General features: G+C 38.6%; 3 protein-coding genes across 3 annotated transcripts in view; all 3 read left to right on the plus strand.

Moving 5' to 3' along the window:
- Positions 1-3,491: 3,491 nt before the first annotated feature.
- Positions 3,492-25,430, plus strand: NAE1 (NEDD8 activating enzyme E1 subunit 1). The gene is made up of 20 exons (XM_040253431.1): positions 3,492-3,615; positions 7,195-7,298; positions 7,386-7,446; positions 8,585-8,615; positions 9,410-9,481; positions 9,709-9,788; positions 10,357-10,466; positions 12,075-12,184; positions 13,366-13,428; positions 14,076-14,139; positions 14,451-14,542; positions 16,386-16,445; positions 16,537-16,670; positions 18,203-18,278; positions 18,524-18,563; positions 19,808-19,894; positions 20,604-20,696; positions 23,020-23,134; positions 23,222-23,271; positions 25,194-25,430. Exons 1-20 carry the CDS (start codon positions 3,563-3,565, stop codon positions 25,301-25,303), a joined length of 1,605 nt encoding a protein of 534 aa, XP_040109365.1. The 5' UTR covers positions 3,492-3,562; the 3' UTR covers positions 25,304-25,430.
- A 4,857-nt stretch (positions 25,431-30,287) lies between these two features.
- TERB1 (telomere repeat binding bouquet formation protein 1) lies at positions 30,288-59,750 on the plus strand. Its single transcript, XM_040254119.1, has 17 exons — positions 30,288-30,318; positions 34,909-35,019; positions 35,195-35,323; positions 37,007-37,138; positions 38,277-38,337; positions 38,432-38,547; positions 38,649-38,771; positions 43,157-43,309; positions 44,692-44,823; positions 45,915-46,040; positions 47,658-47,815; positions 48,895-49,244; positions 50,500-50,564; positions 50,866-50,961; positions 55,098-55,247; positions 55,553-55,618; positions 59,275-59,750. The coding sequence occupies exons 1-17, from the start codon at positions 30,288-30,290 to the stop codon at positions 59,460-59,462; spliced, it is 2,187 nt and encodes a 728-aa protein (XP_040110053.1). The 3' UTR covers positions 59,463-59,750.
- A 4,410-nt stretch (positions 59,751-64,160) lies between these two features.
- Positions 64,161-71,668, plus strand: part of DYNC1LI2 (dynein cytoplasmic 1 light intermediate chain 2) — a 23,551-nt gene continuing 16,043 nt past the window's right edge. Inside the window, exons 1-4 of the mRNA XM_040253432.1 lie at positions 64,161-64,294; positions 64,443-64,516; positions 66,481-66,597; positions 70,305-70,535. Coding sequence (XP_040109366.1) covers positions 64,188-64,294; positions 64,443-64,516; positions 66,481-66,597; positions 70,305-70,535 — 529 coding nt within the window. The 5' untranslated portion in view covers positions 64,161-64,187. The remainder of the gene's footprint in view (positions 64,295-64,442; positions 64,517-66,480; positions 66,598-70,304; positions 70,536-71,668) is intronic.

Raw genomic sequence — 71,668 nt, forward strand, 5'->3', positions numbered from 1 at the left:
TGTGATTCATTCTTCCTGGCTGGTTTCCCGCAGATTATAAGCTCTTCTAGGGCAGACCCTGATGCTGGAAAACACTGAGGGCAAGAGGAGAAGGGGGCAGCAGAGGATGAGATGGTTGGATAGCATCACTGACTCAACAGACATGAGTTTGAGCAAACTCAGGGAGATGGTGAAGGACAGGGAAGCCTGGTGTGCTGCAGTCCATAGGGTCGCAAAGAATTGGACTGAGCGACTGAACAACAAGGGCAGCTCAAGGATCCGGCCTCCTCCAGCTGAGACCAACCAGGATGGGTAACACAATAGACCTGAACTGGGGTCTGGCCAGATCTGTACTGTGTGTGTTTCTAATCCCTGTGCCACCTTTAAATAGCTGTGAGAATTTGGAATTTTACTCACCTCTCCAAGCCTCTACTCTCTTGGGTATAAAATGGGGTGAATAGTAGTATCTATTGCATTGGGTGAATATAGTGAGCACAAAATGGTGATGTGTGTCAAGGGTCCACCTGGCTCATAAGTCACAGTAAATGGGGGTGGTGTGTGGGTTTTAGGGCTGTTCTCCCACCTGTTCAGTGGGAGATTGGCCTAGGTCGGTGGTTTTCAAACTTGCGCATGAATCAGAGTCACCAGGAGTCTTATTGAAAGTTTCCTAGGCCTCACCCCAGAGTTTCTGTTTTAGCAGGTCTGGAATGGGACCTGAGAATTTGCCTTCCTAACAAATTCCCAGATGATGTTGATACTGCTGGTCCAGGATCACCCTTAAAAAACCAATGGTCTAAATCAATAAAGCCATGCTTTCCTGATCTGATACCTTTGATTGCCTGTCTTCTACAAAAGGAAAAACTTGTGAGGAGCCCTGAGTTCCCAGGTGGTAGGGCTTGTATTGGGTCAACCTCCATGGCGCCAGCATAGCACATTTACACGCTGTTATGGCTTGAACTAGATCCCCCGCCGTAAGTTGTTAAAGTCCTAATGTCTAGGGCCTTTGAGTGTAATCTTATTTGGAAACATGGTTTCTGAAGACTTAATCAAGTTAAGATGAGGTCATGGGTTTCCCTGATGGCTCAGTGGTGAAGAATTTGTCTGCCAATGCAGGGGACATGGGTTCAATCACTGGTCCAGGAAAATGCCACATTCCAAGGGAAAACTAAGCCCGTGCACCTAGAGCCTGTTCTCCACAACAAGAGAAACCACTGCAATGAGAAGCTCGTGCATCTTATCTAGAGAGTAGATGCAACTAGAGAAAGCTTGCAAGCAGCAACAAAGACCCAGTGCAGCCATAAATAAATAAATCTTTCAAAAAAAGATGCAGTCTTTAGGGTGGGCCCTAATCCAATGTGACTTAGAAGAAATACAGAGACATGAGGAGAGAATACTATATGATGCTACAGGTGGAGACTGAAGTGCTATATACGGCTGTGAGCCAAGGATTTCTAGCCAACCACCAGAAGCTAGGAAGGCCAGGCCAGGTTCTTCCCTTTAAGTTCAGAGGGAACACACTGCACACACTTTAATTTTGAACTTCCAGCTTTCACAACTGTTAGGCAATTCTGTAGTTTATACCAGTTTGTGGAACTTTGTTATAGCAACTCCAGGAAATCAATACACTGAAGTATCTTCTTTTACAGGTCGCCACCAACACAAACCTTTTTCAAAATCATGTGTATCTTCATAGGCAGTATGGCTCCCCTCCACCAAACTTGGGGATGTTTCTATTCATGCAGTCCATGATTGCACTGAACTCTCACCTGTCATCTTTTGACCTTCCCACATTCCCTGGGTGTATTTTATTATCTGTTATATTTCACCTGTCCAATTGGAGGACATGTGACAGAAAAAGCATATGACAAGCTGGGAGAGTCTCCTGCCTCTGTTTCCCATCGGTTGTGTTCCATGGTGCTATGCAGGGGCCAGGGAAGTCACAAGAGGGCGTGCCCCAACCTGATTCTGGTGACAGCACCCAGGGGGAATTTTATCCATCATTGCTGCATCGTTACTGTCAAACCATGCCCCTTACTCAGTTCCCATCCCAGGGTGGTTTGGGGTGGAGATCTGTGCTCACTTTCACCTTATTTGAGGTAATCATTAACCTGAAGATGCCTGTAGTGTCTGTGAAATAGGAAGGAATCCTCATGTCCCCCTAGTCCCCTCTCTCCCCACCTTCCTCATGGAGTAGCCCCATTCCTTGGCAGCCATCCCCACAGGGATGGTTCTTTTTAGGAAATGCAGAGCTTTAAATTCCTCCTTGATTTTATGTTCTCAGTCTTCACAACCTGGCTCCTACCACCTCTGAAACTTCCTCTGACCACTCCTTGTTGTTGCTCAGTTGCTAAGTCATGTCCAACTCTTTTGCAACTCCGTGGTCTGCAGCCCCGCCAAGCTCCTCTGTCCATGAGGTTTCCCAGGCAAGGATACTGGAATGGGTTGCCATTTCCTTCTCCAGGGGATCTTCTTGACCCAAGGGTCGAACCCAGACCTCCTGCATTGGCTGATGGATTCTTCACCACTGAACCACCTGGGTGACCACTCCCTACCCTTCACCTAACCCTTTTAAGTAGCTTCAGTTGTGTCTGACGCTGTGCAACCCCAGAGACGGCAGCCTACCAGGCTCCCCCTGTCCCAAGGATCCTCCAGGCAAGAACACTGGAGTGGGTTGCCATTTCCTTCTCCATTTCCTTCACCTAACTCTACATCACACCAAACTTCCTTTAGTGCTTCAGCCTGTCATACCTTATCTGCCTCCTGGGGATGACATCTGCTGTTCTTTCTGCTTAAAACATTCTAGCTTGCCCACATCGTGTGAAACGTTCCTGGAAGAGGGGAAGTAAGTAGAGTTCCTCTGCTCACCTCTCAGGTCCTCAACTTCCTTCTACCTACAGGAGGGTCATATTGTCTAAGGAGTACTCGTTTACTGTCTCTCTCTTCTTGGGACAGTGAACTCCCCAAGAACCGAGTCCCGGACTTATTCCTCTTTGCATCTGCAGCCAGGAGCAGCTAGCTTTGTGGTTGGAAACAGGCGCTCACTGTGGGCTTCTTGCCTGAGAGGATGGAAGAAATGGGTGAATAATAATGAACATAATAATGAAAGTTCTTCTTCCGACAGGATTTTTTTGTGAGTCCTGTGTGTTCAAAATCTCACTTAAGGTTAAGAGAACTCTGTGACGGAGGCTCATTTATCCCCATGACACAGAGGGAAAAAACAGGATTTGAGAGGTAAAGAGCGTATTTCTAAACCAGTGAGCGGTGAAAATCTAAATCTGCCTGATTCCAAAGCCCAAGTTCCCCACAACTACCGAGCGTACAAAGTCACGGATTGGTCGACCAGAAAGACTGCTGCACGGGTAAGGCGCGACTACCTTACCCGTGGTCACCAGACCCGTTTCTGAGCTTTGGCCGCAGACTCCCAGGTGTACAGGCGACGCGTGCGCAGTGCAGTGGAGGCGCCTCCTGCCGGCCGAGCGCGGGAGACGGCGCGGCAAAGGGCCCTCAGTGCGCCTGCGCGCTCGAGGAGGCGGTGGCAGTTTTCGGTAGTGGCCAGGCGGTTCTCCGTGGGGCGGGCGCGGCCATGGCGCAGCCGGGGAAGCTGCTAAAGGAGCAGAAGTACGACCGGCAGCTGAGGTGAGCCAGGGCTCACCGGTTCGGGCGGGCCAGCGGGTTCCTCTGCGTCCGGGCCGGGCCTAAGCGAGCGGGCGGCGCGGTTGGGCCTCTCTCGGGCCTCCCGCTGGGCTGGGCCGGGCCGTGCGTCCGGTGCTCAGGGTTCCGGCCTGGGGCCCCGGTGCTTCTCGAGGGCCGGCACTCGCCTTCCCCGAGGGGCGCGCCCGCCCGCTCGCCACGCGGTGTGCAGGTCGAGGTGCACCGCCCGCAGCGTCCGCCCGGTCACCGCGGCGGCTGCCGGTTCCGCTTCGCTGTGCTCCTGGTTTTGCAGAATGAGGGGCTCGGGTTTTGCAGAATCTCGGCCGCCGAGGGCAGCACCGAATGTTAGGTATTGTTCTAAACCGGCGCTGTCCAGTAGAAATATAATGCCAGTCTCATGTGAACCACATACGTAGTTATATATATGTGTATATATAACACATGTATGTATGTGTATATGTAACATAATATTTATATTTGTAGTCACATTAAAAAGGACAAAGAAACAGGTGAAAATAATTTTAATAATTCAGTTTATTTTGTTTAACCCAGTATGTGCAAAATATTACTATTTCAACGCAGAATCAGTATAAAAAGTTATTAGAGGTATTTTACAATGTTTTCATTCTGTCCTCAGAATCCAACATTTTACACTTTTGGCGCGTCTCAAATTGGACTAGCCTTATTTCTAGTGCCCAGTAACCACATGTGGCTAATGGACTGATGGGTATCTACTTAATGGACTGCAGGTCTACGCCATCGGGCCAGTCCTTGACTCCTTCTTTTCCCATGCCTTGTCTCCTACCACTCCCCATTCCTTATTTATTGAGCATTTTCTATGTGGTTAAAGGGCTTCCATGGTGTCTCAGCCGTCAAACATTCACCTGCAATGCAGGAGACCATCTACAAGGCAGGAGACATGGGTTTCATCCCTGCATTGGGAAGATCCCCTGGAGAAGGAAATGACAACCCATTCCAGTATTCTTGCCTGGGAAATCCCATGGACAGAGGATCCTGGCGGGCAGTCATCTCTGGGGTCACAAAAGAGTCGGACATGACTTAGAGACTAAACCACCACCAAAGGCAGCAGAAATAGCACAGCTATATGGCCTCCCTCCTTTCTGAAGACCCACAAGCCAGAAGTTACAGTATGTCCCTAAGGACTGGAACTCGTTTGCACCTCTGGCTTAGTGCTGTTGTTAGGGGCTTTATGCACTCAATTGTGAGAGCAGTCTTGAAGGCAGATATTCTGTCTCCTTTATAGATGGAAAAACTGACTCTTAGAAGTTTGATAACCTGCCCTGAGTATCCCATGTGTTTGAACCAGGATGTAAACTCAAGCCTTCTGGCTTTTCCAGAGCTGATAAGGTCTGCTCCCTGGGGAAAGGGAAAGGAAAGTTTCTGGGGAAAGAAGCAAGATGGTAGAGACTTTGTAACCAACTTGTGTTCTCTTGTAAATTCTTGGAGATTCTTGTGTTTTGAAGCAGAGGTAACCATACATGACAGAGCTGAAAAAATATTTTAGATTACTAAGTGTGACAAAAGAGTTTTTGCTGAATCCAGTCCATTTAAGGAACAAACAGTGAGAACTGTTTATTGGTTTTGAAGTGTCAGAGGGAAGTAGTTACAAGCAAGATTGTGCCACCAGCTAGCAGTCAGCAGGCCCTGCCTTCCTTAGCCAGCAAAAGAATGGAGAGGATTGATTTTTGTTTGGGCCATTTCTTGAAACATATTACCTAGAGATGCACCAATATTCTCTTAGGCTGTTTCTACAACTACCCAAGTATCCATCAACCAAATATGCCAAGTGTCTTCTGTGTGCCCTACTTTCATAGGAAAAAAACCAGGTTTCCAGTCTGTCTGGTTCTTCTAGACTCATCCTCCATGCATTTGACAACTATTCAATGATTATTTATCCTGGACAAGGCACTGTATCAAGCACTGGGGCTTCGGTGGTGAATGTAGGGAGTGGTCTGTGCCCTTATGGAACTTAGGGTGGAATGGAGAGATGGATGTTCAGCAAATAAAACACCAGATGAGGCAGTTACAGTTGTGATTTACTCTGGAGGACGTACAAGCTACATCATAGGAGAGGATATGCTTTAGACAATGGACAGGAAGCAGCTTAGTCTCTGTCCTCCAGGTTATGACATTTTTCTAATGATTTGGGCTTCCCCTGTGTTTCCTATACTGACAAGAAAAGACACATTAGGCTTTCTGGGCAAAGGTAGCCATGTTAGCCCAGCTGTCATGATGCTTGTTTGATCACATATCTTGCCCTGTTAATGATATGCTGGTGTGACAAGATGTAACATATATTTCAGGTTATAACACATTTCTAATCCTTATTACATCTTTCTGTTTGTTAATGTATGCATTTATGAGTCATGCTGTTAGAATTGGGAATAACATTTTAAAGCACTCCTGTAGAAGTCAGTGTGAAGGCTTTTCAGATGGTTCTTCAGTTTTCTTGGTAAAGCCTTTCTCACTCTTGAACGTGTCATGGTGGATCAGTATTATGTCAAGATCTTAAATTACACTGGATCCCTGTAGTTTAAGGAGAAATAAAATAGAGGATGCATGTGTGCTCAGTTGCTTCAGTTGTGTCCAACTCTTTGCAACCCTGTGGACTGTAATCCTCCAGGCTCCTCTGTCCATGGCATTCTCCAGGCAAGAATGCTGGAGTGGGTTGCCATGTACTCTTCCAGGGAATCTTTGCAACCCAGGGATCGAACCCGTGTCTCCTGAGTCTCCTGCCCTGCAGGTATATTCTTTACCCGTTGAGCCACCTGGGAAGCCCAAAATAGAGAATGTTGTTGTTGTTCAATCACTGAGTTGTGTTTGACTCTCTGCGACCCCATGGACTGCAGCACACTAGGCTTCTCTGCCCTTCACCATCTCCTGGAGCTTGCTCAAACTTATGTCCATTGAGTTGGTGATGCCATTCGACCATTTCATTCTCTGTCGTCCCCTTCTCCTCCTGCCTTCAATTTTTCCCAGCATCAGGGTCTTTTCTAATGAGTTGGGTCTTTACAGGTGGGCAAAGTATTGGAGCTTCAGCTTTAGCATCAGCCCTTCCAATGAATGTTCAGGATTGATTTTCTTTAGGTTGGACTGGGTGGATCTCCTTGCAGTCCAAGGGACACTCAAGAGTCTTCTCCAACACCACAGTTCAAAAGCATCAATTCTTTGGCACTCAGCCTTCTGAGAATAATAGGTTTTAATAATAATAGAGAATAATAGGTTTTAAATCTAAGGTACTTCTCTAATGTTAATGAATATAAAGACTTTCTGACTTGAAAAGAGTAATGGACTAAGAGCTGAAAGACCAAGTGTCTAGTTCTAATTTGACCCCCTCCTTTAACCACAACAGGCTCAAGCTGTCTGTCTCAGGTTACTCAGCTGTGTGATTCCCATAACACCTCCTGCTGTTCCTGTCTCACATGTGTGCCATACGGGTCACATCAGTTATTCGATGCAAGAACACTTTAGCGATCACCATTGAAATAAAGTTGTATTTTCATGGAAGTCTTTAAAACGTTAAATTTGTGTCTTCTTTTGTAGGTTGTGGGGTGATCATGGCCAGGAGGCTCTAGAATCTGCTCATGTTTGCCTAATAAATGCAACAGCCACAGGAACTGAAATCCTTAAAAATTTGGTGCTACCAGGTATGATAGTTTTGTGGTTGTAATTTACTTCTTTAGAGTTTTAAATTAGAAACATATGTTCTTGACGGACTCTGTTTTGTTTCCCAGGTATTGGTTCATTTACAATTATTGATGGAAATCAGGTCAGCGGAGAAGATGCTGGAAATAAGTATGTTCTATTCTTTTCAAATACATTCATTAGGGAAGGCAGTGCATTGTCATGCGAGAGCAAGGCCTAAGTCCCAGCTTCACCTCCTCAGACAGGGTGACTTGACTTTCAGGTGGAAAGTTAAGTCAACTCTGTGTTTAGGATTATGGCAAGGATGGCTGTTAGTAAAAGATAGCCATCATTACTGTCTTTATTGTTGTTGTTAATGCAAAGAGTAGTCATTATTCCTTAATTTGTGAAATCTGTATCCTTCCTAAGTCCTTGAATTGATTCCTAAGTATTAGTATGTAATTAACAATAATTATATTTTGGGATTATAAGAATAATAAAAACTGCGTTTCATTTGTGGTGTCTTGTAAGCTTGGTCCAGGTATATCTCTTCCTACACTACATTGTCTTTATAAAAATGCCATTTTAAAGTTGGCTTGTATATCATTCTTTAAAGATGATCATATATAGACTGTCAGGGCATTCCTGAATTTGGATTTCAAGCTTCCCTTTTCAGGAGCTTGGAGTCTGGGTTCTCTCATATTTGTCAAAAATCAACAACAATGCGTAAATGCAAGAAATATCAGATTTTGGTTCATATTGAGCTTGATTATCCTTTCTTTGGGTAGAGTACCCTGACTCTGAGAAGCAGACTCAGATCTGGGCCTTGGGACATGATAAGGGTATGTGTGGGAGAAAGCCTGAGTAAATCTGTTATAGTTATCTGCAAGAGCAGTCTAGCATTTCCCAAGGGTGAGCCTGTGGAGCTTTGGTTCTAGGGAACATTCATAGCTGTTAAATGGGCATATGGATTCCATGGTCAAATTATAAAGTATTTTCTTAGTATAAGATTTTAATATTGTATATTATGTATGTTATTAATTTCCAAGTAAGGATATAATGCATGGTGTTTCCCAAACTTTTGAAAGCCAGGGAACCCTTTTCTCTATGGCACACACTTTGGGAAACATTGATTTATTAGCCTGGTTATAAGTTTTCACTCAGCTTTCTTCCTCTAGGAAGTCTATTACAGTCTAAAATTAAAATATACTTTGTTTTAAACTATGAATGAAGTGCACCAGGTATTACACATAACCTTCCCTTTATAGTCAAAGAAACCATTAAAAATTTTTTTTTTATTCTATTTTAGTTTTTTCCTTCAGAGAAGCAGTATTGGCAAGGTAAAAAATCAGTTTGTAATAGAATATAGTTGTATTTGAACACCTAGTGATGTCACTATGTCTTGATTGCTTGAAAAGCTTTGCTTTGAAAGAGGTTAACTATTAAATTGTATTAAAATCATTATAACCTGTTTTTAAAAAAGATCTTATTTCTCTGAGAAAATAATTGTCTCATTTCTTTCCAATCTTATAAAGATTTATGTGCTTGGTAGTTTAAGAACTTAGAAGTTTTATATTGTATCCTGTATTAAAGCTAAATACTAAGTAATGTTAATGGTCAGAAGTTGGGGTATTTGGGTTAAGATTTTTTACCAAGAGTTAGTCAGAATGTGTCTTATTTTTGTATTTCATATTAAAAATCTTACAGAACCGTATTGGTCAACTTAGTGTAGTATTGTGTACCACATAATGTATTATATAGTATCATGTATATAGTTTCCTTAAAGACTGACCTCTCTTACACAGGATTGTAAATGTGGAAGGTTAGCATAAGTCTAAACATGACTTGAAATATCCCTGCCTGCTACCCAGAGTTTTCTGGTCATTCGCCTAATCAGAAAAGTAGAGTGCAAATCATGTAGTCATGTAAGAATTCTGAATAATGATGGTTTAGCTCTGTTTTAAATAATATTATGGTTTAGTCTCAGTTTTTAAACACTATGAAAAGCAGACTTTTCATATCTATGCATGGAATTTGGGTTGTTTTACAGTCTGTTTGCCTGATCTGTAAATTAAGGGGTTACATTTTAACCACATTTTTTTCTAATTGAAGTCAAATGCTTTGTTTTTTAAAGAACCGAGCTCAAGCTGCCATGGAATTCTTACAAGAATTAAATAACGATGTCTCTGGGAGTTTTGTGGAAGAGGTATATATGTATATATGTTATTATTTCTGTACAGAAATATAATTTTTTAGTAATTCAGAGCCCTAGGAATTTAGAATTTTAATCATTGTATTTTTATGTTGAAAGTTGAATTATTTTAACATTGGAGTCTAGCATTTGCCTCACTTGTTCTAAAAAAGCTTAACCATTTCTGTCATGTTTGATATGATTGTGAAATTGTTGGATTTTCTTTCCCCTGTCCTATTTAGAGTCCAGAAAACCTTCTAGACAATGATCCTTCATTTTTCTGTAGGTTTACCATTGTGGTTGCAACTCAGCTTTCTGAAAGGTAAAATTTTAAGTTAATTTGTTTTTATTTTAACCTCTTATTAGATTTGCATAGTTTTGTTTTCTCTGCAGAGTCTATGGTTTTTAAATTCTTCAATTCCATAGAAACTGTTAATTAAAAGTAGTCTAATTAAAATCTCCAGCATTAAAAAGATAGGGAAGAGAAAAACAGTGAGATGTGAAACTTAGAACAGTTAAATTGAACATTGGTTATTTTTTTAGTGGGAAAAAAAAAAACAATTATAGGGAGTGCTTGGGGGTAGATACATAGGTTTTATATATTTTTTCTTCTCTATTATAGAAATGTTTTTCAGTAACATTCTCCCTAATACGAAAGACAAGGCTTTCATATCTCTCTAGTCCAAAAGATATACTTACTTTGAAACTGCTGCCTTGTGGAATTGCTTGCTTTTCAGCCTATCTTTATGTAAATATGCTGTTTATATGAATGCAAAAGATATATCTTTGCATTTATTATTTAGTAAGGAAGTTGCTTCATTTTAAGGTATTTTCATGTTGGGCATCTATCCATTTGTTTATGTTCTTGTCTATTATGCCTTCTTTTACAGTACATTACTACGTTTAGCAGATGTCCTCTGGAATTCCCAAATCCCTCTTTTGATCTGTAGGACATATGGACTAGTTGGTTATATGAGGATCATTATAAAAGAACATCCAGGTAAAATTGTTGCACATATGGGGCTTCCTGTTGGTTGTTTTAGCTGTAATTTTAGGAACCTGATAATAAAGAAAGTCAGTTTGAAATCACAAAGTTAATTTATAGCAGCAAAACTCTGGTTACAGGTTCAAAGTGCTAATCAGAATCAGTAGGCTTTAATCTTCCTATTTCCTTTACTAAGCATTATAGAAGGATACAAAGCAGGAGATAAAATAGGTATAGCTTCTTCGTGTTACTAGGAGGCCTGGCAGCTATGCAAGTACCTAGCTTTTTTTGCCTCTTAACCTACACAGGGCATATATGGCGGGCACAGGCAAGAGCCAAGGTATGTGGGTCACATTGATACAGAGAGGTTATACTACCTTTTCCCCACCGGTTTTCTATTCTGTTCTTATATAGGCCTCAGGCTCCCCCAGTTCAGGTGTAATTCCACACAATCAAGGCATTTGACTACTTTTCCAAGGAAACTGTGTTAATAGGAGACTAAAGTCATTCAAAGGCAGGCTTGCATCAACTCAGGTCCCTTACTTACATGATTTTGATCTTAAATCATCATAAGATTTTCACTCGGGACTCATACATTGCTGTGGGCCAGGTCATCTGTTAGCGCAGTGATAGTATCACTGAAGAGTGATGTCTGCTTGGGAAGCTAGTGAGTGGCTTTTGGGGATAAGCTTTTGGCAGTAGGGCTGGGTCATTTAAGAGTTGTGAGAAGAGTGATAAGGTAAACATTTTGTTTTAAATGGGTCACTCTGAAGCCCAGTGAGAATGAATGAATTTAGAGGGACAAAGGCTGGAGGCAAGGATTGCTTTTAGATTTTCAGTGGTCTAGGTCTGAGAAAGAGGGAGAGACAAAGACAGAGAGAGCATCCTTGACTGGGGGCAGATGTTATGAGGATAGGGAAGAGGGGAGAGATGATAATGAAGGTTAAGCTTGATAGCTGTATGCGGGCCTTTATGTAGGTTATTTCATTTACTCTTTTCTAAATCCTTATAAAGTCGATACTGTTGTATCTGCTTTTTACAGATAAGGATGCTGAGGCATAGAGAGATTAAGTTATTTGCGTAAGGTCACACAGCTAGCAAGTGACAGAACTGAACCTCTCTCTAAACACTCACTGAAATTGCACACTTCCCCGTACTCTCCTGTACGGAGGGCTGTGTATGAAGTGACATCGGGATGTGGGGAATGGCTGGTAACTGGGCCATGGAAGCTTGAGGTCCAGGAAGACCATCACATCCCTAAGGAAGAGGCATAGGTAGAGGGTGATGTTGTCTGTTGAAAACCACGAGAGGAGGAAGGGTAGGTGTTTGGGTGCTATCTGAACACATTTTCATCTTTTCCGATTATAATAACAAAATTCTGCACTAAAGGAATCTTCGTTTTATTTTTATTAATACTGTAGTCCACTTGTGATTTGTGCATTTAGTAAAATATGTTTATATGTATATGTAAATTTAACTCAGTAATGAACAAAACAATGAGAAAAACCTGTAGGCCCTATGTCCATTTAAAAATTACAGATTTCCTAAGTTCCTGTAATATATATGTTGGCAGCAATATTGCTAAGGAAATAAGTTTATCTTTCGGGATTATTTGGTTCACAGTAATAGAATCTCATCCAGATAATGCGTTAGAGGATCTACGACTGGATAAGCCATTTCCTGAACTGAGAGAACATTTTCAGTCTTATGATTTGGATCATATGGAAAAAAAGGTTGGTGGTGTGTGTCTTTTCATTTATAAGTATACTGAAAACTTGTTTTTAACCTAAGGTTTTTGAATTAGAAAGTGAGAAAATATAAAACTCATCCAGTTCACACAAGTCACACAGTAACAACATTGTACCTAATTTATTTTAACTAAATCTATCTTTCCCCCAAATTTAAAAACTTTTTTATTGAAGAAAAGTACATTAACTGAACATATCTCTGTAATCAACACTTAGATCGAGAAATTGGACTTTGTGTGTGTGTGTATGTGTGTTTGACTGCCATGCAGCACGTAGGATCTTAGTTCTCCGGCCAAGGATTGAACCTTTGCCCCTGCAGTGGAAGCAGGGAGTCCTAACCACGGGATTGGACACTGACATGTACCAGAAGCCCTCTTCATGGTTCTTTTCTCCTAAACAAAGAGATGTATTTTTTAAAATAGTTTGAATGTGGGGTGGGTGTTTGTTGAAATTGACTCCTGTTGAAACTTATTTTTAGAGTTTGAGAATTACCAAGGCAACTGCATATTTCATTATAGAAATAATGATATTTATAACAGGCCATGTAATTTAAGGCATATATGTGTATTTTCCTACCTACACATTAATTAAAGGGCAGGTGTTTGGTTCATCAGCAAACACAGAAAAGATCCCTTGTCCTTAGTCTAGGCTTGGAGTCTGAAATCAAGATGTGAAAGTGAAAGTCACTCAGTCGTGTCCGACTCTTTGTGACTCCATGGACTATACAGTCCGTGGAATTCTCCAGGCCAAAATACTGGAGTGGGTAGCCTACCCCTTCTCCAGGGGATCTTCCCAACCCAGGAATCGAACCAGGGTCTCCTGCTTTGCAGGTGAATTCTTTACCAACTGAGCTATCAGAGAAGCTTACTTGAGCTTTATTTCTGAGTGGCAGTCTCTGAGACTGTTTTCTGAATGGTAAAAGGGACAGTTGTAGTATATACCTGCCTTACTAGGATTAAATTGGTCACTGCCTCAAAAAGTTTTGTTAAGCAAATTTTATTAACTCAGCTCATTTTTCCTCCATTCATTTTTCCACATATACTGAGAGATGCAAACATGGTGGAATAATTGAGTAAAATATTGTTGAATTTGTTGAAAATGATATGGTGTAGTGAAAAATAAATGTTAACTAATACTGATATTTTCTTTGATTGTTTTATTTTTAGGACCATAGCCACACTCCATGGATTGTGATTGTAGCTAAATACTTAGCACAGTGGTATAGTGAAGTATGTCCTTTCTTTCTTTTTTTCCCCTAAGATTTATTTACTTATTTGACCGTGTTGGGTCATAGTTGTGGCCTGTGGGATCTTTGTTGGCACATGGGACTTCTCGTTGCTTGCGCACAGGCTTCTCTAGTTGTGGCACAGGCTTAGTTGTCCACGGCATGTGAAATCTTAGTTCCCTGACCAGGGATCGAACCCACATCCCCTGCATTGGAAGGCAGATTCTTAACCACTGGACCAGCAGGGAAGTCCCAGTATTTCCTTTCTTGAGAAAGGACATTCCCATATGTGACTATATTTTTTCAGTTTATTATAAAGAATTTCATTGGAGGGGATGGGAGACTGATATTTCTTCCTTGTGCGGTTATAGGAAAGGTGAGTGTTTTTCAGTTTGAATCTAGCATTTTCTCTTTTGATACTGACATTTTTATTAACAAAATGAAATTTGAACAAATGTCATTCTGAAACTGGCAGTGAGGAATGAATATAGAGAAATGGCCCACACTTTTTATTTTCTATCAAGTCAGCTGGTTTCACTGAGGTATTGATTACCTGATGCAATCTCATGGGAAAATGGGGGGACACTGGACTTTTAATTTCCATATCTTGAGTTTTTACAACTATATTTAAATTTATTTAACCCAATTTAGACCAATGGACGGATACCTAAAACATATAAAGAAAAAGAAGACTTCAGAGATTTGATTAGACAAGGTAATTTGGGATTTGATTAAACCTCGTATAAAGTTTAAAAAGATTGCTTGAAGCTAATTTTATTGGATTTCTGTCAGCACTTTTGTTGGATGATGCCATCATGAGCTTTTATTTTATTTTCCTCAGGGGAGGTTAAGGAACCACTCCTTGTGTAATTTTAAGAATGAATAATGATAAGCTGTATTTCTTCTTAAGGTTCAATATCCAATCCTCCCTTCTGAATCTGACAAGGTTATTTCCTTAATGTTGGGGAAAGAGAAGGAATGAAAAGAAAAGGGCTGTTCTTTGCTAATCAGTTTTCTTTTTAATAGGAATTTTAAAGAATGAAAATGGGGCTCCAGAAGATGAAGAGAATTTTGAAGAAGCTATTAAAAATGTGAATACAGCACTAAACACAACTCAGGTATTAAGAGCTACTGAGGTATTCACCAGTAAAAGGTGTTTTCTGAAGTCCTCATAGGTGAAATAGTTGATTTTAGGTTTAATATTTCTTAAATTGAAAAAAAAAAATCAAAAAAAAATTTCTTAAATTGTATAGTTGGTTAGAAATTAATATTATAATACAGCTTTAATCTTCTTTTATTAGATTCTGTATTGTCCTTGTTAAAATGGATGTCAGTGCTTCAGCATATAATATTTATACAGTGATTTACATAAATTAATTGTTTGAAGTACATGATTTGTGAGTAGTAAGGGTTTAGGGGTAGGAATTCTATAATGAAGGTATTATTTTGCTGGTCCAGATAGTGTTGCCTGAAAAGTTAAATCTTACTCTGCATTTGCTTTTATTTTATTTTTTTGTACTTGCTTTTAACAGTAATTATTTGAATACATTGGAAGATGTTCTTAATGACATTATATACCTTAAAAATTACTTGGAGGACTTTATTGTTGAAGTCTGACCAGTGAAGTTTTGGGGGAACTTTGGAATAACACAATTGGTAGTTTAAGTTAGAATTTTCTTATAGTTTAAAACAGTAAAAAACGCTACCTTTCAAGTTAGGAAAGCACTTAAGGTGTCATTACAAACTTTGTAGAGACCGTGAGGTAGTGTTGCTGAGTGATTAAAAGTATGTGCTGTGTGAATCACACAGTTTTTTGGGGTGATAGAAATTTTCTAATGTCTCAGTTGGAGTGATGGTTAAAAGTATATGTATAGTTACAAGAAAGCATCATATTGTCATTTAAGATTTGTGCATTTCACTGAATGTATAATTTATCCCAATTGGAAAAAAAAAAAAAGTTCTGTGGTTGGGACAGTGAGCTAAGCAAACAGACGAATGTACTAGGTGCTATTAACAAAATTAGAGCAGAACAAAGGGGTAGAGCAGGTGGGGAAGGAGGAGATCTGGGATCGGGAGGGACCGGGGAGACTTTGAAGGAGATGTGTTTAAGCGGAAGCCTAAGTGAAGTGTGACATGCAGAGGTCTGGAAGAAGAGCTTTTCAGGCTGAGGAAGTACAAGTACAAAGGCCCAGAAGGGGGATGATGCCTGGCATTTGTTCAAGGATAGGTATGAAAGCCACTGTGATTGGAATGAAGTGAACAAGGGGGAAAGTGGTGGGAGGAGTTTAGGTTTGGAGAGGCAGAAAGGGCCCCATCATAAAGGCAATGCAGGCCACTGAAGTGTTTTGAGCAGAGGAATGAAGTGACCTGATTTATAGTTCTAAAAAAGTTATATTCTGGCTCTTTTGAGGACAAAAGACTCTAGAGGGGAGTGGAAGCAGAGAGTTACCAGTAAGAAATTTCTTTTTTCCACTTAACAGTAGAACCAAAGCCTACAATTTCTGTAGTTTTTATAACATATGATGTTCTTGCTTGCATTAAAAGTTCTTAATTTAACTATTTTGCTTTTTTCAGAGTGCTTGTCTTCTTCCACCATCACTAGTTAGGGTATATGGGTTTCAGATTTTTTACAAGCTGAAAAAACATGAAGGATTACAAATCTAGCTTGGGATTAATGTCTGTTTTCTTCGTTCTGTCTTCAAATATAACTATAAAAAGATTTACTTATGCTTCTTCTTTACTCCATATATGATGTAAGAAAATAGGTCAGTCTTTAAATGCTAACAGGAGTGGGCAGGAGGGGATTTTCTTCTGTTCTCTCTTTCCCCAACAAATCTCCATCTGGTGATAATTCTGAATAAAAGTCCAAATCAGAAGTTTGTATTTGAAGTTGTTTGGAAGAGTGAAAATAAAGGTGGGCAAATTCTTAGTATAGGTAAATGTTTTGTGTTCCTTTATTAGATCCCAAGCAGTATTGAAGATATATTTAATGATGATCGCTGCATAAATATCACCAAACAGGTAACAACAAAAAAGTAAAATTAGTGCCCCTTAACCTTCAGGTCAAATTGAAATGTCACTTAATATTATTATTATTTTTTCTTTTTTTAAGACTCCAACATTTTGGATTTTAGCTCGTGCCTTAAAGGAATTTGTGGCCAAAGAGGGTCAAGGAAATCTACCTGTTCGAGGCACAATTCCTGATATGATTGCAGATTCAGGCAAATATATAAAACTTCAAAATGTGTAAGTCACCTGTCTTCAAGCTATGTAAGAGAAAAATCAATCTGTTTATATTAGAGAGGAACATGTTTTATCAGTCTGCCAGAAATCAGAAATCAAATGAAAGTTTGTTATAATCTCATTGCTTTAAAAATAAGCTAAAAAACCTAAGAGGGCAGATGTTTTTAAAAATTTATTTTATTTTTAAGAATAATTTTAGGTTCACAGCAAAATTGGGCAGAGTGTATGGAGAGTTCCCACTTAACTTTCTGGGCGTCAGACTTTTTCTTTCATATTTCAAGATAAACCCAACATTTGAACACTTAATTCTGTGCTATGAACTGTTCAATGTATTAACTAATTTAATATTCACAAAAATCCTATGAGAGAGATACTGTTATTGTCCCAGTTTTACAGGTGAGGAAACTAAGGCATAGAAAAGGTAATTTATTCAGGGCAGGACAACTGGTAAATGGTAAAACCAGGATTTGAATTCATGAAACTCAGATCTGTACTCATAACCACGGCTCTGTTCTCTTTTATCTGTAATTTAAAGCTTTCAAGACTTTAGTTTTTGATAAATTTTTTGTCATTAATGTTTCATAATTTAAAGAGTTCCTGACTATAGACAGAGATGTGCTATCCACTGTCATAAAGATGGGTCTCAATAGATATTACCCCTGTGTATCTTTGGGTATGCTGTGGATAAATGCAGGGCCACTGGCCTGGCTTCTTCAAGGGCCAGATAATGTCACATAGAGAAGGTCTTTATTTCATAGACAGATTGTACTCCTCATCTCAGTCATTCTCTTAACAAATCTTTGTTGCCATAGCCTAAAAGTTCAACTACTTAAAACTTGGGAAAAGTCAATTGAGAGAAAGAAGTATGATCTCATATCAGAGGTGATCAGCTTAACACTGATCATCTCTAGAGGGTGACCATCTCAAGTTTTACACGGATTTGTTAGATGGTCGGTTTTGAAGGGTTTAACTTTCCTTGGGCTTGACTTCAAGGAGATTGAAAAAGTGAAAGTGAAGTTGCTCAGTCTGTCCGACTCTTTGCAACTCCATGGACTGTAGCCTGCCAGGCTCCTCCATCCATGGAATTCTCCAGGCAAGAATACTGAAGTGGATTGCCATTTCCTTCTCCAGGGTATCTTCCCAACCCAGGGATTGAACCCAGGTCTTCTGCATTGCAGGCAGACTCTTTATCATCTGAGCCACGAGGGAGCTTAAGCATGTTTTTTTGCAGCATATGTTGTTAGGTCCTCTATCAGAGAAGCATGGATCATGGACTTCTCCAGGAGGGCAGGTTTTAAGTTAGGTGCTGTTAATTACTCAGAGATCCTAGGTGTTAGGTGAAGTCCCAGAGTCCATCACCAGCCACTGACAGGTGCTGCTGGTAGCATTTCCATGGCATCGTCACATTTCATAGATTGCCAGATCAGTATTTTTTTCATGAAAGGGAAAGACATTTTTTTGTTTGCTTCATGGTGATATTTAAATCTGGCAATTTAAATATTTGTTAATAGTAGCTTTTTGTTGTTCTTTTCTAGTTACCGTGAGAAAGCAAAGAAAGATGCTGCTGCTGTGGGTAATCATGTTGCCAAATTGCTTCAGTCTATAGGCCAGGTAAGCTGCTGGGCACAGTGCCTTTGATAGACGGTACAGCTCCACATGGGCCGGATTGCATTGCATTGCATAAACCCAGCCAGGAAGGGCTCAGAGAGAGGGTGTGGCACTGGCTCAGACCGTCTGCAGAGGGTCTTTCACTTGCCTGCCTAATGAGAAGGCCTGTCATAGTGACTGGCTTTGTGCTGCACCCTCTGTTGACTTTCTTTTACACTGGAGCAAAATCTGCATTTATCTCTTTACAGGCACCAGAGTCCATTTCAGAGAAAGAATTAAAATTACTCTGTAAGTCACCTTGACTTAAATTTCCTTATTTTGTTTGATAAAGAATGTGACATGGGAAATGTTCCCAGCAATTTTAAATGGTTGAAATTAACATTTTTCCATGGTCTCAGTGGTATCAATATAGGTAATTATTGGGTAAGGTTTTTTTTCTCTCTTTCATAATGAAAAGAGAGGGTATTCTAAGACTGGTCAGAGATAGGTCATATCTGTATTGATACATTGAAAATTATCAATAGTGCAGAATTGTTTTCAGCTTATTAATTTTAAATAACTTGGAAAAGTCTTATCTGAAGAGTTTGGGTATGAAGTCTTGAGTCATATGTACATTGACAAGATTGGTTTAAATACTAATTTTGATCAGTATTTGATCAGACTGTGATAGAATTAGGAATTTTGCCATTTAGTTTCAGGCTAGGCTTCTGGGGTCTTTCTGATAACTCTTGAGTAGGCCCAGACTATTTAAGAGTTAATTTAAGAATAAGAAAGTCTGTTTCATATGCCATCTGAGAATTTTTCCCTGTAGCTATGACCTCTTGTTTCTGGAAAAGCATGTTTTGTATGTTACCCATTCTTAAAATATATGTATTCAGGTTATCCATTTTAAGATTCTTCAGCAATGTTTGTTTAGGCTTAGATTTTTTTGTTCCACTACTAATCTTGCACCTCGTTTATGTATTAGTGTTTGTTCTACTACATTATATGATGCCAGATTAAAAGCTGGATATTGGGTATTTGAGAGTATTTGAAGGTATTTGGATATTATTTTGGTCTGTCTACTGGAATACATTGAAAATTTTCATAATACAAAGTTTTTTGTTTTTAAAGCCTTAATTTATACCCAGAGCACACTATATATACCATTCTCCTTCAGGACTGCTTATCCAGAATAATAATAAAAATTACTATTCATTGAAAGCCTGTCAGGCTTTCTGCTAGGTATCTATACAGTTGGAATTCTGATCCACAGAACAACTCAAAGTTAAAAAATATATTTCTATTTTACTAATGAAAATTGAGGCTCAGACAGGTGCCGTCACCCACGTACTCAGTGCTGAACTGATTGTAATGCCAAGAACATGAATTTAAGATGGCTTGTGTTGTAGTGCCATTTCTGCTAACCATTATAATGAGCCACTTCTTCATATTTCTATGTCTGTAAAGAGGATACCCAAAATTTTCTGTTCTTAATCAGGATATTAGTATATCTTAACCATTTACTTCCATCATGCCTTTCCTGTGTTCAGGCAGCAATTCAGCATTTCTTCGAGTGGTGAGATGTCGATCCTTAGCTGAAGAATACAGCTTGGATACAGTTAACAAGGATGAAATTAGTGAGTAATAACATTTTGATGCTAGGTTAAGGATATGATATTTTATACATACTGTATAACAGTATGTATAATAGAGTGTATGGTGATAATATAAAGGATAATATAAATATTTATAGTCTAAACTTTATTCGATAAGCCCGTCTAAGTGGTCGTAATTTCAAAATATAAAACTCAGTGTGCTGTGTGGTGCTTAGTCGCTTGGTCGTGTCTGACTCTTTGCGACCCCATGGACTGTAGACCACCAGACTCCTCTGCCATGGGGCAAAATACTGGAGTGTGTTACCACACCCTCCTCCAGGGGGTCTTCCCAACCCAGGGATTGAACCCAGGTCTCCCACATTGCAGGTGGATTCTTTACCATCTGAGCCACTAGCAAAGCCTATAAAACTTAATGTACATATATATAATCATATTTAGGTCATTGAGTAAGTTGTGTTATATGCAGAAGAGCTAAATTTAGCATTTTACTACTTTATTAGAGATTATGTGACCATAACTAACTATCCATAATACCACTGGGTTTTATTTTAATAATATATTTCCCTTTATTTTACTATTATGTATCATTTTCTATTTTATCGTTACAAAATATTTAATTTTGTGATAGAATTACCTTGTATTCTAAAACTTGAGTATATAATAAATTCAGTTTTTCCTTGTTTTTAAATCATGAATTACCCAAATTATACTGAAATGTTTTTCCTTTCAGTTTCCAGCATGGACAATCCAGATAACGAGATAGTATTATACTTAATGTTACGGGCTGTTGATAGATTTCATAAACAGCATGGTAGATATCCAGGTAAGGATAGCAATTAAATTATCAAATACAGTGAAAACATTTTTTTTTGGCTTCACAGCATGGCTTGCGGGATCTTAGTTCCCTGACGAGGGATTGAACCCAGGCCAGAGCAGTGAAGTTCCAAATCCTAGCCGTTGGACTGCCAAGGAGTTCCCAATAAAATCTTAAATAAATACTTAAATGGAATGAAATCTTAAAAGGTTCTTGGGGTATTCACAGTAGTACGATGCTTGAATTCACACTGAAAACAGTTTACAAATGGTTCATCTCAGTGAGGCCAAGTGTAACCAACTGCAAACAGTATTTAATTCTGAACTATTACAGGGGACTGTTGGTTGGTTGCATATAGGATAAAACTTTTTCCTGCTAGTTTCTATAGTTGACTTGTAAGATTCACACTGAGTTTGATTCAGTAGAATGGGAAAATCACAAGAAGTATGCCAGTGACTTCTGAACTCAGAACCCTGAAGATGTTTCTTTGCTCAGTATCTATTTTTTGTTATCTATAAATGTAGTAATTGGGGAATTGGCATATGCTCCAAGGTCTTCAGTTGTCCAGGACATCTTTATTAAGATGATAGTTTTAATTGTGCAGGATTATTGCATAGCAGCATATTCTGGGTATGTCATAAAGCCTGTTGCCCCAACTGATGTAGTATACCCAACGAGTTTTAATGTTAATGAGCAAGCTTACCAGAAAAGGAAAAAGAATAAAACATCAAATAAATGTACTGCTTTATTTGTATTGTTTGCTTAGAATGTATTTTTTGTTATCTTCTGCATAACAGACCATCCCCAAATTTAGTAGTTTAAAAAATCCATTATTGTGTCTGTGACTTTGAGGACTGGCTGGGCTCAGATAGATAGTTCTCACTGGGGAAAGGGCATCCCATGGAGATGCATGATGCCTAGGGCTGGAGTCATCCAAGAACGGAGGTGCAGGACACCTGGGGCTGGAGTCATACGAAGACGTACTCACTCACATGTGTGGCACTTCAGCCAGGGTATCTGGAACTGCTGGGGGCTGCTCAGGCATCTCTCACCCTGTGGCTCACTGGGGCTTCCATTCAGCATGGCAGTTTGAGATTTCTTACATAGTGGCTGCCTTCCCCAGAGTTAACAATTCCAAAAGACTCAGGTCAATGGCACAAGGCTTTTTATGACTTGGCTTTCAAGCATCACATATGTCCTATTGGCTTCACAGAGTCAGCTTAGATTAAGAGTGGAAGGGGGGCCACATGAGGGCATGAAGAGGTGTTCATTGGGGAGCCATCTTGGGAAATTAGCTATTATATAGAGCACAGACTTTGGAGTTAAACCTAGGTTCAAGTCACTTCGTGTCTTGATCTTAAGTGAGTCACTGTTTCCTTCCAAGCCTCAGTTCTCTCAGTATGGAATGGTGATACTACTACTCTGTTAGATGGTGAGGGTTTGGCACATGATGTATGAAAATCACTTAACACACTGCCTAGCTTTTCATAAGTACTTAATAAAGGGGTAGATGCTACTATTTTGAGGACAAGGAATAATGATAGTTTTTAAACTAGAGGGGTTAAAAACTAAACTAGAGGGATTTAACAGTACCTGGACATTATGGCAATTACATTTTTCCTTCCAAGTAATAATAACAGCTTCCCTTTGATAGTTTGATCATTAAGAACTGCCTGGGCTCATATCGCAGTTTTGCTTCTTATGAGCTAAGTAACTCAGGCAAATAACCTGATCTCTCTGTGCCTCAGTTTTCCCATCCATAAAATGAAGATAATAATAGTGTCTATTTCACAGGGTGGTTGTGAGGATTAAATGAAGTAATATACAGATGGTATTTAAAACAATGTCCACTGTCTATTAATGCTCCATAAGTGTTACTTATTATTATAGCTTTATGTCTTTAGTGTCATTTAATCTCCCAGAAAGGGTAATAAACACCAGAATTTTTATAAAGGGTGTGTGTGTGTGTGTATAGGACATTACTTTCTCATTTATTCAGTTCTATCAAAAAATCATTGAGCACCAACTATGTGTCAGATAGTCTTCTAGATACTGGGTATAGGGCACTGAACAAAGCAGATTTGTTAAACTCAAATTTTAATAGGTTTTTAGATGATTTCTTTGATTGTTACAGGTTTGTGATAGTTGCAAATATTGGTCTCATACTTTCCATTATTTTTGTTCTTATTTCAGATTTATGGTTTTGACTAAACAGCTAAAGAGGCAGTCAACAATTTTGAATCATGTATTTATTACATAGAAGAGGTAGTCAACAATTTTGAATCATGTATTTATTTCAATGAAAAATAATTTATATATATATATATTTTAGGAGTGTCTAACTATCAAGTTGAAGAAGATATAGGAAAGTTGAAGTCTTGTCTCACTAGCTTCCTTCAGGAATATGGATTATCTGTAATGGTGAAAGACGATTATGTCCATGAATTGTGAGTATTTTTTTTTAGGGAGCATATGAGACAGTACTGTTGTGTCACATGGCTAATCTGTTTTCCTGTCTCCATCCTTTCCTGTAGTTGCCGATACGGAGCTGCTGAACCACACACCATTGCTGCATTCTTAGGGGGTAAGTTCCAGAGACGGAAGACTGTCACCTGTTGTTATATAGTACCATTGTGAAGTTTTGTTTTCCTAGCTGTTTTAACTAAGGAGGTCAGTGTAGCACAGTTGGTTTCCCTGCTTTCTATCTCTCCCTCTGTTGTCCTGAAGCATAATTAATCTTTCTAATGCATAGCTCTGATTGTTTCTCTCACTTAACTAACCTTCTGACCTGCCAGTACACACATATACACTATAGAAGTCCTCAGAAAACAAATCCAGAATCCTTCATTCTGTGTTCTGGTTTTACCCAGCCTCTCTTTCTTGTTTTTTTCAAGTTACTTGCTTTCCCCCTAGATATGCCCTTTGATTTCCTGCTCCTTGAATCTTTACCCGTCTCCGGACCCATTTGCCCTAAATCTCCCTCTTTCTTCCATGTCTAAAATCTACCTGTTTTTCATGACCCAATTCAACAATATCTTCTTTCATAAGACTCCTTGGAGGCTGGAAGTTTGAGATCAGGGCTGGTATAATTGGTTTCTGGTGAGGCCTCTCTTTGTCTCTTCATGGCTTGTAGGCAGTCACCATCTTGCTGTGTGCCATAACCTCTTTTCTGTGCAGGAAGGTGAGGGTGGATGGAACAGAAGCTCTCTAGAGTCTCTTCTTAGAAGGCCCCTCCCCATGACCTTAGTTACCTAATTACCTCCCAAAGACTATCTCCAAATATGGTCACATCCAGGCTTTAACATACAGATTTTGGGGTACATGCCTTTAGTCTACAACATGTGCATCTTATTATTATTCTGCACAAGTCACTTCTTTGGGGTCTTTGTTTAAATATTATCTTCTTTGTTAAGCCATTCCTGATGCCCTGATTTAAAATAGTCCCTCCTCTTGCACTCATATCCCCCCTACCCTTTGCTTTTTCTCCTTAGCTCTTAGTCACTTGACATTTTACTTGTTTGTAAATTCTCTCTTCCTCACTACTGAAAAGTAAAATCCATGAGGACAAGGATTTTTGTCTTTTGTTCCCTGCTGTATCCCTAGTGCCTAGGACAGTATCTGGTACAGAGCAGAGTCTGATTTTATTGAATGAATGAATGTGAAAGCAGAAGCTTCAGATTATAAAAGATGAAAAATTGTTTTCTTAGTTGTTTTTTGTTGTTGTTTCTTTGTTTTCTATTGTTTTGTTTTGAATGTGCATGCGTACCAGTCGTGTTTGACTCTTTGCGACCCCATGGACTATAGCCTGCCAGGCTCCTCTGCCCATAGAATTTTCCAGGCAATAATACTGGAGCGGGTTGTCATTTCCTTGTCCAGGAGATCTTCGTGACCCAGGGGTAGAACCCATGTCTCCTGTGTCTCCTGCATTGCAGGTACCTGGGAAGCCAGGTTGTTTTGAATAGTAACTTTAAAACTTGTTACTATCTCTATATACTCAGACTGTTACTGAGTATAGCAGTCTAGCAGTATTTAATATAGATCTTTTCCAAATTACAAATATCCTTTAACCCCTTTTTATTATAAAACATGCACAGGGTAAGATTCAAATGCAACAGAAGGGTATCCTTTGAGAATCTTTTCTGTCTTTAAAAAAGACTTTTTAAAAAAATATAGTAATTTATAATACTGTTTGACTTTTTCTTGTGTAATATATTTTGCCAATATTTTTAAACCACCATAATTTAAAAAACTTTCTTTTAAACTATGGCATAATATTTCAAGGTGTGAATGTATAGAACACATTTTTTATTTCCTTTAATAACAGTTATAAAAGCTTATAGTCCCTTGTTTTGATATGACTCTGTAAGTTATGTCTGTTTTGGATTACTGTTAAACATCTTTGGTTTTGGAAAGGAAAGGTGTTCTTTACAGAATTGAGTATTTTTATATTTATATAATTTTTAAAATTCTTTTTCAAAGATTTGCTTTTCTCCTTTTTCCTTGCAGGAGCTGCTGCTCAAGAGGTTATCAAAATAATCACCAAACAATTTGTAATTTTTAATAATACTTACATTTATAGTGGCATGTCACAAACTTCAGCAACTTTTCAGTTGTAGAATAAGCACCCTATAGTGTGTTAATGACTGAAACTGTAATTGTCTTCAGTTTGTGCCCTAGTCTGTGAAGTTCTGCTAGGGAGAATTGTTAAATTGTTTCCTTAATAAACATTTTTCTCATTTGTAATAATGTAATCTTGTTCTTTGCCGGCTGGGGGGGTGGGGGGGGCGGGGAGGTGCAGGGAGCTGAGGTGGAGAGGAAGGAAATAATTTTCTCAGAGAATAAAAGTTTTCCATTCCTAACTGAGTTCATTATTTCTGGCTTGCTATTCAAAGTTACTTATAGAAATGTGTTACATTAGAAACGGCTTAAAATATTTTTTTCTTAGGCTTAAATAATGAATTTAAGACTTGCAGATTTTAGCTGTGGAGATCTTAGTAACCATCACTACTTGCTAAGACTAATACAATTTAAAGAAGACAAATATTTTAAATGTACAGTTTTATCAGAAAACAAAAGCAGGCTACAAAGGGGAGGGAGAGGGAAGATTGGAAGAGAGGAATCAAGGCTGGGCGCACAGTTACTAAACTCCGGCCCTTTGGAATGCTGGTGAGCGGCTGCGCGCGTTTGACTCCGATTGGGGGCGGGGCGGCCGGAAGTCCCGCCCCTCGGAAGTGCTCCCGCCCTCTCGGCGGGAAACGGTCCGGCGTCGAACTAGGCGCGCGTGGAGGGAGAAAGGGCGAAACCCAACGCGCTGCGACTTCAGGGTAAAGGCCACAGCCTCCACTCTCTGCGCCTTCGGGCCATGCCTCATCCCCTCCTGAGAACCCGCCAGTCGCCTCCTGTGGAATGTCTGGGATGCGGCACACCTCGCCTTAACTTTCTTAACAGACCCACAAGAGGGGATGGAATGAGTTGGCGGGAAGGGGCCTTCCTGAGGAGGCGGCCTTCCCCGGCTGCGGCCCCCACAGGGAAAAAGAACTGCCGTGTACCACTTAGGAGGCTAGACCCTGGCAGGTTTCGGTCCGATAGTACTTCAGAATCTCGGGTGTCTCCCTGTGTGCGCTGCTGCGGAGGTCGTTTCTCAGGTCGGGTGTGGGTCCCTATGTCGTGCATCACCTGAGGGGGAAGGCTTGTTAAAGGGACTGATTTTCGGACCCACCCACTGTCCTGCGGGTGAATCGCAAGTGGTGGGGCCGGCCTCAGGTCGCTAACCAGCGCCCCGCTCCCTGCAGGAGTTGGAGAACCCTGGTCTAAGAGGGAAAGGCCTGAGGGACCACCTATGCTCTTCAGAAGGAGTTTCCTCCAGCTATTTAGGTGAGCCAGGCCAGGGGGTTGCTGCTGCTGCTTCTGCTGCTAAGTCGCTTCAGTCGTGTCCAATTCTGTGCGACCCCATCGACGGCAGCCCACCAGGCTCCCCAGTCCCTGGGATTCTCCAGGCAAGAACACTGGAGTGGGTTGCCATTTCCTTCTCCAATGCGTGAAAGTGAAAAGTGAAAGGGAAGTCGCTCAGTCGTGTCCGACTCCTAGAGACCCCATGGACTGCAGCCTACCAGGCTCCTCCATCCATGGGATTTTCCAGGCAAGAGTACTGGAGTGGGGTGCCATTGCCTTCTCCGCCAGGGGGGGTTAAGGAGCATCAGTTGACGAAACAGGGTGTAGTTTGCCCTTCCTCTTGGGAAAGACGTCTATCAGTTACTTCTGGAAACTGGGATGAAGTGATGCGGGTGGATGCGGACCGGTGGCTCCAGGCTGCTGAGGCTGGGAGTGCTGATGTAGTGAAATGGCTCTTGGTACTGGCAGCCTGTTTCTGGACCCGATCTAGTATTATTTCTCAACCTAAACTATTGTAAGACAAAGTTTAACATTACTTGCATACTGGCCCTTTCTCCCCTGCCTCGCCTGCTTTAGAGGAATGTTTCCACGCAGATGAGTCCAAGCTGGGAATCCACTGTCAGCTACTTAGTGGTGGCATTTATTGTGGGATTTTCACCCCTGCCAGCCTTATCCACAGAATGATGTCACTTATCTTTCTGATATTTTGGGGGTGCTATTTAGATTTCAAAAAGCTTTTCATGTTAACATATTCTAGACCACATAAATAAGTAATGTTCAGCTCCTTTACTTGCTTAAGTTTTAATTTGAGTTTGGGGAATTAATATTGAGAAACCTATAAATAGGATAGTTTCTTTCTGGTACCTGGGGGGTGAGGGGGGTGATCAGGGGAGGAATCCCTCTTTTCGTCTTGTAAGAATGCAGTAAATGATTTTGAAATCTTGTTCATGACAGTTTGCATCTATTCACTAAGTTCTGAAAATACTTAACAATATGCTTTATTGGGGCAGGTGCTTTTGTTCTTGGGAATATACTGTATTTTATACTTTAAAATTAATTTTATAATTATTAATCACTTGAAAGTTATAACTTGTCCTTTGCCGTGGATGTTTTTAAATATGTAGCAAGTAAATATAATGACTTGTTTTTAATGTTACTAGATATTTGGCAAACTTTACCTTACTTTACTGTGTAACTATTTATTAAAAAATGGTATAAAAAAGACAGGGGACTAGAAGGTAGTTTGTTGTCAGTTTCAATTTAAAAGTTATATCCCTCTTTAATGATGAAAATCTTATTAAAAAGCAGATTGACTAATTTAAATGAAGGAACTAGTCCTTAAACTCTCTCACAAAGCAAAAACCTCCATGTATGATACAATGGACTATTTTTTTAGCACAAATATTTTTAATTGGAAGATAATTACTTTACAATGCTGTGTTGGTTTCTGTCATACAATAGCGTGAATCAGCCATAAATAGACATATGTCCTCCCTTTTGAACCTCCCTCTAACCCCTACTCCATCCCACCCTTCTAGGTTGTCACGGAGCACCTGGTTGAGCTCCCCATGCTTTACAGCATCTTTCCACTAGCTTTCTGTTTTACACGTGGTAAAGTATATGTTTCAGTGTTACTCTCAATTCATCCCACCTTCTCCTTCCCCACTGAATAGACTAATTTTTCAACAGATTTTGTTTTTTAATCTAGTCTTTTTCCCAAATCTTAACCCATTTGCTCATAGGCAATTCAGCCTTTAAAAAAGAATGAAAAATTTCCTGTATACTTTTATGTATATATAGTATGTCTGTTTATAACATGTCTCCAAATTATATGTAGGAAACACAGTAACGGAGGATAAGAGTATAGCCCTTACCTCAGTTTTATTGATTCTCATTTCAGCTCTGTCACTTACTAGCTGTTTGAACTTGGACAAATTGTTACTTTCTCCTGGTCTATCCTTATAGCTCCCTTGCAGGGTTGCTGTAAAGACTAAAAATAATAATATTTATAAGGTTTATAGAGGTATACAGGGCCTGATCTACCATTGGACTTGCTGAACATTAGAAACTTCTATTACAAAACCTGTGAAAAATGAAAAACAGTGAAATAAAACACTATCAGCTAAAGACCACAAGTGTTAATATGTTGCTGTTTTCCATCTAATTTTATGTTTGCCTCTAGATAATTGGGGTCATACTGTAGATAAAATTTTGAGTCTTGCTCTTTTTGATTATATTATAACATAAGCATTTTTCCGTGTTATCAAACATTTCAAGTAAATGTCAATATTCTTGTAACAATATCCTATCCTGTGGATATACTATGATATACCTACCCATTCCTTTTTTAATGGAATATTTAGGTTAAAAAACTGGCAAAACTAGTAAACATGTGTGTGCATGTGTAATAAGTCACTTTAGTCACGTCTGACTCTGTGTGACCTTGTGGACTGTAGCCTGCTAGGCTCCCCTGTCCATGGGATTCTCTAGGCAAAAATACTGGAGTGGATTGCCAATGCCCTCTTCCAGGCGGTCTTCCTGACCCAGGGACTGAACCCATGTCTCTTACATCTCCTGCATTGGTGGGCATGGGGTCCATGGGGTCGCAAAGAGCTGGACACGACTGAGCAACTGACCTGAACTGAACTGATTGGCAGGCAGGTTCTTTACTGCTAGCACCAGCTGGGAAGCCCCCAGTAAATATGTGTATATTACTTTATAAAAGATTTGCATATTTATCATTAAATTTTTTGTTGGGAATTTTAATTTTGAGAGTAAGAATGAGCAATAGAATAATTGTCTCCCTTTAACTATATAGTATTGCGTTAAATGAGAATTTTTGAATTCTTTGAGTCCTGATTTATTGTTCTAAGAAGTTGACTGGACTCTGATATATTTTTCTAAAAAAATCAATTTAGCATTTTAAAGTAAAGAATGTGAGAGGCCATATTAGGGTTGCCAGTTATTTTAAAAATTCTTCTAATGAATTATAAACAAAGATTTAAGCTTGAAAGTAAGCAGAAGTTGTTAGAAAAAAAAAACTTTAGTATTAAGCTAAGCTTGTGAAGAGAAATGCTCATCTAAAGAGTGTGTGTATTTGTATTTTAAATCTCTGATTAATGGAGGGGTGCCAATCTGAAATGATGGGATGAAAATTTACAGAAAAGGAAATAAGGAAGGAGGAGCAGAGCAGTTAGATTCAATCAATAATTCATGTGTTTGTTTAATAAAACCTATTGAATACCTGTAGCACTTAAGAATATGAGGTGCATTCATGTATGTTTTCAATTTTAATTCTTGTAACAACTCTATAAAGTTGGAAATTTCTATTTTATAGATGAGGAAACTGAGCCACAGAGAACTTAAGTATACCTAATATCTAGTAAGTTTCAGGGGCTTCCCTGGTGGCTCAGTGGTAAAGAATCTACCCTGCCAGTTCAGGAGATGTGGGTTTGATCCTTGGGTCAGGAAGATCTACTGGAGAAGGAATTGGCAACCTAATCCAGTATTCTTGCCTGGGAAATCCCATGGACAGAGAAGCCTGGCGGGCTACAGTCCATGGGGTTGTAGAGTCGGACACTACTGAGCACATTTGTTCTTTTCCTACTCCTTTGCATACTGTACTTCTGGAAATCTCAAAATAGATTTAAATTGAGAGAATACCTTTATCTTACAGATGAAATATAAGGAAAGAGAATGCAGACAAGCATGGAAAGTGAGGACACAAAGAAAATACAAGGTGAGAAATTTATGGATCATATATCTGGGATTTGTTTCTTAGTCTATTTGTGGAATATACTGCAGATTATCTGACAGGCTCCAGGAATTGAAAGAATTATTCAGTAATTTACATAAATATTTATTAAACATCTAGTCTGTACCAGTCACACTGACTTCAGGAAACTGACATTCTAATAAGAGATGGCATGCTGATAATTAGAATACCATATGATAGCTAATTCAATGGAGGTATATGTAATAACAGTGGAAACCTGAGAGGACCACCAGCAAATTTCAGAGCTGTCTTCAGAAAAATGGAAATTTAATTCATGAAAATGGAGGAGGTTAACCAGAGAGGAAATACTAAAATATAATAGGATGGGAAATAGTACTCCCTGTGGACCCCATCACATCAGGGTTTGGCTGAGGAAGAGGACCACCCCCAAAAAAGGCTAAGAAAAACATTTCAGAAAGGTAAAGAGACAGGCATGTGGTATTTTGGAAATTAGCCTTATGAGAATGCTTTGAGAAAGGCATTCTCATTACCCTCATACCCAAGAGGCTCAGTCTTAAATGTCACAGATAATGACTGAAGTATCCACTGGACTTAATTTGTTTTATTAATAGTAAACTTAATAGATTCCAGGCAGATTGCAGTATATTGAGGTCTGGGTGGGAAATAATCTGGAGACAGTATGAATAGCTTGGTGGTGGTTGTTTAGTTGCTAAGTCATGTCCAACTCTTTGCAACCCCATGAACCGTAGCCCGCCAGGCTGCTCTGTGGGATTTCCCAGGCAAGAATACTGGAGTGGGTTGCCATTTGCTTTTCTAGAGGATCTTCCTGACCCAGGGATCAAACTCATATCTCCTGCATTGCAGGCAGATTCTTTACCGTTGAGGCACCAGGGATTCCCATGAATAGCTTGCTCTTCTTCAGAGCTTATCTGAAGATATATGGCAGTAACTAGAGGGTGGTTGGACTTCCCTGGTGGCTCAGACGGTAAAGCGTCTGTCTACAATGTGGGCGACCTGGGTTCCATCCTTGGGTCGGGAAGATCCGCTGGAGAAGGAAATGGCAATCCACTCCAGCACTCTTGCCTGGAAAATCCCATGGACAGAGGAGCCTGGTAGGCTACAGTCCATGGGGTCGCAAAGAGTGGAACATGACTGAGCAACTTCACTTTCATTTCCTAGAGGGTGGTTGTAATGTTAAGGATCTTATAAGAGGTACAGAGATAAGAGAATTTGTGAAGGGACTTACCTAGTGGTCTAGTGGTTAAGACTTCACAGTTCCACTGTAGGGGGCCTGGGTTCTGTCCCTGGTTAGGGAACTAGATTCTACATGTTGCAACTAAGAGATTGCATGCCACAACTAACAAGATCCTGCATGCTGCAACTGAAAAGACCCCTCATACTCCAACTAAAAGATTCCACATTCCAGAAGAAGGTGGGAGATCCTTCGTGCCACAACTAAGATGTGGCACAGCCAAATATATTTTTATAGTTTCAGATTTTACATTTAGGACTACAATCTATTTTGAATTAGTTTTTGTATACAGTATGAATAATGGATTCAAGTTTTGTTTTATTGTCTTTTTGAATATGAATATCCAGTTTCAACACCATTTGTTGAAAAGGCTATGCTTTCTTCTCTACATTGCCACTCATATGTATGGGTTTATTTTTGAACTATATTCTGTTTCATTTATCTGTTTATCTGTTGATGCCATACTATACTCTTGATTACTGTAGGTTTGTATTAAGTCTTGAAATTAAAGAGAGTCTTCCATCTTTACTCTTCTCTTTCAGAATTGTTTGGCTATCCTAGGTCATTTGCATTTCCATATGAATTTTTAAATCAGCTTGTCAGCTTGTACCAAAATAGCCTGTTGGGATTGCATTGAATCTCTAGATCGATTTGGGGGAGAACTGACATCTTAACAGTATTTAATCTTCTGACCCACGAACAAGGTGTATCACTTCCTTTATTTCAGTCTTCTTTAATACCTCACAGTATTTTTTTGTTTTTAGTGTGTATGTAATTCACATCTTTTGCCAGTAAAACTTCTTTTTCTCTTTTTTGGCCACACCTTGTACAGGATCCTAGTTCCCTAACCAGGGATCAAACCTGTACCACTTGCAATGCAAGCACAGAGTCTTAACCCCTGTACCACCGGGGAACTTCCAGTGTTTCATATTTCTTATGCCATTTTAATTGGCATTGGTTTTGAATTTCAATTTCCAATTAGTTATTGCTGGTATATAGAAATGTTACTGATTTTTGCATGTTAGTGGATATTCTGAAACCTTACTATACTCACTTATTAGTTCGGTAGCTATTTTGTAGATTCCATCAGATTATCTACATAGAAGGCCATGTCGTCTGTGAATACTGATAGTTTTATTACTTCCTTCCCAATGTGGATGCCTTTTCTTTTTTCTTACCTGATGGCACTGGCTTGACTCTGCTGCTGCTAAGTCGCTTCAGTTGTGTCCGACTCTGTGCGACCCTAGAGACAGCAGCCCACCAGGCTCCCCTGTCCCTGGGATTCTCCAGGCAAGAACACTGGAGTGGGTTGCCATTTCCTTCTCCAATGCGTGAAAGTGAAAAGTGAAAGTGAAGTCGCTCAGTCGTGTCCGACTCTTAGCGACCCCATGGACTGCATCCTACCAGGCTCTTCCGTCCATGGGATTTTCCAGGCAAGAGTACTGGAGTAGTGCAATGATAAATGGAATGTTAAATAGAATGACATTGGCTAGCTTCTCCAGTACAATGGTAAACATCTCTGTCTTGTTCCTTAGGGAGAAAGAATGAATTCTTTCTCTGCTAAGTATGATATTTACTGTAGGGTTTTTGGTAGATATACTTCATCAGGTTGAGGAGGTTCCTTTCTATTTCAAGTTTGCTGAATTTTTTTTTTAGATCAGAAATGAAATTTTATCAAATGCTTTTTTTGCATATACTGAGATGATGTATTTTGTTTTAGTTTGTTGTATTACACTGACTGATTTTTAAAATCATAAACTAATCCTGCATTCCTGGGATAAACTCACTTGGTCATGATGAATTATTATTTTAATTTATTTTTGAATTCAACTTGTTAAAATTGTTTAGACTTTTTTCCATGTATGTTTGTGAGGGATATTGGTCTGTAGTTTTCTTTTTTCCTTTCTAATGACTTAGTTTTAATATTAGAATAAGGAAATAATACTTCCCTAAAATAAGTTATAAAGTATTATTTCTCTTGAAACTTTTTGGAAAACTTTTTGTAGAATTGACATTAATTCTTCTTAAATGTTGGGAAAAATTTACAGATGAAGCCATCTGAACCTGGGGTTTTCTTTATAGAAAGGTTTTAAACTATGATTTCAATCTGTTTCATATATATATATGTATATATATATATAATATTTATTTCTGCTTGGGCGAGTTTTGGTAATTTGTTTCTTTGAAGCAACTTATCCATTCACCTAAGTCATTGAATCTGTAGGTATGAAGTTGTACATCACCATTATTATCTTTCGAATATCTTTAGAATCTATGTTGATGCATCTGTCTCAGTCTGATATTGGTAATTTTTATCTTTGCTCTTTTTTTTCCTGATCAGTTTGTCTAGGGGGTTGTTGGTTTTACTGATGTCCTCAAAGACCCAGCTCTGTAGTTCAGCTTGGATCTTTATGATTTCCTTCCTTCTGCTTATTCCTTACCCTTTCGCTAGTTTCTTTAAGGCAGAAGCTGAGATCATTAATATGTGACTTTCTTATTTTATAATATAGACATTTAGCATTACACATTTCTCCTAAACACTGATTTAGTAGCATCCCACAAGTTCTTTTTTTTTTTTTGGAGGGGTGTATGCTTCATGGCTTGTGGGATCTTAGTTCCCCAACCAGGGATCAAACCCAGGCCCTGGCACTGAAAGTGCTAAGTCTTAACTACTGGACCACCAGGCAATTAGTATATCCCACCAATTCTAATATACTGTATTTCACTTTCATTCAGTTCATTCTAAATAAATATTTAAACCAAAGTAGAAGGCAATGGCACCCCACTCCAGTACTCCTGCCTGGAAAATCCCTTGGATGGAGGAGCCTGGTGGGCTGCAGTCCATGGGGTCGCTAAGAGTTGGACATGACTGGGCGACTTCACTTTCACTTTTCACTTTCATGCATTGGAGAAGGAAATGGCAACCCACTCCAGTGTTCTTGCCTGGAGAATCCCAGGGACGGGGGAGCCTGGTGGGCTGCTGTCTATGGGGTCGCACAGAGTCGGACACAACTGAAGCGATTTAGCAGCAGCAGCAGCAGCAGTAGCTTTAATTAAAGAGAATAATACTTGTATTTTCTTTTCCTATATTTTGTGTGAGGGGAAAATCAAATAATTATAAGAAGCTCATTTCAAATTGTTTTATTTAAGGAGCATCTTTCTTTTTCATATTTTTATTCCTTGTTAGATTTTTTAAAAGTAATAAATATTACATATTATTTAATACATAATTATTAATACATAATACATATTATTTAAAAAACAAAAATACGTATTTTGGGGGTGAAACTTAAGTGATTAGTTTTTGAAAGGAAATGTTTAATGAAATTTTTGTTCTTTAGAAGTGAAGACTGACCTGAACTTATTATTGGAGTGTCTGAAGTATCAAATGGACAATGCTTTTTCACAGAAGGAAGCTTTGGTTACTATTCATTCAATTTGCCAACAAAACAGTAAGATGTGATACTGAAATTTTGTTTGTGATTCTTTTTAGTATTGTGACATGAAATATGCATTGTTCTTTCTCTTCTATTCAGTTATTTTATATGTTACTATGTTCATGTGATTTATTGTCCTTAAAAGAATAATTATACTGAATCTTCTTTGTTTTGTCTGCACATTTTACAGGTAATGCAGGTCTTTATTTTCGGGAAATTGGTGGTTTGATGTTTGTAAAAAATCTTGCAAAGTCAAGTGAACATAGTATGGTAAAAGAAGCAGCCTTATATACATTAGGAGCTGTTGCAGAACAAAATGGTAAAATATGAAAACTTTATTTCACTGTCCAATTAATGCATGCCAAAGATTTTATTTAACTTTTTAACTAATGAGGGAAGCAGTAAAATGTTACAGCTGCTTCAAAAGTAATGGTGAAAAACAGTGCTGTAGACATTTGGGAAAGCTGAATTTTATGAACAGGTACATAACTAGTCAGTGTCTGCAGGTCAAAGATCAGTTGCATTTTACTGGTCAAAATGTTTTGCATTTCTGTGGACAAGAATAACTTGTGTCACTATCAGTTTTCTAGAGTTATGAAATAGCCCAAAGACAGTAAAAGGGACAAATAATCTAGAAAGAAGGCTAGATAGGACGTTCAGTACTTGTTATCATCCATTTCGAAATCTTTCACAATTTTTTTCTTGCTATTAGTTGGAAACATTTTTTTTAACTTTGTCTTTTACTATGCTTATCCCCCTTTTTTTTTTTTCTTGTTTCTGAATTTTGAATCAGAGGAAGTTTTCCCATATTCCCAGGTTATAGAGGAATCCACACACATTTTCCTTTGGTACTTGTGTGACTTTATTTTTTACTTTTGCATGTTTTATTCTTTTTGAATTTTCCTGGGGTATGAGATGATGAATGGTTCCAGTTTTATGTGGCAATCCAGCTATCCCAACACTTCTTATTGTAAAAGTAGACCTTTTTCACATTGATTTGAGATGCAGCCACTATCACTTAGTGAGTCTACCTCTAGTTTTTCTATTCTGTTCATTGTCTGTGTATCTGGGTATGTGAATCAGAATATTAAGGCAGCCCACAATCATCTTGTATGTGGATAAACATGTTTTGGGTGCTTGGCTGCGCAGTTTTGTCCGACTCTCTGCGACCCCACTGACTGTTTCCTTCCAACTCCTCTGTCCATGGGATTCTCCAGGCAAGAACACTGGAATGGGTTGCCATTTCCTTCTCCATGTTTTGGGTGTGGCTGACAAAAATATTTTTTCTGTAGTGTACCTGAAATGAAGTTAAATCTAAACCATCAATTTGTCAAATAACTTTATATTCTTATATTTTCATCCATTAACTTCATCACTTGTTTTGAGAATAAGTTATGCTCTAGGTACTGGGGATAAATAAGAAATTGTCTTTGCCTTTGAGAGTGTCTAAAAACTGTTCTAGACACTGGATATATGTGTTCAAATTATTTTTTACAATTCTGCTTATTGCATGATTATCACCAAAGAACCCCTCCTTATCAGATAGGTATCATTTTTGCTTTTTGGAAAGATATTTTTATATCTAGAAGAGTCTTTAAAAATAGCATGACTATCATTTACCCCTCTTTTCTAAAACAGGTTTCTGAATTTTCTTAAATTTTTCTTTGGCTACATTTTGTTACTTATCCTCAAATTTTGGGGTCCTGTTTTATCTTATATTTTTGTTAGGCTTAATTTTGAAATGTAGTTACTGAAAATTCTATGAGATTGCAATATGTGCTTTAGAACTAGGTCAAGTACTTCTGATTAAGATACTGCTTCTTTGGTCTGTTAATTGAGTAAGCACTTAAATTTGTCAGAATTTGTTATATGACTGATGAATGTCAGTGAAATGAGACTTGGTTGAGAACCATCCATAATGGCAATTTTATATTTTGTTAGCATATTTTAAAACTTGTTTGTACTAATACATAGAAATTAAAATTATATTTTCATGTTTCAGTTTACTGTCAGCAGACTTTGTGTACTTCAGAATTGTTTGAAGACTTAATTTGGTTCTTATCTAACAGTGATTCAAACACAAATTTGAAAAGAATGTCTGTCTATGTTATTTTGGTTCTGGTTTCAAATAACAGTAAGTGCATTCTCTTATGTTATAGAAATATTTTTAAAAATAATAAATTGGAACAGACATTATTAATCTTTTTATTCTAGTCAGTGCCTTTTATTTTAAAAAATTTTTTTTCCCTGCTGCCCCACAACATTTTAAAACCTTACTAACTTTTAGAACTCCTGGCTCTAAAGACAATATTGTCTAAAGACAATATCAAATAATTATTTGATATTTATTAATTTAAAAAATAGTAAATTGATTTGTATTATTTAACTAGCATTGAAAAGGAATGGCATTAAAAGCAAAAGAGAAGCATTTAATGAATTGTTGTTGTTTTGACACTAAGTCATGTCCAACTCTTTTGTTACCCTCATGGACTATAGCCCACCAGGCTCCTCTGTCCAGGGGATTTCCCAGGCAAGAATACTGGAGTGGGTTGCCATTTCCTTCTCCAGGAGATCTTCCTGACCCAGGGATCGAACCCACGTCTCCTGCACTGGCAGGCAGATTCTTTACTGCTGAGCCACCAGGGAAGCCCCATTTAATGAATTAATTTGGTTGATTTTCCATTGAATTGGCATTCAGTTATCATGTTTAAGGTCATTATATCAGTCAGCAATGACCTTAAATTTCATGTAGCTCTTGGCTGAAGTTTTACTTTGCTTTTGTTGTTTTAGTTTTTATTTTGGAATAATCTTAGTTTCACAAAAAGTTGCAAAGATAGTATATAGAGTATTCCTGTATACCTCTTGCTCAGGCTAAAGGCTATTTTTTTGTTGCTTTATTTAGATCTTCAAATTGTTACAAATTTTATATGCATTTAAATGCTTCTAGATTTTATTTTGTCAGTTTTTAATATTTTAAATTTTTTTTTCTATTTTGGAGCATATTTTGGTACTATAACACAGAACTATTCAAAATAAATGTTTTGTGATTTTTAGAGGAAATTTGAATACTGTCATTCTCTAAGCATAAGTAATATATTTTCCATAATAATCTTGATTATAGATTTTTTACCTACTGTAATTCTATATTGTCTTTATAATACTTTAAAATGACTGAAAGTTATTTAAAGTACTGCTTAAATGTTGTTTTCCATTTGTGCAAAATTATTTTCTAAACAGAAATCTTTCATGTAATACATGGCAATTTTTTTAAGGGACTGGACAGACACTTGTGAGGGAAACAGGTTGTATTTCAGTTCTGTCACAGTTGTTCAAGTAAGTAAATACATGTTTCTTATTATTAATTATTTGTAGCTTAATACCTTAACACATATGTATTAATTACTTTCTTTACTCTTTAACCTATTAGGACTGTTCTTTCAAAATATGAGTTGAATTTGTCAGATGAAAGTGCTTTGCAGAGTTATCAGTTGTGGTCTTCAGTGTGTAGTACTCTGTGTGTCTGTGTCAACAACCCTCAAAATGGTAATTATCTCAAATATTTAAATATTAAAAAAGACTAAAAACAAATAAAAAGCTGATATTTTCCAAGTATACTAAAATATGATTGCCTTTATCCGTTTCAGATGAAAATCAAATGCTTTGCAGCTCACTTTTTACCCATGCTAATGACTGGCTGATAAATTGCATGAAAGCTGAGATAATTCGCCCTATTTGCTCATTTATTGGACTCACTCTTGCAAATAACAGTAAGTATTCATTATTCTCCAGGCTTTACTTGAAGAAATATATTTCAAAGCATAACCTATTGAATTAATTAATGAACTCCAGTAAATTGGGTCATTTTGGATGCATTTTACTATTGTATAAGTTAAAATCTTATACATAGAAAAAACATAGCAAAACTATAAAAACCCACATAGAGTGTTCTCTGAAAAAATTAGAAATTAATAAAAATAAAACATCTAGAAAAGTCCCTAATATCTAGAAATTAAGCAACAAAATGCTAAAAACCCACATCAAAACAAAAACACAAACCTATGAGTCAAAAAAAATTACAAAGGAAATTAGAAATGTTTTTAACTTAATGATGATGAAAACACAATATTTTTAGATGGAAATTTATAGCAGTAAGGCTTGCATAGGAAAGAAAAAAGGTCCCAAATCAATTATATTAGTTTCCACCTAAGAAACTAAATAATAAAACAAGTTAAAGTCAATGTAAGCATAACAAAGGGAATAATAAAGAGAAGATTAGCAATCAATGAAATATAAAAAGAACAGAATAGAGAAATAAACCAAAAACTAGATCTTTTTACCAGACTAATCACAAAATTTAGAGAAGGCCTAAATTATGAGGAATATAGCTTTATGCCACTAAATTAGATAACTTAAATGAACTGGACAAATTCTTTGAAAGACAAGCTACAAAATCTCACTCAAGAAGAAATGTATAACCTGAGTATTCAGTATCTAACACGGAAATTGAATTTGTAGTTTAAAACCTTAACACAGAGGAAATTCTAGGTCATAAAGGCTTCACTGGTAAATTCTACCAAACATTTAAGGAAAAAGAGTTCTACATAAATTATTTCAAGAAGTAGAAGTAGAAGAAACAGATTCCAACAGACTTTTAAGGCCAGTGTTATTTCCATACTAAAGCTTGAAAAAGGCATTGCAAGAAAACTATAGGCCAATATCCATATATATCTAGATGTAAACATCCTTAACAAAACATTAACAAATCAATCCAGCAAAATATAGAAAGAATAATGTATTCTGATTAGGTGACATTCATTTTAGGAATGCAAGGTTGGTTTAACATTAGGAAATTCACAGTATTCATAGGCTAGAAAAGAATAACTATATGATCTTCAAAGATGTAGGGAAAGCTTTTGACGTAATTTAACATACATTCATGACAAAAGATTTTGGTGAGCTAGGAACAGAAGGGAACTTTCTCAATGTGATGAAGGGCCTCTACAAAATATTACAGCTAATACACTTAAATGGTGAAGGACTTAATGCTTTTCCCCTAAGATTGGAAAGAAGACAAGGATGGCCACACTCTTTATTTAATTGGACACCCAAGTCAGTGCAATAAGGCAAGAAAATGAAATAAAAGGCATAGAGACTGAAAAGGAAAACGAAAATATAGTACTTATTCATAGGTGACCTGATTGTGTAAGAATCTTACAAAAAGCTACAAAACTAATAAGTGATTTTAGCAAAGTTGCAGGATACAAGGTCATATGGAGACAATTAAAAACTTAAAGTGACTATCATTTATGATAATATAAAAAACTCAAAATACTAGGGATATATTTAGTGAAATATGTGGAATATCTATATGCTGAAAACTATAAAACATTGCTGAGATTAAAAAAATTAAAACTTAATGGGAGAGATATCATACTCATGGATTGTAAGATTCAATTTTGTCATAATGTCACTTCTCAAATTCGTCTCTAAATTCATAGCATTCCCTATCAAAATCTCAGCAGGCTTTTCTATAGAAATTGACAAGTTGATTCTAAAATTTACATGGAAATGCAAAGGGGCTAGGATAGTAAAATTTATTTGAAAAAGGACAAAATTGTAGAATTTATGTTACCTGATTTCAATATGTACTATACAGTAATCAACAGTGTAGTACTGGTGTAAGGGTAGGTACAGATCAATGGAACAAAATGGAGAGCCTAAAAATAGACACACACACACATACACACACACACACACATATATGGTTGATTTTCTACAAAGATGCCATGGTAACTCTGTGTTGGAAAATGTAGTATTTTAAATAAATGATGCTGGTAAAAGTATTTACCTATCTGTGAAATATGAATATCAACCCATACCTTACACAGTATGAAGTGAAGTGTTAGTTGCTCCATCGTGTCTGATTCTTTGCAACTCGATTGACTGTAGCCCACCAGGTTCCTCTGTCCATAGAATTCTCCAGGCAAGGATGCTGGAGTGGGTTGCCATTCCCTTCTCCAGGGAATCTTCCCAATTTGGGGATTGAACCTGGGTCTCCCACATTGCAGGCAGATTCTTTACCATCTGAGCCACCAGGGAAGCTGGTATACAAAATTAACACAATCTACAAAAATTAGCTTTAAATGATCTATATACCTCAATATAAGAAATAAACTATAAAACTTCTAGACAGAAACAGGATCAAATCTTTATAATTTGGGACTAGACACACATTTCTTAGGACACAAAAAACATGAGCCACCAAAGAAAAAATTATCATTTGGAGTTCACTGAAATCGAAATGTTTTATTTTTCAAAAGTTCCTGTTAAGGTGAAAAGGCAAGCCATTGACTGGGAGAAAATATTTGTGAAATGTACATCTGATAAAGAACTTGTGCCCAAGAAAACCCCAAGGAGGTATCACTATACAGTCACTAGCATGACTAAAAGTAAAAAGGCTAGTGACATTAAATATTGAGGTTGTGGAACAACTAGAACTTTCTCACACATTGCTAGTGGTATATCTATATTCAGATATTTAAAGCAAATAGTTGTCTTTCACATGCTCACATGCAAAGGAACATATCTCTATATAATTTCAAAAATTGAAACCTATTTCCATGATGCTTTGACATTTCCTCTTTCTTTAAATACCAGCTTAAATGAATGATACATATAGGACCTATTACTGTCAGTGGATTGGTATGAAATAGATTAGAGGCATCATCAACTCAACAGACATGAGTTTGAGCAAACTCTGGGAGATAGTGAAGGACAGGGAAGCATGGCATGCTGCAGTCTGGGGTGGCAAAGAGTTGAACACGACTTAGTGACTGAACAACAATTTTAAATACTCTGTACAATGTAGACTAGGATGTTCTGCTTATAAGTACAACTTTTCATTACATAGAATATAATTGAAAATACTTTTTAGTAAAACCTATTTTGGAGTCCCTGTAATACTGAAAATGTTTGAATAAATGAATAAAAATTGGTCAACCATGTCTGACTCTTTGTGGCACCAGTCGTATCTGACTCTTTGCAGGATTATAGCCTACCAGGCTTCTCTGTCCATGGAATTTTCCAGGCAAGAATACTGGAGTGGGTTGCTATTTCCTTTTCCAGGAGATCTTCCTGACTCAGGGATAGAACCCCGGTCTCCCACACTGCAGGCAGATTCTTTACTATCTAAGCCACAGGGAAACTGGAGAAACTGAAACTGGAGAAACTGTTTACATATCCTTAAATAACATTTCCTAACAGTCTGTTCCCAGATATAGAAATTTTTGAACATGATTTTTTTTAGATTAAGAGCTTTGTGTTTTATTAAACAATTTTAATATAAAAAGTACTTTTTGTGTTTAAATCATCCTGGCTCAATTTGTGGTTCTAGGGTAGACTGGGAAGAAGGTGTATCACAGAATTATAATCATTAGCCCATATATCCATTGATTATATGTCCGCTGCTGGGATAGGGGCTATAGAGACTATTGAATGCATAGACCCATGGGGTACTTTCCCATCAGAATCATTTTCAACAAGGGAACAAAAGACTGAAGGCTTTTAAAAAATGTATCTGTCATCGAATCTTTGCTTGGAATAGTTGTTATGACTCTCAGTAATATGTTATACTTTTATGATCTAAGAAGTAAAAGAATTAGGCTTAGTTAAATAAGATGGATGAAATATGTGGGGTTTTTTTTAAACAGTTAAATTACTTTGTTTTTTGTTGATTTAGCCAATCTGAGGAATGAGTTATTTTGGAATTCAGAAAATAGACAGCTTGCTGGTTGTAATACCAAGCTAAATGAATGAATCTATAGCTCTTGTAGGACTTGAGTTTAATATCATTCTTGCAAAATTTACCAGTTCGTGATCAATGAAATGAGATGCCTAACATACAGGAAAGAAGTACTGTACTAAACATATGGTTGTACTATGTTGAAATGAGTTTCTTATATAAGTAAATAGAATCAATCTTGTGATTATGTATATGCACAGGTAAGGATTAGATTTTTCATTCTTTAATTTGGGATTTTTAGTAAGTATTTTTTAAAGTCAAGTTAATGTTATATTTAGTACAAGTTAATTTAATGAAACCATATACTTGTCTTATTTGAAGTATTAATAGTTCTGCTACTTTATTCTTAAGCTTATGTTCAGAAATACTTTATATCTGTGGGTGGACTGGATGTATTGTCTCAAGTTCTTGTGCAACTGGAATCTGATTCACACAAGACTCCTTTCAGTGCTAAACTTGCAGTGGTGGTGACAAAGACAGTGGATGCATGCATTGCTGATAATCGTGAGTGAAAATGCTTAGTAATTTTTCCACAGTTGCATTTTGTTTGAATTTGGCATGGTGAGTGTTGAAATGGTAGATTGAACACAAATAAGGATTGGACTTCTAGTTTCTCATAAGTGGGAGAGAGACTTAGAAATTATCTAGTCCAACTCCTTATTTTCTCATGGAGGTTATGACATCCTTAAGGATTCAAATCTAGGTCTTCTGATTTCAGGTTTGATGACAGAATCAAGAGAAGAGTCTACCAGTCCTAAATCTTTGTTTCACTTAAAAAGCAGCATTAAATGAAAAAGATTAGATGAGAAATCAAGGGACATTTTGGAGACATAGGGAATGGAAAGTCCAATTTATAGATTTTTAAAAATGAGATAAAGAATTAAGGTATGCCTCTATCCAATAAGTATGAGAGGGACTTATCCTACCATAACTAGTGAGTGGCTGAACCAGACTAGAACTCATGACTATAGATTTTAAAAAATGACATAAAGAATTAAGGTATGCCTCTATCTGGTAAGTATGAGTTGGACTTATCCTACCATAACCAGTGAGTGGCCAAATCAGACTAGAACTCATGGCTGCTTCTCACATGTACAAATATTGAAGAATGATAGTCCACAAATCTTTGTAATAAGCAGTTCTTGAGATTCATAAATAACTGGAAAAAATGGTAGATCATTTTTTAAAAATTCAGTTATGTGCTAGGCTCTATGTAAGCTCTAGAGATTAAAAAAAATGATTATCACATAGTCCTCTGAGGAATTCACAACCTTTTTGTTGCTGTCAGGACTGCTGGACTCTGAACTCTGTTTTTAAAAACTGGAAGAAAAAAAAAAAAAACATGAGAAGTGTAGTTTAAAATGGTAGACTTCTTGAATTTTTTACATCTCAGTATAGATTCAAGTATGCCTCACTGCATCATTAACATCAATAGAACCATGACCAGTTAGTAGTGTGTTTCAGTGACAGGCAGGAATTGATTACATAGGAAGGTCTATGCTGTCAGTCTAGATGAGACAAGGTATGTAAGGTGAGAGTAAGCAGCTTTTAGGGAAGATAGTATTATTATTTCATATTCACAACACTCTACAGGACAACTTAGCAGAAAGCATTCTTCAAAAAATTTGCTTTAGTATAATGTCTTTAGTATGGGAAGAGGAATTATTGAGGGCTTTATAAGCTTCCACCTTATTATAATGCATTTGTTTATAGTTATATATTGCATGTTATATGAGATGTGAATTTTAGATACTATGTAGATATATAATATCATTCTCCCAGGATAAGATCTGAAAAATAGTATGTGTAAATATCTGGAAAATACTATATATATAGGTAGGGATAAGCTGTAAGTTTGTACTTGCTCTTTTTTCCCCCTTTTTAAGCTACTTTTGGTGTTGTATTATCCAAGTACCACATTGTTTCAAAACTTCTGGCATTGCTGCTTCTTGACAGTCTGGATTCAGGAGAAAAATTTAGTGTCATACTTACTCTTGGTCATTGTACAGAGGATTGTGGTAAGTACTGGATTTATTTAGCATGTTTATTAAAACAGTAGAGTGAAAATATACGGTTGTTTCCTCCCCAGCTTAAGAGTACTGTTGCCTTTCTCCTAGTCCCCTAGCCAGTCATTCATTGCTCCTCATCCTTCTTCATCCATGGTGTTCATTCAGTCACTAAGACCTGCGGTTCTATTAATACATCTGTTTATCCTTCCTTAGCATTTTCTGCTCAATTCCAGTGCTACTTTCCCAATTTAAGCCCTCAGCCCCTCAACATCTTTCATCAGTGTTTTTGCAAGAGAATCCTCCTTGTGTCCTCTTCCGTCTCTGTTTTTTCATTCTACTCCTCACATTGCTGCACAGATATGATTCTGTTCTCCCTTGTTGAAAACCTTCAAAAGTTCTATCTTTCTTTCTCTATTTATCATTCTCTCCTGTTTTTTCTCTTCCCCTTTCATTTTTTCCCTCTCCAGTTTCCTGCCATTTCACTTGCCTCCTTTCCAACCTTCTTCACTTTTCTGTCTCTCCTCCTCCCACATTTCCACTTCCCTTTCTTTGTGCTTTCTTGCTTCTTCTGCTCTCTCTTCCCTCATTTTCTATTCTCTCCATTCATTTATTTCTCTATACTTTCTCTTCACCTGTATATAATTTAGGGTTTACTGTGCCTTTAAAATTATTAATTTTTATTTTTTAATTGCGGTATAATTGGCAATTAAACCTTTTTTTAAAAACCAAGTGAGGATAGTTCATTTACTCTTATGACACTACTCTGTGGCTGTATTTCACAGATTATCACTTAGGAGACGTAGGTATCTTATGTAAGTAGATTATTTTCTAAATTGAAAATACTTTTGAAACTTTGTTTTTCTATATTTTAAAATTTGAACTATGTTGATAATTATCACAAGAAAGAACTATGACCTTATGCATATAGTTTAAGATAAAATAACTCTCAGAATTCCATGATGGTCCAGTGGTTAGGACTTGGCACTTTCACTATCAGTTTGATCTCTGGTTGGGGAACCAAGATCTCGTAAGCCCCATGGTACGGCCAAAAAAAAGATGAAATAACTATTTTCTACTTTAATTTTTGATGTGTTTTCCAGAGGAAAATCAGTATGACTTTTTTAAAAACAATGGTCTTCCACTCATGATACAAGCCTTAACTGAATCTCAGAGTGAGGAACTAAACAAAGCTGCCACTTTCGTGCTTCACAACTGCAAAAAAATTAGTAAGTTTACTATTACTTAAAAAAATACCTACTAAAGTTTTTGAAAGAGAATTTACTTTCAAATTTACTTTGATGAATTTACTTTTTACTTTTGAATTTACTTTGATGAACCAAGCCCCTTTAGCTCCCAGCCTCTTCTTATATTTGAAAAGTAGATTATATAATTTTGACATGACAGCTAGAGTATTACAGCATATAAAAGCTTCTATGGAAGGGAGCAACAGTATATATAATTCACTTATTTAATGCACTGTGGACAGATTTAGTTGTAGGACTTAAATCGGAGGGCTACAGGTGACTTAGGATTAAATCATAAAGTATGTTCATTTATTTATTTAAAAAATATTTGAATGCCTCTTGTCAGGCACTGTGCTAGGCTTGGACTTCCCTGGTGGCTCAGACAGTGAAGCTTCTGCCTACAATGTGGGAGACCATTTCAATCCCTGGGTGGGGAAGATCCCCTGGAGAAGGAAATGGTAACCTACTCCAGTATTCTTGCCTGGAAAATCCCATGGACGGAGGAGCCTGGTAGGCTACAGTCCATGGGGTCGTAAGGAGTCGGACACGAGAAGGCAATGGAACCCCACTCCAGTACTCTTACCTGGAAAATCCCATGGATAGAGGAGCCTGGAAGGCTGCAGTCCATGGGGTTGCTGAGGGTCGGACACGACTGAGCGACTTCCCTTTCACTTTTCACTTTAATGCATTGGAGAAGGAAATGGCAACCCACTCCAGTGTTCTTGCCTGGAGAATCCCAGGGACAGGGGAGCCTGGTGGGCTGTCGTCTATGGGGTTGCACAGAGTCGGACACGACTGAAGCGACTTAGCAGCAGCAGCAGCACTGCTAGGCTTTAGGGAGTCAGTGATAAGATATAGCAGTCTGTGTGCTCTTAGAACTTAGTTTAACTAGAGAAATAGGAAGTAAATAAATATATTATTATAAATTAATGCAAAGGTTAAGAGTGGATGGAGCACAGATCCTAACCTGTAATAAAAGACGGTGACCTAGACTGAGAGCAGAACAGGCTTTGGGAGGAAGTGATTCTTCACCTGAGATCTGAATTAGAGTTAATTAGGTGAAAAGAAGGGAGTTTGTTTTGGTCCAGTGTCTCAACCATAAGCAACAGTGAGGCATAAAGGTCCTGTGAGAGGAGAGAACCTGGTGCATCTAAGAATTGATGGCTGGAGCATAGAGGAAATAGCCATGAAAAGGAGTTTGGTCTTTTGAAAGAAAAATTGCAGCCATAATACGTAAAAAATTTTAAAATTATAGAACGGAACCTATAACACAGTTGTGGAAACTGTGTTTAAAAAAATACTTTAAAACCAGTAGCCATAAACTTAAGCATGTTTGTATGCCTGGTATAACATGTTTTCATGCTACTTTTTCCCTATAATTCTGAAAAGTAAAGTCTATTTTATGACTCTTCAGGTCCTCAGCTTCTGCCACACAGTTTCTTTCCACTTATTTTCAGTACCAATTAGGCAAGTTAAGATGGTTTGGATGTGCAAAATTTAGAGAAGGGGTTGTGGGGTATGAGTTTGTCCTTATTTAAAGTGTTCAAATAGCATTTCTAGTAATGGATAAACTCACAATTTTTTTTCCATATTACAAAGGTGAGAAGTTATCTCTAAGTCTAGGAGAATATTCTTTTGATAAAAATGAAGAGCATTTAAAGGACATAAATATGAAAGAGAAGAATCTTGAAGATTACTGGAAGAAAGCAAAGGAAATTTTACACAGAATAGAAGAACTTGAAACAAAAGGAAATGAGGTTGGCTTTTTTGTTTCAAATAATACAGAACTTTTTTCAAAATGTTTTTAATAATAGAGGTTTGAGGGTAAAATATTTTTCTTACAAATTTACTTTTTATTTTTATGGTTTTAAATTTAAAATTCACGATGGCACCCCACTCCAGTACTCTTGCCTGGAAAATCCCATGGATGGAGGAGCTTGGTGGGCTGCAGTCCATGGGGTTGCTAAGAGTCGGACATGACTGAGCAACTGCACTTTCACTTTCCACTTTCATGCATTGGAGAAGGAAATGGTAACCCACTCCAGTGTTCTTGCTTGGAGAATCCCAGGGACGACAGAGCCTGGTGGGCTGCCGTCTCTGGGGTCTCACAGAGTCGGACACGACTGAAGTGACTTAGCAGCAGTAATACTTGAGGAATCATCCTTGAACACAGAAAAAAAATATTTTTAAAAAGTGAAAATGAAGGACTTCCCTGGTGGTCCAGTGGTTAAGAGTCCGCCTTCCAATACAATGGATGCAGGTTCAATTCCTGGTCAGGGAATTAAGATCCCACATTCCATGGGGGCATTAAGCCTGGCCTTCACTACTAGAGAGCCTTCCTGCTGCAGACGGCAGAGCCCAGGCCCTCCAGAACCTTGGTCTCTACAACTACAGAGAGCCTAGGTGCCACAACTGTAAAGCAGCTTAAAATAAATATTTTAAAAAGTGGAGGTAATGACTGAAAAAATAAGAAACATGGAGGATAGAGTCACGAGATCTATCATTTATATAGTAAGGGTTTGAGAAAGAGAAAGAATGGAGAAGTAATAGTTGACCCTTGAACAACAGGTGTTTGAACTGCTTGAAACTATTCATACATGATTTATTTTGACTTTATTTTTGTGTAAATTGTGAGATATATGTTCCCATCTGACTACCCAAATGTCCCCAAATCATTTAATAAATATTCTCCCCTTTCTCCCTAATGTAAACTTCATCTTTTATAATGTATATTCTATTGACAATCATAAACTTTTTATGCATTATTTAAAGGGAATGTAATTTGGATTATAAAACAAATGATTATTTTGAAATTATTTATATTTTTATATTATAGGAAAATATACAAGGAGAGAATTATAACAATAATGTTTCATCTGTGAACATAAATATTCAAGATACACTGAAACACTTCCATGCAGATAGCAGCAGTGGTGTTCCCAAAGCAGAGGATAAAGATAAAAGCCAGGCTAGAAAGCTACATGGTTCTAAGTCCCATAAAGTCATGTCTAAAGCATGTACAAATGATGATCAAGTAAAGATGGAGTTAAGAAGTGCAAATCCAGTTAATGCTTGTTATAGGGAGACTGGGCAAAATAAGACTTTATGTACAGCCAATTCAAGCTGCAAACAAAACCTATGTGAAGAAACAACTTCTGAAAAAAAGAACTTTGTTTCTCAGTCAAGGTATAATTTAATAATTGTTTCTAACTTTTATTTACTTATTCAGCATTTGTGTGTGTGTGCATGTAGTACAATGTGCTATACTCTTAAGCACTGGGATACAGAAATGACAAAATATGGTTTTGGGGAGGAACCTAATGTAGGAATTTTTGGGAAAGGGGTTTGGACGGGACAGTCTTGGCCAATTCATTTAGGGTCTGGCATGTCATATGCAAGATTTTCTGTTTTAACTTATATGGTATAAGGAGCCATTGACAATTTTAAATCAAATGGCATAGTCAGATTTGAATTTAGAAGGGATACTCAGAAAACTTAAACTGAATGTCTGTAGCTGAAATAACGATGCACACGTTGATAATCAATTGGCAATTTGGCAAAAGCCACTTTGTAAGTTTAATTTGATAAATGGGGGTAAGGTGCGATTAAGATCTGGTTTAGGCTCACCTTTTCATTTGTTCCCTGTACCTCCTCTCCAGTACATGTTCTTTCTCCTTCACGGGTAGCCTATAGGGCTGGACCTGGAATCATAGCCTTTCTTCCTAGAACCTTTCTTGTGTTCTGCTCTTCTGATAGTTACTGGACTATGAGGGAGACTGAAGAGGATGCTGCTATGTTTTGGGAGGTTGTAGGGTAAACCAAGTGTTAAAAAGATAGATTATATCATCACATTCCCTTTTTCCTTTTCCAAACCATTCTTCATGTAATTTTAACTTGATTTCTTAGGGATGTAGAATTGGGAATTAGTGAGATATGCTCTTGTGCCAGCATTCTTGCCCTCTGGCCCACTGAATTTGTTATTTCCTCTTTTTTGCTTTTCTTCTTTCCTATTTTCCTCTCCCCCCCCCATGTTTCTGCTGACATCAGTATTATTGCCCTTTGGAGTCTTGTTTAACTCCACTTTTTTTTTTTTCAAATTGAAGCAGAGTTGATGTTACAGTTACAGTGTTTCAGCTGTACAGCAATGATTCACTTACTATTCTTTTTCAGATTCTTTTCCATTATACATTACTCCAAGATATTGAATCTAGTTTCCCATTCTATACTGTAGGTCCTTATTATCTATTTATATATAATAGTTGACTCCACTTTTAGAAACAAGGTTATATGTAACTGCTGAATACCATACTTTGGCAGAATTTGGTGGGTTTTGGTAGATCCTGGTGCCAGCTCCTTCTGTCTGCCAAACTCTGCTTATATAGAAACATTTGTTCACACACCAGTGTTTACTTATAGTAATCTTGTGTCTGTTTTCTTTTAGAGACCATATTTTTAAACACCCAACTCCTATTGCCAAAAACACAAAGCAGCAGTTACCAGTAACAGGTATGACTAAAAATGTTTCTTCTTTGATTGTTGAACATATTCAAGTGATTAATATAGCTAAAAATGTACGTTGGTATATCTTCTCTCTTACATACAAGCCATGCCTTTACTTCTCTTTCTAAACTAAGTGCTTCAGTCACCTTTTGTTAATATCCAGAACCTTTCTGTTTATCCACTAGGATGACTGGATGTGTAGTCCTGGGCTACAGTTGATAAAAATTTTCAGAATTAATAAATCTTGTAAATGTCACATACTTTTTACTAATCAAAAATACCTTGCATTTTGCAATTTTTTCTCCAGATCCATTTACATTATGTTCAGATATAATAAATAAAGAAGTCATCAGTTTTCTAGAAACAGACAGTTGTTCCAAAATGTTGAGGTATAGATGCTCAGGTAAGTATTTTTTTAATTGTAATTGTTTCATAATTAAAGTTTATATGATATAAGTTAACTAGAATTTGTAATTGTTCTACCAGTGTGATTTAAACTTCATTCCCTTTGGAGAAATAACAATCATGGGTGTCATAAAAAATTCAAATTAATACCTTTTATCTACAGTAACCTGTGTTCCCAATATTTGTTCATATGCGTCAACACAGCTAATAGTTTTTAAAAATTACCTTATTATTCTCTTTTTGTCACCATCTATAAGTTTAGCTTTACTGAGTAAGGTAAACATTTTTTGTATTTTCAGAGAGTCAATAAATAGATATATATTCTGGATTATGTTCTGAAAATCATAAGCATTACCTATTTATATATTTATAGTTAGTTTATAAGTTTTTCTAGTGTTCCATGTCCCATTGTTTCTTTTTTCTTCAGGGTCCTCAGTGCTTACTCCATCCTTCTTCTTCATATCCAAGTATTTGCTCTTTGTTTACTCTTATTGTTGCACTCTGCCCTTTGGAGAAAATTGAGGCTATTCCACATTAGGCTCAAAATACTACTGTTCTTCTATCTTCCACCACTCATGTCCAACTCTCTGCAGGATTATAGCCTGCCAGGCTCCTCAGTCCATGGAATTTCCTACACAAGAATACTGGAGTGGTGTGCCATTTCCGCCTCCAGGGGATCTTCCTGACCAAGGATCGAACCTGTGTCTCTGTGTCTCCTGCATTGGCAGGCAGATTCATTACTACTGAGCCATCTGTTATTCCTTGATCTTTTTCCTTCTGCCAAATTTCTGCAGATACTTCACCCACTAAATAATTTAAAGCACTTACTCAACTCTGCTGCAACATATACTTTTGTGGTATCATCTCTCATTTTACCAATGATTTTCAAATCTGTATCTCCACACTTCACTTGTACCTTGGGTTATAGCTACATTCTGCCATTTCCAGCTGTATCCAGGACATACTCACTTTAATATCTTATTATTTCAAGTTTAATATATTCAAAACACAACTTTCTCCGTCTTTAAACTGCCCTCCCTCCAGCGTCTTCATTTTCGTTAATATTGCCACTATTCTTCTGGCCCCCAGATTTCAAACATTGAGTCATTTATAACTATCTTTTCTCCTTACACCCCCTATTTCTAGTCTATCAGATTTGGTTCTTTCTTTCTTTCTCACACAGGCCTCTTTTCCTTCATGCCTCAATTACTCCAGCAACTCTGTAGCAGTCTTTCAGTCTCAAGTCTCACCAACCCCCAAGTCATGCATATTGCTATTAACTTCTCTTCCTCATGTGCTTTTCATCATGTTACCAGGGTAAAGAACCCTCAGTGCTTCTCTGTAACTCACCAAATCAATCTCTCTGCCTGGCTTTCAAAACTGTGTGGAATTTTGTTCTTCTTCCACTTGTAAAATTTTACTGCACATTCATTCTACCAGAAATGTGCCATGCTTATTCCAGACTCTGCCATTCGATCCATCACAACTGAGCATTGTCCTCAGTTCAGTTCAGATCAGTCGCTCAGTCGTGTCCAACTCTTTGCGACCCCATTAATCGCAGCACACCAGGCCTCCCTGTCCATCACCAACTCCCGGAGTTCACTCAGACTCACGTCCATCGAGTCAGTGATGCCATCCAGCCATCTCATCCTCTGTCGTCCTCTTCTCCTGCCCCCAATCCCTCCCAGCATCAGAGTCTTTTCCAATGAGTCAACTCTTCGCATGAGGTGGCCAAAGTACTGGAGTTTCAGCTTTAGCATCATTCCTTCCAAAGAAATCCCAGGGCTGATCTCCTTCAGAATGGACTGGTTGGATCTCCTTGCAGTCCAAGGGACTCTCAAGAGTCTTCTCAAACACCACAGTTCAAAAGCATCAGTTCTTTGGCGCTCAGCCTTCTCAGTCCAACTCTCACATCCATACATGACCACTGGAAAAACCATAGCCTTGACTAGACGGACCTTAGTCGGCAAACTAATGTCTCTGCTTTTGAATATACTATCTAGGTTGGTCATAACTTTTCTTCCAAGGAGTAAGCACCTTTTAATTTCATGGCTGCAGTCACCATGTACAGTGACTTTGGAGCCCCCCAAAATAAAGTCTGACACTGTTTCCACTGTTTCTCCATCTATTTCCTATGAAATGGGACCAGATGCCATGATCTTTCGTTTTCTGAATGTTGAACTTTAAGCCAACTTTTTCACTCTCCTCTTTCACTTTCATCAAGAGGCTTTTTAGTTCCTCTTCACTTTCTGCCATAAGGGTGATGTCTTCTGCATATCTGAGGTTATTAATATCTCTCCCGGCAATCTTGATTCCAGCTTGTGTTTCTTCCAGTCCAGCATTTCTCATGATGTACTCTGCATATAAGTTAAATAAGCAGGGTGGCAATATACAGCCTTGATGCACTCCTTTTCCTATTTGGAACCAGTCTGTTGTTCCATGTCCAGTTCTAACTGTTGCTTCCTGACCTGCATACAGATTTCTCAAGAGGCAGGTCAGGTGGTCTGGTATTCCCATCTCTCTCAGAATTTTCCACAGTTTATTGTGATCCACACAGTCAAAGGCTTTGGCATAGTCAATAAAGCATTGTCCTAAACGTCTCTTTTACCCTAATAGCTCATTATTCATCAATTTTACCTCAGAAATCTCTGCCTTCTCCCAGAAAATGTTGTTATTTCAGAATCTCTACATTTGTTTTCTGGACTATTTAAGTTACCCCTCAACTGATTCTCTTACTTTTCAGCTGAGCTTTCTGTTAGACAAATTACATCATATTCCTGCTTGATAAATATCCCTCCGTTCTCCCATTGACTTGAAGATAGCTAAAATCCTTAGGATGGTTCTCAAGACTCTTGTTGATTGGCCCCTGGCAACCCTTACCAGCCTCAACTTTTCTCCCACACTTCTCATACGTGTACTCCAGCCACACACGACACCTGTGATTATCTGAACACACTACACTTTCTCACTCTTCTGTGCTTTTGCACATGTTCTTTGTACTTAAAATGTCCTCATCCCTGCCAACTTTCTGTCTGGCTAACTTTTCCTTTAGGTGACAGGCAAATAGAGTACCTTATAGATGTGGCTAACATTACCTGAAGCTACTGATCAATGTTAAAATTTAAAAAAAGATAGTCAGACTTTATGTGTCTGTTAATACGATGCAGTTAGAAGTCCACAGTACTACCTGTGAGGAATTCTACTAAAAACAACTTAATCTGAATCTGATTAGTCATCTAGATCTACTTTACAGTTTCTTGGGCACACAGGAACATTTTAAAGGATACAACTAGGATGTAATCAGAAAAACCCCAACTTTGGGAACTTGCACATTACAAATGACCTGGTGTCTCCAACAGGCAAATGACAAAGGGGAAGAGAGGAGAATTGATAGATTAAAAGAAACTCAAGAGACATATCAGCTGAATGTAATGGTTGACCTTATTTGAATCATGATTCAAATAAACCGACCATAAAGAGAAAGTTTTTAAATGATGGGGAAATTTGAGCACTGACTGGATATTAGATTACTTAAACATAAATTTTTTTAGGTGTGATAGTGGTTTTGCCGTTTAAAAAAATAAGACAAAATAAGTACTTTTTAAAAAGAGTTCTTATCTGTTAAGAATGCATCTGAAATAATACTCAAATGCAACTTCCAGGCTTCATAATCCAGTGTGCACAAAAGGCAGAGTTGCATAGGTAGAGGGAGATAAAATATGATTGGCCATGAGTTAAGAATAGTTGAAGCTAGATGATGGATACATGGTGGTTCATTATTCTTTTCCATTCATTCTCATGTATTTTAACTGTTCCATAATATTAAAAAAAAAAAAAGATGACGGAGCCTAAGGGTCACTTCTTTTGGATATCTTCCTGACAGTGACTCCTGCTCAGAATTAGACCAAGCTAGACGTTCCTTTCCTATATCACCATAAGTGTTTACACCTCTGTGGCAACACTTGTTTCCCTGTATTATATTTATTGTCTTTACTCTTTCATACGATGTGGCTTTGAGTTTCTTGATGTATTTATAATTAACTTCCTGATTCACTTAAGTGATATTTGCTTTCATAAATTTGTTATTAAATATTTTATAACATCTATGCATCATTTTAATTTGTTTTCTTTTAGGTTGCATAGCAGTAGGAAAATCCCTGAATAGTCGAAATTTTAGCAAGCTCTTGCACTGTTGCCCATACCAATGTGATCGTCACAAAGCCATTGTGGAAGCTGAAGACAGATATAAAAGTGAACTAAGGAAATCACTTATCTGTAACAAAAGTAATTAATTCAGTAGTTTTAAAACTGTAATTATGACTGTACCTTCTGAACTATGATCTAGAACGTTAAGTATATTGAAAGCTAAAGGGTACAAAAAGTGTTGAAAAGAAAATCTGTCTCTGAGCAACCATGATTTAAAATGTTCCCAGGGAGTAGATTTAGTCTCTGGTGGTTTAAAAATTCTTCCTAATCCACCTAAGGAGTCCCATTAGAAGGGGGAAAAAGGAAATATCATACTAATGGAATTGATGTGATACTACTCAGATTAATACTCTAAGTAGGCTAAATGTTTTCGTATTTTTCAGAAATTCTGCTGACCCCACGTAGAAGACGTCAACTCAGTAGTGAATCTACTACCCCTGGAAGAATAAGTGAATATACTTAATTTTTAAATAAATATAAATTTTATATATTCCTGAAACAGAACAGCTCAATGATTGTTCTCAGTCACATCATTAATGGCTTCTAAATAATAACCCTTGGCTCTGATAAGAGTCATATTTCCTGATAAAAGAAGTTTCCCTTCTCCCTTCCTCATGCCACCTGCTAATCTCTTGCTTTCTAGCTGGGGAAGGAGCAGGAGAAAACTTAACATCTATTAAGAACCCATTATGTATTAGGTATTTTATAGATATTATTTCCTTTATTTCATAAAATAAAATCATAAGATAAGGTATTACTTTATTTCCACTTTACTTTCTTTTCTTTTAGGTTGCATAGCAATAGGAAAATCCCTGAATAGCCAAAATTTACCAGTGAGCAAATGGCAGAACTTAGATTCAAATGCAAGTTTGTCTTTCTCCAGAACCCCCAGTTCATTCCTCTGTATCACATTTCTATTTTAGCACTTCAAATAATCAAAATTGAAGAGACAAATAGTATAAAGCTTAGATCCCTGCTTAAAAATTAATATACTTCTCAAACTATGAGTTAATTTATAGGAGTTTTTATTAAACTACAGAATTAACAGTTCAGGTTTATCACCATTTCAAATTTATCATGAGACTTAAAGAACATTACCATTTTCTTCTGTTCGTATAGAATTAGTACCTGCAGAATAAGAGTAAGCAATTGAGTACATTACTTGTCAAAGTAACCTAGAAATTAATAGCCATTAGTAACTATAGAGTCATTCTGTTATTTATTGTGAAGAGATCTGGACTGGATCCATCCAGGAAACATTTTGCCACTCACTTTTGTTTGGCCATTTTCACTGCCAAAACCTTGAAAGAAATTTCAAATTTACCTTTTATAACTGGGTGTTTTTCAAGATTAATATTTCTGTGTATAAATTAAAATCAAGTGCAGTACCAGTATAGGGTAGCCCACTTTTTGAAGTAATATTTTCTGTAGAAACTGTTAGAAAATACATATCTTTCCATAGAAATGTTGCAGTTGGAAATCTTGTCTTTGACAAGGAGTTGGCATCAAATTAACAATAGAATTTCTTCAATAGCATGTCTTAAAAGCAAATATAAAACAACTAAAAATATTCGACAATCATTTTTCATAGTAAAGTCATTTGCAGAACCTCATGAAACATACATAACTATTCCTATATATGGGGTTGCACAGAGTCAGATACGATTGAAGTGACTTAGCAGCAGCAGCAGCAGCATTCCTATATATTGATTATACAAAGGGATCCTAAATACTGTTAGGATCATTTTCAACTCATAAACACCTACATCTTTTTTGTAGGTTAGAACTGCTTAGTTAAAATCAAATAATAAGTTGGCCTGCTTTGTTTCAGATTTAGGCATCTTGAGGAGGTAGTGATTAGATTGGTCTTATATCTCTTATGGGGCTTCCCAGGTGGCACTAGTGGTAAAGAACCTGCCTGTGAAGGCAGGAGACATGGGTCAGGAAGATCCCCAGGAGGAGGGCATCACAACCCACTCCATTAATCTTGCTTGGAGAATCCCATGGACAAAGGAACCTGGGAGACTACAGTCCATGGGATCACAAAGAGTGGGACATGACTGAAGCAACTTAGTATGCATGCATATCTCTTTTACAAGCAGGCCAGGAATATTTGATGTACTGTGTTCCCCCTCTTAATAAATTTCCCTTTCATGCTAGAGACATTCATTACCTTTCATTTGGTTATAGGTTACAGTCAAATTTGAGACTATTCTTTTGAGAAGGGACCATTGCAGCATCTAAGTATTTAAAAGAGTCTTGGGGACAAGGCTCTTTTAGGATGGACTGAAAAATAAGTGGCTAAAACAGAGTCTTCTTGCCTACTTTTCCCTGCTATTTTCTTCCCCTTGTTTTCTTTTAATGCCCAATCAGTATAAAAAAGAGCACTAAAGAAGCCACAGAAGGGAGCCTTGTGATGTAGAGAGCTGTTTCCCCTTCTAGGCTGCCCACTACTCTGCTGCAGAAACCTTTGAAGAGTTGGGCACGGATGTTAATTTAAGTTAGAAGTCAGTGAAATGGCAACTGCAGTGGAAAAGTGGGGATGGGCTCTACATGAACAACCCCAGGACCCAATATCCTGAATGATATAATAACCCATCTGGTTCTGATTATAATGAGTTTTGAGATCATTTAGCAAGTGAAATTGAAATAATCTATTTCTCGGAGAACTACAGTTTTCCAGTAGACCCAAAAGTAAGAAGTAACTTAATTGATGAGTTTTTAAAATATATTTAATATCTTAAATATATATGATTTTATTTTTGGTTGCTCTTCATCTTCGTTGCTGTGTGCAGTCACTCTCTAGTTGTGAAGAGAGCGAGGGCTACTCTCTATTGCAATGCATGGGCTTCTCATTGAGGTGGCTTCTCTTGTGGAACACGGAGTATAGGCACACAGGCTGCAGTGGTTGCAGCACGCAAGCTCAGCAGTTGTGGTACGCTGGCTTAGTTGCTCTGAGGCATGTGGAATCTACCTGGACCACAGATCGAACCCATGTCCCCTGCACTGGTAGGTGGATTCCTATCCACTGTACCACCAGGGAAGTCCCAGTGATAAGTTTAAAAACACTTTTTACCAGTAGTAACTTTTTTTTCTTTCAACAAATATTATTGATTACCTCCAGTGTGTCCGACACAATTTTAGGCACAGGGGACATAATGGTGAGTGAAACAGACAAAATCCCCGTCTTCATGGATCTCACATTCTAAGCAATACCATTCGGTAATAATTAGACATTGTTTCATTGATATCTTGGCCTTCTGCTGCTAAGATTTTTCCCTTCTGATTTAAGAGATCTGAACTGTGGCTCCTATCTTAGGAGAGATGGACTAACAGTCCTGACCTGCAAAGGCAAGATTTTCTAAGGTTGTCCCAGCAGTTATTCCAGGTCCTATTAGAGTGAATAGCAGCCTTAATTGGAAATACAAAAACTCCTCCTCATCAGTATTAACAATGAATTAAAAGCCTTAAAGGAAGACTATTTCCTGGTAATCATGACTAGAAAATATTTGTTTACAGATACCAACTGTGTATTCTTTCTGTTGTAGAAATTACCCCTAAAAACCAGATAAAACTTCCTCTTTGTGCAGCCTGTTTTTTTTTTTGTTTGCTTTTTGTTAATCAAGCTGAGCCCTTATATAGGTGAAGAACATGTTCTTTAAGTCAAATTTCAAAAAAGACCCTTAATCCTTTAAAAATATTAATCAAGCATGATAATTAAAGTAACAAGTGTTGATATTCTTTTCTATGAAGTTATGGAGCCCTTTGGGAAGAACGTAGCTGTAAGATAGGTAAGTGGTTAACTGTCTTCACAGGAATGTTGAGAGTTAACAACCAAATGTTTATAAAATTTTGTGTTTCTTGATTATCGTAAGATTGTTACAATTACTGCAGGATGACAGTAATAGCATCTAGGTTGATAGTAGGCACTCAGAGTTTGTTTGTTTGTTTTCATTTGAAGTGGATTTCCATATGATGAGTTGCCCAGGCATGAAGTTTTCTCACTGTATAATCCATATCCTTAGAATAAGTTTTTATTTGATTCTCAAGAAGATCTCTTTTTTTAGCAAGTACTAATATATTCTACAATTCTCATTAATTACAGAGAAAAGAAGAATTCGTAAAAACTTTACCAAAGAAGAAATAAATTACCTTTTCAATGGAGTAAAGAAAATGGGAAATCACTGGAATTTAATTTTGTGGTCTTTCCCCTTTCAGCAAGGACGGAAGGCTGTGGACCTTGCTCACAAATACCACAAGCTGACCAAATGCCCCAAGTATGTGGCTCCTTGATTGGAAGACTTGTCAGTTTTTAGTTTGACACCTTGAAAAACAGTGTGTTAAAAATACAAAATTTTAAATATTCTTAGACACTCTCATGAGACAGGAAATGTGGCAATGGGGATACTGTTCAATTATTTTTTGTGATGCTGTAGCTCATCAGACTATTAAAATAACTTGCAAGGACTTCTCTGGTGGTCCAATGTCTAAGACTCCGTGCTGTCAATGCAGGGATCCTGGGTTCAGTTCCTGGTTAGGGAATTAGATCCCATAAGTTCAGCTAAAGATCCCCTGCAACTAAGACCCAGTGCAGCCAAATAAATAAAATTATTAAAAAAAATTATAAAACAAGTACATTTTCTTTTAAAAATTTTATTTTATCATATTTTTGGCTGTGCTAGTTGTGATGTGTGGGCTCTCTCTAGTTCTGGTATGAGAGCTCTCTAGTTGTAGCATGCAGCCTTAGGTGCCCCATAGCATGTGGGATCTTAGTTCCCTGACCAGAGATCGAACCCATGTTCCATGCATTGGAAGGCAGATTCTTAACCACTGGACCATCAGAGAAGTCCCTAAAACAAATACATTTTCCATGTGTAGGTTGGTAGGACAAAATTCCATATGAGGTCAAACATATGTTTAGGATTATGCTTTTTTCCCTTGAGCTCAACCTAGGTCAGAGAAAAAAAAATTATTGGCCTTTAAACATTATTTGACATATACTATATGAGACACTGGATTTAGTATTTTTACCCAGTGAAAGTCCCTCTCTGGAACTTAGATAGTTTCCCAAGATGTTCAAATCATGTTCCCACACACTAATGTTTCTCCTTCTAAAGGCGATTGTGTAATTGCCCAAATATTCCAGATTCTATTGTCAGGTTCACTTCTTTTTGGTGCATGTTTATTTGCTTCTGCATTTTCAAAGTTTGAAACAATTTTTGATTGTTTGCTTTTAAGTTAGTTTTCTTCTAGTTGGAAACCAAACTATTAAATCTCAAAGTTCTATTTTTCTTACTTTTTTATATTTCATTATACCAATGCATTCTTCATTATACTTAAAATACTGTTACTGTGGCAAAGTGATCAAGTATCAAGGCCTGAAAGCTCAGTTGCACTTCTGTACACATTGGCTCACTGCTTGATGTCATTCTTACAAATACGGAAGGGTATTTTCCTATAAGCATGTATTCTTTGACCCTTTCAGATCATGAGTATGTCTACTTAGATAAAGCAGAATTTTTATTAATTTCTGTTCCACAATGAAAATTCCAGAGGGTCAATAAGCAGAAAAGTCTCTGTTTAAAATCCAAAAGTTCCTTTAGGCCTAAGAATAATTTACAATTAGGAAAATTCTTTGCATCATTTAAAGTGTGTGTGAATTTAGTCCATTATCTATCAGTATTTCCTAAGCTCTATGGAGATGATTTAAATGGTCTGCTGGGCTATTTTGATGTGTAATTCTCAAGATGTGTGAATGTTGTTTTAGGTCAATGGGGAAAACATTTTGTTGCCTCAACCTTGCTGGCAATAGTTTTTTTTTTTTTTTTTAATTGGAAATTATCTATGTAACAGAAGATCAAATACTACTTAAAGAAGCATCCCCAAGAGTGTGACACACTGTAACTTGGATGATATTTTGTATCAGTCACTGACACTATTTAAAATAACTTCCATTGCCTTCTGAAACCTTTAAATTTTATCCTAACCTTTGGCTAACTTGGTTAACATGAACTGCTTTTTTCCCCTCAAATGGAATTTGATAGTAAATAAATACACATCAAAAGGAAAGCCAAAGAATGATCACATATTAGAGGACTGTTTGGTTTTAGGAACCCAAACCCGACCAGTTCCACAGGGAACAAAAAGACCCTTGGTGTTCGAGCTTACCTCTGTTATAGCTCCTTGCCAGAGGCATGAACTAACTGCTTTACAACAATCTGGACATTGGTGGCTATCTTTAGTTTTGCCTGTATGCTCAGAAACCTGGAATTTACTGTTTCACAGGGTGCTAATTGATGGTCAGTTATTCCTTATGCCAAAATGAAATATGCTTTTCTGGAGTACCTCCTGCAGAACCACAAAAGTTGAATCTCTTTTCCACATACCAGCCCTTTAGAGAATTAATAATAGGTGTTCATCAGTTTCCCCTCTACATCCTTTGTCTTCCATGCTGCTGAATCTTAGCTACTTCCTGCTTCAGCCAAACAGTGTCATGTCCCCTTATGAACTTAGTCACTGACCACTGGGCACCTTTTTTATAGACTGTCCCCCCAAAAATGTGGACTGACTGACAAGAGTATAGAGACCAGTTTCTTTGCTAGCCCAAAGGTTTTATAAGAGCAAGTGAACATGGACTCGATTCAGTGAGTCTTGTGTGCTCAGTCATGTTCAACTCTTTGCACCCCCATAGACTATTGCCCGCCAGGCTCCTCTGTCCATAGACTTTTCCTGGCAAGGATACTGGAGTGGGTTGCCATTTCCATCTTCCCGACCCAGGGATCTTCCCGACCCAGGGATCGAACCTGTGTCTCTTGCCTCTCCTGCATTGACAGGTGGATTCTTTACTACTAGTGCCACCTGGGAAGCCCCAAAGGTTTTATGGACCCTACCTAAGATGCTTCTTGGCATTCTACATGACCAACTCTCCAATTATAATTGATATAGTTAAGGCATGATTTTTTATTCTTACCTTGTTCTTATTTTAACTCCACTACAAGACCTCAGTGTTTGTATGTGTTAATCAGTTGTGTCCAACTCTTTGTAAGACCATGGATTATAGCCCGTCAAGTTCCTCTGTCCATGGAATTCTCCAGGCAAGAATATTGGAATAGGTAGCTATTTCCTTCTCCAGGGGATCTTCGCAAGCCGGGGATCTTAACAAGCCTGGGATCAAACCTGGGTCTTCTGCATTGCAGGCAGTTTATTTACCATCTGAGCCACCAGAGAAGCCCCACAAGATTTCAGTGGTCCCTGTTGAATTTTATTCTGTACTCAGTTTGTCATCCAGTGTGTTAGGCCTCCTTTCCTGCTTCAGGTCATCCACAACTTCTATGAGTGTGTGGCTGCATTCTCATCCAAGTCACGAATGGTATACCCTGAATTGACTGGGCCAAGGCAGGAGATTGGAGCATGCTCCTAGCAGCCTCCTCTGGGCAGGGGGTTGGGGGGACTTGCTCATCAGCCCCCTCTGGGCCTGGTCTTTAACAAGCCTGGATACCATCATCCAGCCTACATTTCACTTTCTTGTCTATGATGTGCATTGGCAAATGTCCTGTTGAAATCTGAATTTGCTATGTCTGCAGCATCCTCCTACTTGGTATTCCTGCAAAAAAAAAAAAAACAAAAAACTAAATCTGGTGCTATCTTTTCCAACTGGTCACATTAGAGAATTTCACCTAGGGCTGATGAATTTCACTGGCCTGTAGTTTTCAACTCTGTCTTTTGTCCAGTGAAAATTCTGATACTACTTGCCTTATGATTTACAACACTTTTCTCTGCTTTTCCTAGACTTCCAGAGGTATAATTCTCAATAAGTTTTCACTCCCATTGTCTTGTTTGAACCTTACATTCAGGTTGGCAGATGATATGCCGATTTATTGGATCCTTTAATTTTTGGCAGAGCCAGGATCAGAGTCCTACTCATCTGAAACCCACATATCCTTGCTTTTCTGCTATATCCTACTTCCTTGTGATATTTAGAAATGCCTTGTAAAATGCCTCTGCTTCCACAGAGCCCTCGGGTAGCAGTCACCTAAAGTGACACTGGACAGGTGAAATGTATTTTTTCTTTCCTTTTCTTCCCATTACCCTCTTCCTTCCCCTTTCCTCCCCTGCCCCTTCTCCTTTCACATCTATTCCTTTTTCTTTCTTTTCCTGAGGAAAGGAAATTAAAGCCTACTATTTTTGGTGTCAAACCCTGGCTCCCGGAAAATATTAAAAAAAAAAAAAAGCCCTGTTATTAACGTAAAAAGTATATTATTCACTGCCATAAAAATCACTGCCTTGTGGTCTTAATAGGGTCAAGGAAGGACGAGGTGAAAAGCAGGATATTTGTATTTGGAGAATCTCGTTTAAGGCCGATCTTTCAACTCGTGGCTCGATTAGGATTAGGCAAAGTTCATGGTATATATAATAGGTTAAAACTGGTGAGTAAGACTGAAGTACCAGGATGCTGTCAGAAGCACTGAGTCTTTGGTCAGGTTCCTCAAGATTTCTGAGCTTCAGGTTCCTCACCCTTAGAGAGTTAGACGAGATTTAGTGAGATAACGTGGGACTCTGGCACACGATAAGCGCTCGATAAACGGCGCTGTCCTGTATTGTTCTCATTCCAAAGCCTAAGCTTTTCGCTTCAGCGCCTCCGTCCGGTGCCTCAGCCCCCGGACAGCGCAGCTGGAGCGGCCACTGGACGGAAGACCTGAACAGGGGTGCTGTTGCGCTCTTCGGCCGGCAGAGGCCGCCAGTCCGACCTCCGCCCGGGCGGCTCCCGCTAGCACCGCCGCCTCCCGAAGCAGGGCTGCCCAGGCGGCTGCCTGACCTCCGACCACCTCCGACCACCGCCCACCTCCTACCACCGCGGTGGCCTCACGACCCTGCAGGAGCCCGCGGACATCGCAAGCCCGGCGGAGGCGGCGAGCGGCGCGGACCGTGCGGGGCGGGCGGCGCGGGAGGCCCGGCGGGGTCCTCGCGGGTCCTCGGCGGGCCCGGGGGAGGGCCCTCTTTGTGGCTGCAGTTGGCAAGATGGCGCCGGTGGGGGTGGAGAAGAAGCTGCTGCTGGGTCCCAACGGGCCCGCGGTGGCGGCCGCCGGCGACCTGACCAGTGAAGAGGAGGAGGGCCAGAGTCTATGGTGAGACTGCGGGGCGGCCGGGCTAGAGCAGCCGGCCCGGGGAGGGTGCGACCGGGTGGGGCGGACCGTCGGACGGACTGACGGGCAGTCGCGGACCGGTCAGATTCAGGCTGGCCCGGGGGCCGACAGCTCTGCCGTTTTCCCACAGGTCCTCGATCCTGAGCGAGGTGTCCACCCGCGCCAGATCTAAGCTACCGTCCGGCAAGAACATTCTGGTCTTCGGTGAGCGCCGCCGGCGGGGCGTTGTCCGGGGAGCTGGGGTGGGCTAGGCGGGGCGCCCTCTCCTTGGTCCCTGCCTTCCTCTCCTCTGTCGCCTGCGTGTTCGGGAGGGCCTGGAGACCCTGGCTGGATAGCCCTAGTGTGGTCGAGTCACCATGGCCGAGGTCGGGACACTGCCCCTTTTCGAGAGCCCAGGGATGCTGGCAAGTGCTCTCGGCACATTCCTTAGTCGCTTGGCCGCAATATTAGCTTTGCTTTAAATGTCCCTGACTTCCTGCGCTCATAGCCTCGAAGTTCACCAGACTGGGCATAAAGAGGGGAGGGACTGGATGAGGAGGTTAGCGGAGGAGGCGGGGGGCGGGGAACGAGGTTAACTGGGGGTCGTCGGATTGGAAGGAGATGCCACAGGAACCATTTCTCGATCTTGATGAAGCAGTGTAAGGTGAGAGGAACGCCGCAAAGGGGGGCAGGCTTTGGAGTCCCCACCAGGGACTTTTTCTGCATTGTTTCAGGCTTCACTGCTGGGTTACCTGGCTTAGGTCCCTCAGCATCTCTGTCTAGTGAGAGGCTTTGGCTGGGTTCATTCATACAGCCAATACCCATTTGTTGAGTAAGTCCTGTACTGCCCAGGTTGGATCTTGGGATTGTACAGACATCCTGCAGACACTACACAAGAATCTCAGTCTAGTGAGACGGGGATTGATGTCCTGGGCATAGGCAGATGATTCTGGAGCATCAGCCGTGGCTTGCTGCTGTTTGGAGTTAGGTGTTTTGAAGGATAAGTGTCAACATGCAGGGCCGCAGAGGGTTGTGTTCTCAGGAACACAGAGGTGAGGAGGATGGAGGAGGGTGGAAGCTAACACAGCCTCCTTGTGGAAGGTGACTCATGAGGTAAGGTGGAGGTACACTGTGGAAGGCTGAAGAGTCACTGCTTTTTTCTGAAGCCACTTGATTCTTGGGGGCTTTTTATTTCACCTCTACTGTCTGATTCTCATGGGAATCACTTGGAGGGTGGTTTTCCCACTGTTTTTGAGGGGAATGGATGGTCTTTAGTTGATGACCACTGTAGCAGGTAACGGAAAACGCTTGGAGGTCTTCACAAATTGGGGGATCCAGGGCACCAGATCTCTGTTTAGAAAGGGGACTCTGGCATAGAGCGGCAGGTGGTCTGAAGTCAGGCTGAGTGCTCACCACGTCCAGATGGGATTTGGAGGGCCTGAGTGAGAGTGGCATTGGGGGCAGAGAGGAGAACTTGGATCTGTGGATTGCCTTTCAGTTTTCTTGGTCCATAATTCTGTATTATTAAATCCAAGGAGTGCCAGCAGTGTTTCTTGGTGGTGGCTCCTTCTGATGTTTAAGGTTTCTTTTGAGGCTGGGGGAGGGGAGTTGTTCATTGGGTGGAGGGGGACAGGGAGAGGCTTGGTAGTTACTAAGGTTGCTCTTTAAGAGTTTTGCTTAGGTCTGTGATTATTTTCATTGGTTTCCTAGCCTTTAGGGTGCTTACGAAAGAAATGTACAAAAACTGAAAGTGAAAAGCAGCCCCGTCATTCATGGTTATGAGGCAGGGTTAGAGTTTTTTTCATTAAGGTTGATTATATTTTGAAGATTTGCTTTTCTTGGGGTAGAAGTTTATTTTGTGAGACACTAGCCCCACCTTTTACTTTCACTTTTCCATATGTGTGTCTTATAAATTGTAGATAAGGTCTGTGGACCTGCCTTCTTCCTTTCCTTGGGAGGTAAGGATGGCTGCAGTAGATTGTCATTTGAGATCTTGGAAACTGCCACCTTTCTCACTCCCCCCTGACCCTGACTGAGTACTCTTGCAGCAGGTCCTGCTTTTTTTAATGAATGCAGATGAGACTTCTGTAGCAAGCTCCGTATGAAAGTTCCTTTTATGACTGTGCAGACTCCCCATCCTTGCCTAGAATAAACAGTACACTTTGTCTTCTTACGTGCATCACTTGTAGGGGAAGATGGTTCTGGTAAAACAACCCTCATGACTAAACTTCAAGGAACTGAGCATGGCAAAAAAGGAAGAGGCCTAGAGTATCTCTACCTCAGCGTCCACGATGAGGACCGAGATGGTGAGTGAAGCATTGATACCCATGCAGGTGTCTGAGTCCTGGGTTACCATTCCTGTAAAATAGCCAGGCATTCTCAATTTTCTGTTTAGTTCTAAGAGAATTAGTCACAGGGGAATAGATGAAGTGTGTGTCTTTGTAGGACTTTACCTACTTTTCTTTATATAGAGTATGGTAGCAAAATGGGGAATGGGCCTGTTAGCTGGGTGGCCCCACTTAAAAGGAGATACTGAGGATAAAGTTTCAGATGCACATAAACAAAGAAACTAAGAAATTTTTAAGTGCCTTGAGCTTTTCTATGAGAGAAATGCTCGGCTGGCTGATCTGGGCACCGTTGTTACTCTGGCTGGTTCTAGTGGAAAATCTGAAATTGGTGTAGTTCAAAATGTAACAGCTTAACAGATATTCACAAGAGAATTTTGGAGTTTTTTTGGTGACAGAGTAGAAATGCTGATTTCCTGGGGGATGTTTGTTTAGTGTTTTTTGTTTGTTTTCCCCAAGTGGAGAGAATAGAGACTCAGAGGCAACAATGCTCTCTTTTAATTCACATTTGTAGAATGTCGATAGTAATTGTTTTCTACCTTCTGGGTATTTGGGATGATTAAAAGTGCATGGTAAGCTTTCTTATAAGGAGTAGATATCATTTAAAAGTTTTTTCTTATGAGTCCAGTTGGAATAATGGTTTTTGGTTACCACTAGTCAGTATTGCCTCCTTTCTAAACTTTCAGATTTTATGTTAGATCTTGAATGACTCTAAAATAATTATTAGTGCCTAGGTCTTTTAATTTGTAGGAGAGTTATCGGTGTAGCCTAAGGATGAAATATCTTCTTTAAATTACTTCCTTTAAAATTGGCTTTACCCATTTAAACAGTAAGAATCACCATGTAACAGTGATTTTACAAGGGGACAAATTCCACCACCTCTAGTTCCTCATTTCTTTATTGCTGAAATGAAGAAGCTGATCTCAGGTGGTTCCTTCTACCTTAATTCTTCGAGCTCCAAGAATCTTTTAAACAGAGGGGCAAAAACCCTTTAATCTTAATGTTATGGTCATCTTAGAACCCCAGGGACTTTTTTCCTGCTCCTCCTTCCTTGGCTTCCTTTTCCTTGCTGAACATTCCCTGTGTTCAGTGCGAAAGAGAGGTAGAAGGCTCTGAGGACTCTCCTTGTCTGAGGCGAGCAGAGGCTTTCTGGGGCCCACCTACGCTCACTGGAGTTTGTGTAGGTAGTAGGGTTGGGACTCAGGGGTCCCTGAGCTAGATTAGGGGGCCTTACATGTCTGAGTCTTTTGCTTCCTGTCCTTGATGATTATTGTGGAAATAACTTGGGCATTGTAGCCAGGCAGAACTGGTTTAGAATCCCACTCCTGTAGTCACTAGTTGAAACTGACTTCCCTCTGTTCCTCAGTTTCCTCCTTAGTAATATTGGGCAATGAAACTAGTTTGTAAGTTGACAAAATGAGAGGTGGCATGTGTTAAGTGTCACTGAGTGCTTGAAACACAGTGGTAAGTCTAGTACCCATTTTTTTCCCCCCAAAAAACTTTAAACTTTTAATTTTGTATTGGGATATAACTGATTAACAATGTTGTGGTAGTTTCAGGGGAACAGCAAAGGGATCTAGTAACTTTTTGAAAGTATATGAAACATCATGTATATACTCTGTACATGTGTACAGATGCTTATTTCAAAGGGCATAAACATATCTCATCCCAGCCTCAAAGTAACCATGTTCACTTGCCTTTGAGTTGAAATACATGTTAATTTTTATTTCAGATTCCTTAAGGTTGCCTTAAAAACTTCTTGACCTCTGCATTTATGGGATTTTTTTTAGGCCTCCTACTTGCAAGTTCCTCTTTGATGATAGCATTGTCCTTACCTGTGGTTAATTATACATTTTTCAGCCTCCCTTTTTTTAATTGTGTGTTATGACTGGGTTATAAATATACATTTTGCAGGCACTCACCTAGGTAGAGAATATAGTTTATGGTTTGTCCTTCATTTGTGGTAGAACTTGACATGTCAAAGGACCTCTGCCTTCAGAGTTTGGGGTATCCATTTAATACCACTTGTGTGTGTGATCTCCATCCATACGGGTGAGTTATATGTAGTGGGCAGTGGGAAGAAAGGAGCTATTTCTTGTGAGGAGCAGGCATTAAAATCTGCAGACTTCAGGTACAATGCAGTATTTTTGAAGGCATTCATAGAATCCAAATCAAAACTGCTATCTGAAATGTGTTAAGAGTTTTGAAAGCATAGTTGGATGTAGATACCTTTATTGTACTGTTGAAATAAAGTCATGAATATAAAATTTTTTACAGCCTGTAAATTAATTGATTATACCAGAAAAAGGTAGCTAACTGAAGATAGTTTTTTTTTTAAAAAAGCAAGAGACTTCATTGGGAAGGGGAACCCAGGCAGAGCACAGGAGGGTAAGGGAACCCAGGAGAAATGTGCTGACATTTCTCGGATTTCATGGCTTGAATTCTCGGATTTTATGGTGATAGGATTCGTTTCCGGGTTGTCTCTAGCCAGTCACTCTGACTCAGGGTCCTTCCTGGTAGCACACGCATTGCTCAGTCAAAATGGTTTCCAACGAGGAGGATTCTGGGCAGTCAGTAAGACACCTAGAATCTCCTTTAGACTTTTCCCAAATTTGAAGACAGGTTTTTTAAAGTGTAAGTTGGAATTTATTGAGGAAGAAGTTAATAAAATTATATTTTTGATAGTAGGATGGCTCCTTTGAGGTGCTTATATTTAAAAAATTTCTTTAAAAAGATATTTAAAAATTTTATGTATGTTATTAATTTGGAGAATTCTACGGTTTTGTTATCTAGGTATAATTTTAGAATCATGTGCTTCATTAAAGGTCAGCACTTGCACATTTGTGCATATGCGTTTTTAACTTTACTGGGGAAAACCAAACTACCTAAAACACAGACTAGTTTGATGAGCCCCAGTATATCTACTCCTGCCTTCAGGTTACCAATTCTTGGTCAGTGTTATGTCAGCTATACTTTACATCCTCTTTTTACTCCAAGTTGGGTTATTTGCAAGCAACTTCAGATGTTATTTCTTTTTATCTGTGACTACTTCCATATGTATATCTAAAAGATTAGGATTTTTGAAAATGTAATTATACCAAAAATAAGTGTAGTTCCTTAATATCATCAGGCATCCCATAATCCATATCTTAGTTATGTAAGTAATGAGTTTATCTCAGCATTTAAATACAAAGGTCCTGTTTCTTTGGCACCCTTTGTGGTATGTGAGCTCACTGTTTAGTGTGACTGACAGAAGAAGAGCTTGTTTAACCACAGGCTCTTGGTCACAGCTTGCTGCCTCACAGATTGCTGATATCTTAGAATGGATTATTTAGACTATGGCACAGTTGTCCAGGGAACTTTTGTAGCTTTTATTCATGTTTTCTGATTCTTACTGAAAGCTCAAATGTCCTTTATTCTTTACTCCTCAGACATTGCAGCAGTCCTGTTAGATGTAGGCACAGTATATTATGGTTGTTAAAGAAATTTTATAGTTTGGACAGTTCACAGGGCACCTTGATGAAGAGTTGTTGTTTTCTGGTTAGGATTTTTGTGTGTTCTGTGTGGAATTCTGTGGCTGTCATCTTCAAATTTATTCCTGCTGTGACTCTCCTTTTCAGCTGTGCTGATGGTCATCATCAGTAACTTCACTTCGCTTCTTTTCTTAGATCACACACGCTGCAATGTGTGGATTCTGGATGGAGATCTATACCACAAAGGCCTGCTGAAATTTGCAGTTTCTGCTGAATCCTTGCCGGAGACCGTAGTCATCTTTGTTGCAGATATGTCTAGGCCTTGGACTGTGATGGAATCACTACAGAAATGGGCTAGTGTTTTACGTGAGCACATTGATAAAATGAAAATTCCACCAGAAGAAATGAGGGAGCTGGAACGGAAGTGTAAGTAATGTAGGGTTTTCTTAATTGGAAATTCCCTGGTCTCTTTGGACGATTCCAACCACCTTCCTTTTCACAGGATCAAGAGGCTGCAGAGCTCCCCTTACAGAGTGTGTGTTTTGTTTGCACCATTTATTTCAGAGTTGCTTTTGTCGATTCAGTAGTCAGAAAGTCTTCAAAGCAGGAATTCCCTTTCTGTCCAGTGGCTGGGACTCCGTGCTTCCCCTGCAGGGGATACAAGTTCCATCCTTGGTTGGGGAAGTAAGATCCCACAAGCCTCGTGGCATGGCCAAAAAAAAAAGTCTTCAAAGCAGTCTTTGTCTCATCTGTCACAGTTGAAGAAAATACATGAATCAGTATTCCTTATTGTCATTGGTTTTCTTTTATAATAAGTGTTCTTGCCTCATCCCCTAAAATGTGATCGGTTCTATAAGTCTTTTTCTTCTTCTGTTTACCCCTTGTCTGCTGATTTTGCATCTGTGGCTGTGGAGATTTATTATGATTTCTGTAGCAAGTCCATTGCCCTGGATATCATTGAGGTCCTGTGGACCCTTTCGTTTGCAGGTTTAAAGGAAGCCTCACAAAAGATAAATCTTTCAGTTCTTACCTTAGTTCATTTTGCCATCCAGCAAATACGATTTTAGTAAGAAATAGGAAGTTCTTTTTTTTTTTTTTTTTTTTGGTCATTAAAATGAAAGGATATTTTAAGACTCAGGACATCCAAGGCCTTTTGAGAACAAACTTTAAAGGAAGTTCGTTTTTGTTTTATTTTTCCTTTTTGTGATTCAGAAGCTTGTTTTTCCTTTTCTTTGCTTCTGTGCAGTTACATCAGCTTCTGTCCACTTGCCAGGGAAATGGGAGGGGCAAGGGCAGGGGCTGGAGCTGTGGCAGCAGCAGCAGTGCTGTCTTGGCCAGGGCAGTCTTGGCTCCGCCTGGCTTATTTCCACAGGATGACATCATTCCCTTTAGTGAATTAATGAGGGCTGCTGGAGCATGGCACACGGGACCTTCATACTTACTGGCAGAGACACATCGGGAATCTCGATGTGCTTTTCAAATCAGATTTCTCGCGGGGTGTCTTCCTGTCATAACTACAGCTTGCCCCTGGCTCAGATTAGCTAAAACAAATTTAACGG

Source organism: Oryx dammah, unplaced genomic scaffold, assembly GCF_014754425.2.
Source record: "Oryx dammah isolate SB20612 unplaced genomic scaffold, SCBI_Odam_1.1 HiC_scaffold_13, whole genome shotgun sequence".
NCBI classification, from domain to species: Eukaryota; Metazoa; Chordata; class Mammalia; order Artiodactyla; family Bovidae; genus Oryx; species Oryx dammah.

What these genes read in the sequence shown, in the direction of transcription:
- NAE1 (XM_040253431.1), top strand. Translation starts at nt 3,563, where the DNA reads ATGGCGCAGCCGGGGAAGCTGCTAAAGGAGCAGAAGTACGACCGGCAG. An exon ending in CTGGGAGTTTTGTGGAAGAG is followed by an intron (nt 9,482 to 9,708) that starts GTATATATGTAT and finishes TGTCCTATTTAG; the next exon opens with AGTCCAGAAAACCTTCTAGA. An exon ending in AGTTAACAAGGATGAAATTA is followed by an intron (nt 19,895 to 20,603) that starts GTGAGTAATAAC and finishes TTTTCCTTTCAG; the next exon opens with TTTCCAGCATGGACAATCCA.
- TERB1 (XM_040254119.1), top strand. Translation starts at nt 30,288, where the DNA reads ATGGAAAGTGAGGACACAAAGAAAATACAAG. An exon ending in TGCATGCATTGCTGATAATC is followed by an intron (nt 43,310 to 44,691) that starts GTGAGTGAAAAT and finishes CCCCTTTTTAAG; the next exon opens with CTACTTTTGGTGTTGTATTA. An exon ending in AACTTTGTTTCTCAGTCAAG is followed by an intron (nt 49,245 to 50,499) that starts GTATAATTTAAT and finishes GTTTTCTTTTAG; the next exon opens with AGACCATATTTTTAAACACC.